At 36.9% G+C, this 71,404-nt stretch overlaps 6 protein-coding genes and 3 long non-coding RNA genes across 43 annotated transcripts; 6 read left to right on the plus strand and 3 right to left on the minus strand.

Moving 5' to 3' along the window:
- The first annotated feature begins 114 nt into the window (after positions 1–114).
- LOC133716490 (receptor-like protein 49) lies at positions 115–3,108 on the plus strand. Its single transcript, XM_062143191.1, has one exon. It carries the CDS (start codon positions 115–117, stop codon positions 3,106–3,108), a length of 2,994 nt encoding a protein of 997 aa, XP_061999175.1.
- Positions 3,109–4,913: 1,805 nt separating this feature from the next.
- LOC133714231 (uncharacterized) lies at positions 4,914–5,641 on the minus strand. Its single transcript, XR_009848502.1, has 3 exons — positions 5,437–5,641; positions 5,198–5,323; positions 4,914–4,971 (listed from the first exon to the last, which is right to left on the minus strand). It is a non-coding gene; the product is annotated as an uncharacterized LOC133714231 (long non-coding RNA).
- Positions 5,642–10,268: 4,627 nt separating this feature from the next.
- LOC133716491 (receptor-like protein 7) lies at positions 10,269–11,255 on the plus strand. The gene has a single exon (XM_062143192.1). It carries the CDS (start codon positions 10,269–10,271, stop codon positions 11,253–11,255), a length of 987 nt encoding a protein of 328 aa, XP_061999176.1.
- A 6,976-nt stretch (positions 11,256–18,231) lies between these two features.
- Positions 18,232–24,117, plus strand: LOC133716067 (WD-40 repeat-containing protein MSI1). The gene is made up of 6 exons (XM_062142803.1): positions 18,232–18,769; positions 19,318–19,644; positions 19,891–20,043; positions 21,445–21,569; positions 21,668–21,763; positions 23,640–24,117. The coding sequence occupies exons 1-6, from the start codon at positions 18,425–18,427 to the stop codon at positions 23,863–23,865; spliced, it is 1,272 nt and encodes a 423-aa protein (XP_061998787.1). The 5' UTR covers positions 18,232–18,424; the 3' UTR covers positions 23,866–24,117.
- Positions 24,118–27,208: 3,091 nt separating this feature from the next.
- On the plus strand, positions 27,209–28,252 carry LOC133717890 (germin-like protein 9-3). The gene has a single exon (XM_062144644.1). The coding sequence runs from the start codon at positions 27,401–27,403 to the stop codon at positions 27,992–27,994; it is 594 nt and encodes a 197-aa protein (XP_062000628.1). The 5' UTR covers positions 27,209–27,400; the 3' UTR covers positions 27,995–28,252.
- Positions 28,253–28,390: 138 nt separating this feature from the next.
- LOC133717888 (uncharacterized) lies at positions 28,391–31,476 on the minus strand. Of its 7 annotated transcripts, XM_062144638.1 has the most exons (5): positions 30,675–31,476; positions 30,115–30,191; positions 29,860–30,072; positions 29,368–29,435; positions 28,391–28,824 (listed from the first exon to the last, which is right to left on the minus strand). In XM_062144638.1, the coding sequence occupies exons 1-5, from the start codon at positions 31,013–31,015 to the stop codon at positions 28,657–28,659; spliced, it is 867 nt and encodes a 288-aa protein (XP_062000622.1). In that variant the 5' UTR covers positions 31,016–31,476; the 3' UTR covers positions 28,391–28,656. The 7 variants fall into 7 exon arrangements, with proteins under 7 accessions (XP_062000622.1, XP_062000621.1, XP_062000627.1 ...); XM_062144637.1 differs by having other exon boundaries at positions 28,416–28,824; positions 29,860–30,191; XM_062144643.1 differs by having other exon boundaries at positions 28,719–28,824; positions 29,900–30,191.
- Positions 31,477–38,622: 7,146 nt separating this feature from the next.
- LOC133714381 (uncharacterized) lies at positions 38,623–48,799 on the minus strand. 29 transcript variants are annotated; one of them, XR_009848652.1, is made up of 17 exons: positions 48,491–48,799; positions 48,241–48,306; positions 47,657–47,698; positions 47,466–47,539; positions 46,068–46,121; positions 45,804–45,858; positions 42,263–44,018; positions 41,819–41,868; positions 41,448–41,606; positions 41,213–41,366; positions 40,631–40,741; positions 40,435–40,544; positions 40,276–40,360; positions 40,054–40,183; positions 39,647–39,804; positions 39,180–39,554; positions 38,623–38,998 (listed from the first exon to the last, which is right to left on the minus strand). It is a non-coding gene; the product is annotated as an uncharacterized LOC133714381 (long non-coding RNA). The 29 variants fall into 29 exon arrangements; XR_009848648.1 differs by adding an exon at positions 41,969–42,082 and having other exon boundaries at positions 40,276–40,357; positions 40,435–40,741; positions 41,448–41,506; positions 48,491–48,797; XR_009848650.1 differs by adding an exon at positions 42,049–42,082 and having other exon boundaries at positions 40,276–40,357; positions 40,435–40,741; positions 41,448–41,506; positions 48,491–48,796.
- A 557-nt stretch (positions 48,800–49,356) lies between these two features.
- Positions 49,357–50,290, plus strand: LOC133713404 (putative germin-like protein 9-2). Its single transcript, XM_062139411.1, has one exon. The coding sequence runs from the start codon at positions 49,359–49,361 to the stop codon at positions 49,983–49,985; it is 627 nt and encodes a 208-aa protein (XP_061995395.1). The 5' UTR covers positions 49,357–49,358; the 3' UTR covers positions 49,986–50,290.
- A 19,038-nt stretch (positions 50,291–69,328) lies between these two features.
- LOC133714257 (uncharacterized) lies at positions 69,329–70,736 on the plus strand. The gene is made up of 5 exons (XR_009848518.1): positions 69,329–69,445; positions 69,538–69,593; positions 69,943–70,116; positions 70,224–70,344; positions 70,438–70,736. It is a non-coding gene; the product is annotated as an uncharacterized LOC133714257 (long non-coding RNA).
- Positions 70,737–71,404: the final 668 nt, after the last annotated feature.

The raw sequence follows: 71,404 nt of genomic DNA on the forward strand, positions 1-71,404 counted from the left end.
AAAAGGCATGAACGCGTTTCTTACACTGTTGACTTGTTTGATCAAGGACGATTGGTTCAGTCTAAAAATACCTCATTCCATTTAATCTGGATTTTATCAAATTAAACATAAATCATGGGGTTATCATCTCTATGCTTAATAACTGTGTCCATCTATATCCTTTCAACAATTGTGTTGTTCCATCTTGTGGTGGCCGACTCTTTGCAGTCATATAATACTCCTACTTGCCATGATGACGAGATCTATGCCTTGCTGCAATTCAAGCAAAGTTTTGTCATTAGAAAGTTTGCTTCAGTCAAGGGTGCTTATCCAAAGATCTCTTCATGGAAATCAAACAGCAGTTGTTGCTCATGGGATGGCGTAGAGTGTGATGAGAAGACGGGTCACGTGATTGGGCTTGATCTTAGTAGCAGTTGTCTCTATGGCTTTTTCAACTCCAACAACACCTTATTCAGTCTAGTTCATCTTCAGCGTCTGAACCTCGCTGATAATCACTTCAATCTCTCTCAAATTCCTACTAGCATTAGGAACTTTCCAAGGCTCAGGTATCTCAACCTCTCTGTCTCTGTCTTTTCTGGTCATGTCCCATCTGAAGTTTCACAACTGTCTAAGTTGTCTTCCCTAGATCTATCTCTCAATGATGACATGTTTTCCAATGAGGAATTGTTGAGAAGCCTAGCTCAAAATTTAACTGGCCTAGAAACACTTGATCTTTCTTCCATTAATATATCATCCACAGTACCCGACACCTTGGCAAATTTGTCTCATTTGACATCCCTCACGCTTGATAGATGCGGCCTCTTTGGCAAATTACCAGGAAGAATCTTTAAATTACAGAATTTGAAGGTTCTTAGTGTGAGGGACAACTCAGCTCTAACGGGGATATTTTCCAATGAAGAATTGTTAAGAAGCCTAGCTCAAAATTCAACTGCCCTAGAAACACTTGATCTTTCTTTCATTAATATATCATCCACAGTACCCGACACCCTGACATATTTGTCTCTTTTGACATCCCTCACCCTTGATGGTTGCGGCCTGTCTGGCAAATTACCAGGAAGAATCTTTAAATTAAAGAATTTGAAGGTTCTTGATGTGAGGTACAACCCTGCTCTCACGGGGTATTTTCCTGATGACTATACTGGAAGTAGTCCTGATCTCATGTCACTCAAACTCTCGTCCACTAATTTTTTCATAGACCTCCCTTCCTTGATAGAAAGGTTTCCTTCACTGAAAGAGTTGGGTGTGAGTTCATGCAAAATTTCAGAAGGTCCAGTACCATTGTCACTTGGTAATCTTAGGGATCTCATCTATTTGGACCTTTCATATAATAAGTTCAATGGTCAAATCCCTACAGCTATGTTGGGAAACCTTACCCAACTTACATATCTATCACTTTCTAATAATTATTTTCATGGTTCAGTCCCCCAATGTTTATTCAATCTCACGAATCTTCAAACCCTTCTTCTACATCGTAATAATTTGAGTGGTACACTAGAGTTCCAGAAGTTTCTTAACCTACAAAAACTCACCTCTCTAGATCTATCTAATAATAATCTAGAATTGCTCCCAGAATCTAGATTTTTGAATAATGCAACGACTGTACTTCCAAAGTTTGAGTATCTAGGATTGGGTGGGTGCAACATACGTGAGTTCCCAAATTTCCTAAGATCTCAAGAAGCATTGTTTGAGTTAGATCTCTCTGGAAACAAATTGCAAGGCCAAGTACCAAAATGGATGTGGAACATAAGCACTGAAACTCTGTCTTACATCAACATTTCTCATAACTTCCTGTCAGGCTTTGAGAAAACTGCAGCTGTCCTTCCCTTGGTTAACCCACGATACTTAGACCTGTCATTCAACATGTTTCGTGAATTATTACTGTTCCCTTCAACATCCTTCTGGTACTATAACATTGCAAACAACAAATTGACCGGACAAGTTTCACCAATGATTTGCAATATGACTTTTCTTGGATACCTTGATTTGTCAAACAACAAGTTGATTGGCAACTTACCGCAGTGTGGGGGAAATTTTAGTGCGAGTCTGGAATATCTGAAACTTGGAAACAATTCATTTCATGGAAATCTTCCTCAATCATACACCAATGGAAGCAATTTAAGGATGATAGATATTGGTCACAACAATTTCCATGGGCAACTACCAAGGTCACTGGCGAATTGTGCAAGTCTTGAAAGTTTAGTCCTTTCACACAATAAATTTAATGATACCTTCCCCGTTTGGATGGGGGCTCTCCCTGAGTTGAAAATTTTGACAATGGACCACAATGTGTTCTATGGAGTGATTCTGAAACCTAATAAGAAGAATCTTCATTTTCCGATGCTGCGTATTCTTGATTTGTCTTACAATAATTTCTCAGGTCAGTTTCCATTTGAATACATTTTTTCTGGAAATGGGACAACAACTATCACTCATGATTTGGAGTATTACCAGTTTTATTCATTTAAAGTTGGGTATTACTCAATCACGATAATCTGTAAAGGTGTTGAGATATACTACCCAAGAGTTCGAGAGGACTTGATACTCATTGACATCTCAAGCAACAATTTTGAAGGCAAGATTCCTGAATTCATTGGGAAACTCCAGGGGATTTGGTCACTCAATCTCTCCAATAACATTCTCACGGGTCACATCCCATCATCCTTGAGTAACTTATCAAGGCTTGAATCGTTGGATCTTTCACATAACAAGCTCTCTGGTGAGATTCCTCAGCAACTGGCACAACTTGATTCTCTCTCAAAGTTCAATGTCTCTCACAACAATCTCACAGGCCCTGTACCACGAGGAATCCACTTCACTACATTTGACAGCACTTCATATCAGGGAAACCAAGGATTGTGCGGAGATTTCTTGCCAAAGAAATGTGGAAATTCTGAGGGCACTCAACTTCCACCTTCAACATCAGAAGATAATGACTCGGGCTCTGGAATTGAATTGGATTGGAAATTTGTTGTGGCAGGGTCAGGGAGTGGCTTGTTGGTGGGAGTGGTTCTTGCAGACTTTGTGATTACCAAGTGGAATGTGTGGTTCATTGAGATTGTTGCAGTACTGATCATGTTTTGGAAAAGGATAAGGAAGCCTAGAAATTGAGTGTTTGATGGGTACTGATCATGTGTTGCTCTTTGTTTTTAAGTTGTGTTTCCAATTTCTTAGATGTATGCATTCTTAGCTAGGGAGGATTTGTAATGTTCAGTATCAATAACTTTAAGGAGTTTTACTTTGTACGGTTCTGCAATCCCTCTTTATTTGTGGTAGCAAACATCACAAGATCAAAAAGAGGTATATGTTTTAAATAAGTTCAATTCCATCTTTCTTGTTAATCATATGAAATAACATCATGAAATAAATCAAATAATATTAACTCTTACTCAAATTCTGTTAGGACATGGTATTTTTTGTCGAAAGCATAAATATAAATCACAATCCAGATACAGAAACAGAGCAAAATAGAGTGTTTTCAAGTCAGTTTTAGGTGAAGCCAAAATAGTTTCATATTCTGAAAACAGTTTCCCTTGAACAGATTGGGAGCCAATTACGGCGTCGTTTCAAGCCCCAAACTCGCATTCAAGACATTTATTACCATTCCGAAATCCGGATTGCAACGCTCCGAATGTGTTTAGTTGTAATATATTGATCAAAGCACTGTGCAAGAGAAATGATTTGGAGACTGCACACCAGGTGCTCGACGAAATGCCTGCGATGGGATTTGTGCCCAATGTGGTGACTTTTACAACCATTTTGGGCGGTTATGTGTCGCGGCGCGATATGGTTGGTGCCAAGAGGGTGTTTGGTGAGATTTTGGACAGAGGGTGGTTTCCTGATGTGACTACTTATACTATATTGATGGATGGGTATGTGAAGCAGGGGAAGCTGGTTGAGGCTATTAAGGTAATAGATGAGCTGGAGGATAATGGGGTTGGCGCCAATGAGGTTACTTATGGGGTTATGATTGAAGCTTATTGTAAGGAAAAGAAGTCGGGCGAAGCGGTTAATTTGCTTGATGATATGGTGGAGAAGAGGTACATACCGAGCACAAAGCTTTGTTGTTAGGTGATTGGTGTTTGTGTTGCGAAGGGAAGGTGGAGGATGCTTGTGAACTGTGGAAGAGGCTTTTAAAGAAGAATTGCACGCCGGATAATGCCGTATCGGGCACGCTCATATACTGGCTTTGTAAGAAGGGAGAAGTATGGGAAGCCATGAAATTGTTTGATCAGTTTGAGACGAGTGAGCCTCCGGACGTCAGGGACCCAAGATGGGCACTGGTGGTGGATATTGGAAGGGGTACCATTCTTATTCCTTTACTAATGAACTCTCTCTCATGTCTGTTTATAGTTGTAGTCCTAGTGATTCTCAATTATAAGCAATTAGCATTTCCTCCAGATTTCGGTTCTTCAATTCGATGCCAAGAACAATAATTTTAATTTAGGTAAAGAAGAAGTTGGGATTTGGTTAAATCCCTTCTATCTGTTATGTTTAATGTATGACTCAATATGGATGATGTTTCTAATAGACATCTTGTCATGATCAACAGCTCTTGATTAACCCATATTATGAATTTATGACTACAAATAAAAGATCTGTTGGACACTTACTTCCTTTTTAATTTTTAGCATTTGTGGAATGTTTATTGAGCTACTTGACTTTAAAGAGACGAACAACCTCATAGATACAAAACAGGAAGTTGTTACGGACAGTGGCGGATCCAGGATCCAAGAGCTGTCTAGGCTAATTAGAAGCACACTAATTTTTTTTTTTTTTTTTTGAGGTTTGAAACCCAGTGGGAGGCTCATCCTCACGCCTTTATTATTTTCAATCAAAACATACAACAGAGGGGACATAAAACCAGACTCCGTAAATTAAAAACTACAAGCATACATTTGTTGTAAAACAATAATATCAAAATATCAAATAGCTCCCCAGCCTCCCCTTCTTTGTACAGTTCAGCACTTCAGCCTACAGGCTACAGTCAATTAAGTCCAAAAACAATATCAAATATTGTTTTATATCTTGTCAGGGGTGAAAATGCATTATCAACCGCATTGAACAATATTAGCCTACTGCACAAATAAACTGACTAAGCCGAGTGAAACAAACCCAAAAGGCCAAAACCGATATCCCCTAAACAAATCCAACAATCCCAATCATCAACTTATACCCAAAACTCAAAATCCCAACTCACAATTCATGGAGCCATGGAGTGATGGAGGGCCAGAAGTCCAGAACTCTTCCAGAAACCCAGCCAATCAGCCAACTCTTCGGTCACTCCAGTATGCAACTCTGCAAGAAGCCAAGAATCTCTGCAAATCTGCAAATCGAACAAGATACCCAGTGAAATGGAATATACCCAGTGAACCCACATTAAGAAAATCGAACAAGATAAGAAATTGGCGGAAAGGAGACTAGGAGAGTGAGAGAAACCTTGGGCTGTTGGGCAGTTGGGCATTAGATCGAGCAATGGAAGGGAGAGGTGGAGATTGGAGAAGAAAAGGCGGACCTGAATCACCTGATACTCTGATATTTCCGATCTGTGCAAAATATGGGAGGACCAGTGGACGCGAAGTCGCGAAGAGATGAGAGGAGTCAGAGGACTGCTTGACGTGATGACGTCTCAAACTCTCGAAGATGTGGCTGGGGGAGAACGCGGAGAAACCTTTTTTTCTTTTTTTTTTTCTTTGGGTATGGGCTGAAGTCAGATAGATACATATATACTTTGTTATTCCCAAAAAAAAAAAACATATATACTTTGTCGTTTTTTGGCCAAAAAGTTGTCTAGGCTTAAGCCTATATAGCGTAGATCCGCCCCTGGTTACGGAGTATGTTAGTTTTAGTCCAAACTTTTCCATAAACCTTTTGTCCCAGGACATCACTGCTTACTCTCCCATGCATCAGTTTTACATCTTCTGTCAATATTATCATAGCCCTTGCTCTAGGGATGTCCATATCGATCGACAGCTGTTTGTTAAACATATTATGAATGATATTAACAGATCTGTTGGAGCCCTTTTTGCCTCTTTTTAACACTTTTGGTGTTTATAGAGCCATCTGACTTTATTCTTAGGGATCATAGAAAATTTCTATATGTACTCTAATTTCTAACACTTTTGGCTGCTTACCTTACTTATTACTTATTACTTACTCACAGAAACACATTCAGCTTGTGTTTTGGTATTACATGTGATGGACAATATCCTCTCCCTCTTCTGTAACGTGGAAGGCTAAACTACCTCCTAAGGTACAGGCGTTAGTAATATCATAACCACGGCTCATTTTATAGGGACAGTATTTCAAATTGTCCTTCATGTTTTAAGGTGTTTATCATCATCATTGTGTGCGAGTGAGTGAGTGAGTGAGAGAGAGAGAGAGAGAGAGTACTTATTGTATTTTATTTATTTATTAGTCTACGATGTAAAAATTCTTAGATAGCAGCAGATTTCTCATCTGGCTCGCTAATAGTTGTGAGATATTATCTGGGACTGGAAATACGACAGAAAAACTCTTGGGCTAATTTTGGTACACTCAAAAGTTCTTCTGATTAAGTTATTGTACGATTAATTGATCCTCATTCCTCGTTTCAGTATTACGTCTGGTTAAATATAGTAATGTTTTTCTTTTCCTGATGTAGATGGTCAAGCATGCTGATGTCTGGGTTAAAGAGCTAGGTCTTAGTAACGTGTAAGGTTTCTTGATCAAATTAGGTCTTCAATCCTATTGCATATTATTGCTTATCTCTTTATATATTATCTTTTAACTCCATGCAGATATTTCATGTATGCAAATGCCACAACTTGTTTTAATTAACTGGTTTCAACCTACCCTGGATCATTGATGCTTGTTTTAATTCTGGTAAGTTCACCTATCACAATGAAATTTTCGAGGTTCATATAGTGTCCAAATAGGTTGTCTTCAACTTGTGAAAAGAATAAAAGTAGCAAGAAATGGACTTTTTATTGGAATAGGGAACAATAACAAGAAACAAAAGATGTGGACTAGAAGTGTTTTATAGGCTAGTCTGTTGTAGTCTACTTTGTTTATGTTTTGTCTCTTGTAGCTACAGCACCATTGTTTAAATGAATTCTTTGTTTATGTTTATATGCAGTGCCCAGACCATATTTAAAGAGAAAGCATCATAAGAGATGGGTTGTACAGAAGCCTTCAGTCCATTGTGAACAATTAAGTTCAAAGCACCCAGGTTTGTGAAACATGTAGTTTACGACATAATTGTAAACGGTCTAGTATATGTTTGACTGGAAGGCTTATATTACTTGGGATCTTCTAGTTCTTTTTTTGGTTCTGTGGTGTTCGATATCTGTTATACTTTTTCTTCTTTTAGTGTGAACTCCTGGTCAGCTGCTTGTGTAGTAGAACTATTTTGTTTCAGTTTTAGTGAAATTTTCTTACAAAAAAAACAGAAGGGGAAAAAAAAAACTGAAAGGCCATAACATTGACGGGTAACAGGTTATCAGAATGTCCCTTAGTTTATGTTTGAGCACCAAGACAAGTTGTAGATTAGACTATAGAGTATAAAGATCTTGAAAGCTTATGTTTGAATGCCCGATAACTGGCCTCAAGTTTTTGCATGGCTTTGCATGTAAGGCTGCGGAAGGGTTGAGTTGATGTAGGGAGCAGCCGAGCAGCTTTTTGACTTTTTTGTCATAGAAATATGTCGTTTTGATCTCACTGGTCTCCATGTACCATACAATCCATTAGTTTTATGCTGTTTATTACTTAGGTGGATTCTGTTATCGTTGCATGGATCATAAACGGCTTTGATTCACCTTCGATCATGGTGTCTAATTTAATTCCTACCTTTTCCCTCAAGTACAGAGTCACAAACACCTCTGCAAGATATGGAATTAGAAAGATCTGTACATGTATTTCTAAGTCTAAATTTAATTGTCTCATTCAATTAGAATTGTTTGTATGTGTTTTCTTTTTCTCTCTGTTTTTTTTTTAGTCTTTTTTTTTTCACTGTTTGTACAGTTTTACGTTAAGTTTGTATAATTGTAAGGATTGATATGAAGCTTATGTATGGTAATACAGTAATAGATATCAGAATGAATAATCTTCCTAAGGGGAAAAAAGCAGCTACCTATTGCTCAAAGAAATTTTTTAATAAAATCAAAGGTAACAATAAGAGACACTGTAAATTAGGGATTAGGTTTGCAAAAAAAAAAAAAAAAAGGAGTGTCAGTTTCACTCCCCAAATAAAAAAAGACACAATTATGTATTTGCTTTGAGTTATGGTGTTTTGAGAAAGTAAATTGCTATTGATTCACATATCATTATTTGCTATTAAACATCAATAGTATTATTTGCTATTAAGCTTCAGTAGCATTTGTTTGCTAATCAGTGTCAAGAGCATTGTTTGCACAAATAATAAGGCAACTGTCAGTGACAACAAATATGCGCATATTTGTTGTCACTGACAGTTGCCTTATTATTTGTTTTGCAGGCCTTCCCTCTTTAGATTGATTTGAAAAAAATTATCCGACTATTCATGATTGAGGAGCAGTAATATGTAGATGCTGCAAAAGAAGTTTGATCTACAGTTCTGAAATGTAGCTGTTGAGATGCTTAAGGTCTTAGATTTGGATTATTTTGAGTTAGATTTGTAAATGATCTGTAAGACTTTGCTTGCTTTTTCAAAAAGCATTAAAGGCCATTATACCAAGCTACATGATACAAAACAAAAGTACTTGTGACTGTAGAATGTCATTTAAGTTAGGGCAAATGTAGCTTGAGCAGTATCTGTAGAAATCAAATTGTAAATATTATTGTTGGATACTTTTAGTGTTGTTATTGGTGGGAAAAAAAATACCAAGATATAATTTTGAATTTTTTTTTTTTTTTTTGAACTGGAATTCATTGAATCAATTAGTGATTACAATCACTTAGAATGGCATCCCGAACACACTCGGGCGCAACAGCAAACCAACTTTGACTCTCATTCGAGTGCAAAGCATGATTAGCTAAGACATGTTGGTTGGGTACCAAAGCACTACCCTAAAATTAAACAATTCTTTTACTGTTGTTTTGTTTTAGTCCCACTTTCTGATGCTTTTATTTTTGACTAATGGTAATGGGTTAACCATTAGCTGATAATTAAACAATAGTACACGTAATACACAAAGCAACCTTTCCGCATGCAATTGTAACCACTACTTTACTGTTTATTTTTGCTGGGTATAGTCTAAGTAAAAATATAAAATATAAAAAAAGGGGAAATACAAGAAACTACAAGGATCTATCCAATGAGAGAAGGTCCATTTGCTTATTAGTTTATGTTCTCTTCGTCAAAAAGACAAATGAATACAAAGATTAATTACAAGTGATCCACTGATATGTCCACTCACGAAAGAAAAGAGCAATAGGCAGGAACCTGATTTTACACTGCTATCTTGTTTGATCAAGGACGATTGAATTGGTACAGTCTATAAATACCTCATTCCCTTTAATCTGAGTTTTATCAAATTACACATAAATCATGAGGTTATCATCTCTCTGCTTAATAGCTATGTCCATTTATATCCTTACAACACAACTTGTTGTGGCCAACTCTTTGCAGTCACATACTCCTACTTGTCATGATGGCGAGATCTCTGCTTTGCTGCAATTCAAGCAAAGCTTTGTCATTAACAAAAGTGCTTCAGTTGATGGTGCTTATCCAAAGATTTCTTCATGGAAATCTGCAAGGGATCAAAATAGCAGTTGTTGCTCATGGGATGGTGTAGAGTGTGATGAGAAGACGGGGCATGTGATTGGGCTTGATGTTAGTAGCAGTTGTCTCTCTGGCTCTTTCAGCGCCAACAGCACCTTATTTAGTCTTGTTCATCTTCAGCGTCTGAACCTCGCTGATAATGACTTCATAGGATCTCCAATTCCTACTAGCATTAGGAACTTTCCAAGGCTCAGGTATCTCAACCTCTCTTTCTCTGTCTTTGCTGATCACGTCCCATCTGAAGTTTCACAACTGTCTAAGTTGTCTTCCCTCGATCTATCTTTCAATTATGATTTGTTTTCCAATGAAGAATTGTTAAGAAGCCTAGCTCAAAATTTAACTGGCCTAGAAACACTTGATCTTTCTTTCATTCATATATCATCCAGATTCCAGAGCACCCAACACCCTGACAAATTTATCTCTTTTGACATCCCTCTCCCTTGATGATTGCGGCCTGTTCGGAAAATTACCAGGAAGAATCTTTAAATTACAGAATTTGAATGTTCTTAGTGTGAGATACAACCCCGCACTCATGGGGTATTTTCCTGATGATTATAGTGGAAGTAGTCATGATCTCATGTCACTCAAACTCTCGACCACTAATTTTTTCATAAACCTACCTTCTTTGATAGATAGGTTTCATTCACTGAAAGAGTTGGATGTGGGTTCTTGCAATATTTCTGAAGGTCCAATACCATTGTCGCTTGGTAATCTTAGGGATCTCATCTATTTGGACCTTTCACAAAATAAGTTCAATGGTCAAATTCCTGCAGCTACATGGGGAAACCTTACCCAACTTACACATCTATTACTTTCTAGTAATTATTTTCATGGTTCAGTTCCCCAAACCTTATTCAATCTCATGAATCTTCAAACCCTTTATCTAGATCGTAATAATTTGAGTGGTACTATAGAGTTACAGAAGTTTCTTAACCTACAAAAACTCACCTCCCTATATCTGTCTCATAATAATTTGGAATTGCTCGCAGAATCTAGATTTTTGAATAATGCAACTATTGTACTTCCAAAGTTTGAGTATCTAGGATTGGGTGGGTGCAACATAAGAGAGTTCCCAGATTTCCTAAGATCTCAAGAAGCATTGTTACAGTTAGATCTCTCTAGAAACAAATTGCAAGGCCACGTACCAAAATGGATATGGAACACAAGCACTAAAACTCTGCAATATATTAACATTTCTCATAACTTCCTGTCAGGCTTCGAGAAATCTCCAGCTGTCCTTCCCTGGGTTGAGCTACAATTGTTAGACCTATCATTCAACATGTTTCAGGAATTATTATTGTTACCTTCACCATCTCTACAATACTATAACATTGCAAACAACAAATTAAGGGGACAAGTTTCACCAATGATTTGCACTCTGACTTCTCTTAGATACATTGATTTTTCAAACAACAAGTTGATTGGCGACCTACCGCAGTGTGGGGGAGACTTTAGTGTTAATCTGGAATATCTCAAACTTGGAAACAACTCATTTCATGGAAATCTTCCTCAATCATAGTCCAATGGAAGCAATTTAAGGATGATGGATATTGGTCACAACAATTTTCATGGGCAACTACCGAGGTCACTGGCAAATTGTGCAAGTCTTCAAAGTTTAGTCCTTTCACACAATAAATTTAATGATACCTTCCCTGTTTGGTTGGGGGCTCTCCCTGAGTTGAAAATTTTGACAATGGACCACAATGTGTTCTATGGAGTGATTGTGAAAACTGAAACCTGATAAGAAGAATTACGAGGCCCGGCCGGGCTGAGGTATTCAACTTTCACAAATCAGCCAGGCAGACCGACACTCCCGGGTGGAAGTCAATTACTTTTCCGGAGGAGGAGGAAGGGAATCTTAGGATGCCTCACGTACGATGACCCTTTTCTCATCACGTTCCAGGTAAATCATTACATTACATCAAGGATATTGATAGATACCGGTGCGTCTGTCAGTGTACTATTCTGAGACCCGTACAAAGCATTAAACAGTGGACGATCAAAGTTGTCTCAGGTCAACCTTTAATCAGTGTCTCCGGGGACATAGTTCAACCACTTGGATCTAACTATTTGTCAATCATGGTGGGAGAGAGTCTAAACTGCTCATCGATCAAAACAGAGTTCATCGTCGTCGATTGCATCTCGTCATACAATGCCATACTTGGTCGCCCAGCATTATGGCGCCTAAAAACCTTTGTTACTGGGCATATGCTTATGATGAAAGTGCCGATCCCGGTAGGAGTAGCAACGATCCAGGGGGATCGAGCTGTCGCTAGACATTGCTACGTGTTAACAGTTTCTCAGGGCAAGGGAAGATCGAAGTGTTAACAATGATCGCTGATCCCTCCCCATCTGACCAATATGAGGATCCCAGGGAGGACACTGACTCTAATGAAGAGCGGCCTAGTGTTGTAGAGGATATCAAGGAGGTGGTATTATCGGAAGAGTACACGTACGGATAGAACGGTACGGATCGGTACCAAACTTACTCCAGCTGTCCAAGACAATTTGATCAAGTTCTTACGTGCCAATTCGGCTGTATTCTCATGGCCTCAAGAAAACTTGAGGAAACAATTTGGGGAAAATAGAATACTTGGCTTTCATAATCAGTGCAAAAATCCCATAACAAGGGATGTGCATCAAGGCCATACAAAAGTACCTGTGAAGTAAAAGACATCATTAGATCATTTATGCTGATAAGTACTTACAGTAAAGGCACGAGAGAGGATAGCTAGTATACCACAATGATCTGGATCATCGGCTTGAGAGTCAGGGGATGCACCGATCTACAATTTCCTAGGGATCTTCCCTATTTGGAGGCTTTATGCCTCTTATCTCGGCTTTGCCTTTCAAGTCTGCTCAATCTAGTCTCCCATCTCCACTCCCACCATGCTGCTTCCTTTCCCTCATTCCCCTCTTTTGTTTCTACTCCCATCTCATAACCCTTTCTCTATTGTTGATCCTTGAACAACATCCATTTATGTCATTTTGTTATGTTGAATCCGTCGGTGTACCTTATCATCTACAACCATTATCACCGTTGCCCTTCAGGGCGTTTACCCAGCTCTTCAGAGTGTTTACCTTGCTCTTCAGAGCGTTTACCTTCAATACACTAAGGAGTTCACCACGCAGTTACTTATGGTATCTACGGATCCCATCATCCCATGGTTCTTTGATTCTTGGTTCCTTGGTACTTTCTCGGTGGTTGCTTATCTCCAGCTGTTCGGTTACAATCGGAGGGATGCTTTTGTTACATCTCGGCGGGAGATTTGGGTCTCTATGGCGTGTTTTGGTTGTCAGTTTCTTGGGCTTGTTTGTGTCCTCGTTCGATGCAATTTCCACATCGTGGATGTTAGATATGGGGACACTATTGTATTGGAGCTTCTGTGTTGTTTGTGTTCCTTATTTTCAGTTTTATTTGGTTTAGTTTGGATGGGCCTCTGCTGCCCTCTCTTTGTAATCTTGTTAGTTGTTTAATGAAGTTGTTTCTCTTGCCAAAAAAGATGAAGAAATGATCAAGGTATTCTTGATCCACTTCTTTGTAATCTTCTTTCAAATTCATTGGTCTTTCTGAGTTGAGCCACTTCTAAGGGAGCTTTTATTCATACCTCCAAAATTGGTATTTAGACTTTTTTTTTTTATGTCAAATTACCAACAAGGACACAAAAGGTTGGAGGGAAAAAAAAAGGTCTCTTCTTACGTCTAGTAGTCTTCAACTTGGAGAAAATCTTCTCCTCCAACACAAACCCTAACCATTGTATCGTACCAATGTCTAACTCTGGTTTCTTGATTAGTGCTACTAAAAACTAGAAGAATCCATTTGAGGAAATTGGAATTTTGGTTCTGCAGCTTGATTACATGGTATGATATTCTCGATTAGTACTATTATACTCAAAACTAGAAGCATCCACTTCATAAACTTGGAATTTTGTTCTTGGTTTGATCTTACTTTGAATGGCCTTTTATTTAATTACTCTTCTATAATTGTAGGCTTTTCGGTGCTATCTTTGAATGGCCTGAAAGGTTGGTGCTATTGTGCTATCTAACTATCTGATTGTTGGATTTCTTTGTTTCCACTTCAATTCTCTTATACTATACTTTCATAGACTCAAGAGCATGATAGACTATTTTTTTGTTTTGGTAATACAATAGCAGTACACAGAGACCAGAAGGCCAGAAGAAACATAGTAAGAAAGCATAACATAAATCAAGCTAAAACAAAAGCCATACTATGATAGTTAGAATGGTACCTAGCCAACCCAGATATATAGTTAGAATTTGCACACCAACATTCTAAACATACTGATATCAAATTGTGAGAATTGAAAACAAAGAATTATTTGGTCTCTATTGGTTTCAAAATTTTACCAAGTATTGTAGTTAGCTATTTTTGGTCATTCATTCTTCTCCTCTTGGCTTTTTTTTTTTAATCAAAGTTTATTTACTTTCAGGAACAACAATAAGAACACAATGAATCTAGTCAAAGTGGGGTTAGATTGGAGTCCTAGGTTAGTAATGTTTTTACCATCAATAATTCCCTAATTTCTTAGGGACCTACGCACTTTTTGTGCCTTTAGCGAATCTTCCGGAGTAGTACCGATGGAGGATTCACGCTATCTCGATGTACTTAATGTCAAATGAGTGACCTAGTTCTATGTACCGCTGTGGGTACTAACACATCTTCTTGTCTGTCTATAGATGGCAGCGGAAGGGTATGTAAGGGTCATTCTGGCTTTTGATCAATATATTAGCGTTTTGCCTTCTTTCAAAAAAAAAAAGTGGGGTTAGATTGGAGTCCACAAAAGACTATACTAACCAATTTACAACTAATCAGGTGAGTGATGTTGAATACTATTGACAGTTGTATGTGCAAGTGTAAATTATATATATACTAGCCCCTTAACATGTGCTCCACATATGTCAATTGGCTTTTATTTGTTTTTATTTTTTAAATTAAAAAAGTTACTGCAATTTCTCTCTTAATTTTGGGGAAGCTTCTCCTTTTTTATGGGAGGTATTGCAATTTTTTCAAATATAATATAGTCTATTGACTATCTTATCCTCATATAGAAATAATTTGTTTATTAATATTTATAGTATGTGAGGGCACATATGGTACTTCAAAAATTTAACGATTTCCTCAAGAATTGGCTTAATTATATAAGATATATATATATATATATATATATATATATATATATATATATATATATATATAATTCTCTTTATTCCCTTTTAGAAAAAAAAAAAAAAAAACCCTTAGCCCACCCAACCCTTACATATGTAAATGAGAATCGAACCCATGACCTTTACAATGTTGGAATTATAACTTACCAACAGCTCACAGCTCACCGACACATGTAACACATGCCATATATTAGGTAAAAAAAATTGTGATTCAGTATACAGAATATAAATTCCATCATTGCTAGGCTCTCGATCCCTTAATTGTATGTTTGATGAACATTAAAGCAAAATGATGGGCATATCAAATGGCTATATAACAAGGCTAGCACCTTTGATGGTAATTAGTTAGTTGTTTGCAGAGCTTGCATAGGTGCCCTGTAGTAATTAAATTGGTTGCAGATTATGTAGGTAAACCTTCTCGTATAGAGTTATAGAATTGTATGCAAAAGTCCAAATGATTTATATATGTGATTATAAAGTTGTTTGTTTGCAGAGCTTGCAATATAAATGTATATAGGGTATATATAGAATTACTTAGACTAAGAGTTGTATGCAAAAATCTAAATGATAATTTTGTTGTGAACGGGGTGGTGACTATAAGCGTGTTGTGAAATCCAGCACCTATACTAAAAAGTTTAATGTAGAGAGCAAGGAAAAAGCTGATGGATCTAGTAAAAAGAAAGAGCGCCTAAGGGCTAGTGGTACAATAAAATGTTGGTGTCCATTTGCATTGAGGGGCACAACTATTGTTGGAAATGAATGGATGTTGGAGGTAACATGCGGAGTACATAATCATCCTCATTCTCAATCCCTTCATGGTCATTCTTATGCTGGGAGATTATCTATGGAAGAATATGCAATGTTAGTGAACATGACAAATAGTTTGATAAAACCGAAAGACATTTGACCGCCCTGAAGAAAAGAGATCCAGAAAATGTAACAACCATGAAGACTGTTTGGCTCCAATTTTGTTGCAGCTGGTCAACAGTCTCTTTTCTTGCGCGGGCGTGCCAGCACCGTTCGGGTGCGGTCGTCGGGGGTGTCCCTTGACCTGACTTCTGTTGAGCGATTGTAGACGAGGAGAGCACCAACCTCGTCGTGGGATTCTTTGTGCCTCGTGGTGAGGACTTTGCTGAAGTTTCTTCTTGTTAACACAATCGATACTCAATATTGTAGATCGAGCAGAGCGACATCACCGGGAAATGTTGAGATCTTGCTAAAGCGTGACTTTAGCTTGGCTGGGTTGCTAGGGCGTTACCCTTGCTTGGCTGGTTCTGTAACCGTTGTGGTCGCGGCACTACCGTCGGCTCCCGAGGAGACTAGGACCGAAGCACGTTGACAGAGGGTTTGGTGGCACTGAAGGTCGGCTTCTGAGAAGACTAGGACTAGGAGTGTGATCACCGGTAAGAGAAAGAGAAAGAGAGGGAGAGGAGTTGCTCTTAGAGAGGTTTGCTCTAGAGAGAACTTAGATCATCTTAGAGATGTTGTTGTTGAATGTGAATGTGTGTGTGTTGGTGTTTGGTTGTGGTACTACAATCGGCTCCCGAGGAGACTAGGACCGAAGCACGTTGACAGAGAGTTTGGAGGCACTAAAAGTCGGCTTCTGAGAAGACTAGGACTAGGAGTGTGATCACCGGTAAGAGAAAGAGAAAGAGAAAGAGAGGGAGAGGAGTTGCTCTTAGAGAGGTTGCTCTAGAGAGAACTTAGATCATCTTAGAGATGTTGTTGTTGTATGTGAATGTGTGTGAATTAGAATGAGAGGAGAAGGTGTTTATATAGGGAAGAAAAAGAAGAGTGAAATGATGAGTGGAAGAAAAATAATGAAAGTAGATCTAAGTTCACTTGTAAAATATGGAAAAAATAGAGAAAAGATGAAATGAAAGCAAAGCATGAAGGTGCAGCAACATGGAAGTGGTGATGATCTATTAAAGAGATTGTAGAAGAAAAATATATCCAAGGAAAAAGAGAAAAGCATCTAGCTTTCTTCATGTGGGTAGGAAACATGAACATGTGAATATTGAGCTGGTTTTAGGTCAGTTTCTGCCCCTTTATTCCTTCAATTATTTCTCCAACAAGACTTCATTATATGCCTTTGACTTCTTCATTTGAAATGTTCCACTATGAGTGTAGATCATCCTGACAAATTTTCAGATTTTTATTCCATGTGGTTGGGCCGAAAATGCTGCTGGACCTCTTACAGGTCCAGTTTTCCAGTTTTGCTTCTGTAGAAAATTGGACTGATTGTTTGAAGGCCTTCCACTCAAATGTAGCTCTGGCACTCTTCATAAGAAATGATCCTTGGGCTTTCTAGAATGGATCTGCAGAGTTTCAGCTCATTTCAAGTTCATTTGGTCAGTCTGCCGCCCCTCCTTCCTTGTTTAGCTCGGTTTCTCCTAGCCGAAGTAGGAAAATGTGCTAAAGTTGACTTTTCATGTTTCCATGCTTCCATGCTTCCATAGTAGGCTTTATTTAGCCTCTAAATATATATTTCGAACTTGTCGACAATATATAGCTTGAGCCACTGACATTGGCTCAATTTCTCCAACACATGCCTTGTCAGGCCAAAATGCTTATTTTGGGTCCAAACAAAGACGATATACAATGTGAGGAAAGTACATCGAAATTTTAAGTTTTTTAATTTCTTTTTCTGTCAGTTTTCTACATAGAAATTTGTACCTCGTTATCTAGTAGAAATATGAGGATTTATGTTTGACATTTGAACAATGATAAGATGATTATGCATATTCATATGTTCTACAGTACCTAGCTAGCTTTTGATAGGACTCGTCAATGTCACATGCACAAGTTCATGGAAGAAAGACTAAAAAATACGTATGGAATGAAGAAACAAAATAGAAGCGACAAAATTAATTGAAAAAGAGAGATTACCACCTGGAGATTTTTTTTTTTCAAAGGTAAAATAGGATTATGAATTGTTCAAAATTTGAAGGAGGTCCATTTACCGATTTTGGAGGTATGAATAGAATCTAAAAAGAAAAGAAGACTTTTATTGATTTTATTGGACGATGGACATTTTGGGAAAATTAGAGAGGTGTAGATAGCATATTGATTATTTGTAAAAGTAAGTTGAATGTCTATTAAGTGGGGAGGTTCAAATGCCAATTTTAGAGGTATGAATAGAACCTCCTCACTTCTAATTTTTTTTTCTTTGTAATCGAGGAAAAAAAAAAAATTTTCTCCATCCACAAAAAATAACAAAAAGAAAAGAAATTATAAAAGGTAGCTCAGCAACATCATAACCCCACATATTCCTCCCCACACCGAAGAACCTCCAGCAGAGAGGCTTTTAAGTATAGAAGATCCTCTCCTACTTCCCAAACCACTCTCTTTTCACTCTCTCGCTCCTTCTCAAACCCCTCCATTTAGGGTTTGTTTCCGCCAAATTCCCGCCAAGAAAACCCCCCTCCCAAACTCACACCCCTCCCCAAAATCCCAAGACCCCCTCCGCCTCCGCCTCCGTCTCAGCCTCAGACACCGGCCATGGGTAAAGACGACGAGGAGATGCGGGGCGAGATTGAGGAGAGGCTAGTCAACGAGGAGTACAAGATATGGAAGAAGAACACTCCCTTTCTCTACGATCTGGTCATAACTCACGCCCTGGAGTGGCCGTCGCTCACCGTCGAGTGGCTGCCGGACCGGGAGGAGCCGCCGGGGAAGGACTACTCGGTGCAGAAGATGATATTGGGGACGCACACCTCGGAAAATGAGCCCAATTATCTTATGCTCGCGCAGGTCCAGCTGCCGCTGGAGGACGCGGAGAACGATGCTCGTAATTATGATGATGATCGTGCCGAGGCTGGAGGTTTCGGCTGCGCTAATGGCAAGGTAGGTTTTGGTTTTTGCGGTTTGAAGTTGTTTAATTTTGGCGAAAGGCTAGAGATTTGAAATTTTAGGGGTTTTGGTGTTTAGGGTTGAGAAAGATTTTGAATTTTTGAGGAGGAAGCATTGGAATGTCAATGAAGTTGTGAAATTTGAATAGTTTGAAAGAAATTAGGAAAATTTATGTTATTTTTGGTTAGTGTAGATTTGTTGTTAGCAATTTTGAATCTGAGATAAACCCTACTTGAATTGAAACATAACAGAAATGAAACTGAGCATATCTCATATGGACTAAACACCCCAACTCTTTCTTTGTTTCCTCTTCTTTTTAGTTTTTGTAATTAATTTATGATTTTTAATTCTTTTAACTGTAATCCAAATTGCCACTCTAATATCTGAAGTAGACCACTTTATTGGTGTATGTTGTTTTTGTTTCTATCCTCCTACATCCAATCAGACTGAAGTACATGATATTCAGTTTATATTTTTTGAGTGCTTGTTAATATTATTGTGAGTTTAGTGTTAAAGTTTTCTTTCTCATGAAATTTCTTCAGGTGCAAATAATCCAGCAAATAAACCATGATGGAGAGGTTAATCGGGCTCGTTATATGCCTCAGAATCCATTTATTATTGCCACAAAAACTGTCAGTGCTGAAGTTTTTGTGTTTGATTATAGCAAACACCCATCTAAGCCTCCTTTAGATGGTGCATGCAGTCCTGATTTGAGGCTCAGGGGTCATAGCACTGAAGGATATGGTTTATCATGGAGTAAGTTCAAGCAGGGTCATTTACTCAGTGGTTCTGATGATGCGCAAATATGTTTGTGGGATATCAATGCAAATTCTAAGAACAAAACCCTGGAGGCTACTCAGATATTTAAGGTACTTGTCTGCATCTATTTGGGACATATTTTTTTTCATGTATTGATGATTGTGTAAAGCGGTTGCTCTTAATATTGGGTAAAGAAGCATATCACCTGAACTGGAGATAGGCTACTGTTAAACATGAATGGCTGCAGTATTCTGGTTTTGATGCAATTTTGAAAGTTATTTTACTTGCATACATATGCAGTTCTATGCATTTGACATGTCGAAGTTTACCGTTGTTTGAAATCGTTTTTGAATTAGGTCCACGAAGGTGTTGTAGAAGATGTAGCATGGCATTTGAGGCATGAATATTTATTCGGTTCTGTTGGTGATGATCAATACCTTCTGATATGGGATCTCCGGACTCCATCAGTTACCAAGCCTGTCCAATCTGTAGTTGCTCATCAAAGTGAGGTGAGTGATGTGAATATCCTTCTCCCCTTCACCCTCTCATTTAAATGGACAGCATTGCTATAGATAAATGATGTTTATCCATTTACAGTTTAAAAGTCAATTGTGTAGATTCAGTTCTATCATAAATTACTTATATTCTAATAATGGCATCTATATGTTCTAAATTAATGTTTTGAGCCACTCTTTCATCAACAATAGAAGTGATTTTACCAGTGGAATTACATTGTCACAGGCATTTGTTAAATACACAGTCACATATACCAGGATCAATGAGTTTACCATTGTTCCTGTGATAGAATTTGCTTTGAGAAGAAATGAACTTCATAAACACAGACACAAAGTTTGCTGTTTAAAATTTTTGTTGTCATGGTTTGGATGTATGCAAAGTTAGTACTTAGCTTTTGAAGTTTGTTTCATACAAATTAAATTGTCTGGCAAACACTTGGAAAGACTTATAAAAGTTAGGAAATGTTTTTTGGAAGACTAGGATGGACTCAGGCAACCATGGTTATTCCTGAAGGTAGAATATTTAGGATGTTATATAAGTACAGTCCTGCCACCTGGGGGACTGTAATTCAGGGACAAAAAGAGACGAATGGTTTTCAGCCACTAGATTTAAGTGATCAGCTCTGACAGGTAAGATCAGAGCAGCTTTAAAAACCCAGTTCTTGGATCCATTGAAATATCCTGATCGTTACCCATATGGAAATTTCACTCTCTTATTCCATATCGTTTTCGTGTATTTTCCTATGTTATCCTCGTTTTCAGAGATTATGTACCTCATCTTCTCTATCTTTAACTTATGCTCTCCCACTCACTAGTTTGTACTTCTGGGTTGGTATGATTCGAGGTTTATGAAGAATTGTATCCTGGGTTTGAGTCAAGGCTGAGGAAAAATAGCAAAAAGCAGATTCAAGATTGATGAACTTCTGTTCTGGGTTGAAAATCCAGGATTTTTTTTCCTTCACATCATAAGAAAAACTGGAGATCCAAGATGTATTTCTCTGATATTTGGCAGTACTTGTTATCAATGGATTTGTTTCTTCATTCAGGACCACAGAACTTCTAATAGATCCAAGATGAATTTTTTCTTTAATACAAAGCGTTTCCTGTTTCTCTGAGATTTGGCACTACTCTTTATCAATGGATTTATCACTTCATTCAGGACCACGGAACTTCTAATAGGAACAAGTTGTTATAGATGGTTGAAATAGTTATCTTTTAGGCTGTATATTGGCTATGTATCATCCTGTTGGCAAATGCCACCATTGCTTGCATTGTGTGTAGAGCTAAGTGCTAACTAAGTTGAAGTAATATAATATCCCTGAATGTTTTGGAGAATATAAAAGTTATATGCTTTTCCTTTTCAACTGATGAAAAGATTTTCTTACATTCTATTAGGTCAACTGTTTGGCTTTCAATCCCTTTAATGAATGGGTGGTTGCAACTGGGTCCACTGACAAAACTGTCAAGCTGTTTGATCTACGCAAAATCAGTACCGCTCTCCACACCTTTGATTGCCATAAGTAAGTTTCCGTCCTTGGAGCTGATAGCTTCAAATGATACACTTCTGTTTGATAGAATGCGTCTGCAAAATCTTAATCTCGAATTCTGTCTTTTGTAGGGAGGAGGTTTTCCAAGTCGGTTGGAATCCGAAGAATGAGACTATCTTAGCTTCTTGTTGTCTTGGCAGGAGACTGATGGTGTGGGATCTTAGCAGGTAATCCCTTAACCAACCAATTGCACCATTTCATTTTATTACATAGGAAGAGGTGATATTGACGTTATCGTTTGCTGTTATACTAGATATCAAAACATTTTAAGTGCCTGTTTTCTTACAAAACAATTTCCTGATTTCATGCATGTATGTAGGGTTGTGAATCTATAGCATTTAGTGGTTTGGTTGGTAGCCCAGATGGTAGGAACTATGATTGGTCTGGACAGCCAGATCAAGTGAACTGTGTTATAAGAGGGAGATATGTTCACAAAAGAAAAATAAAAATTGTTGCGTCTTATTATGAACGTGGTTAGAATACTTTGATAAGTAGAAAAAAGCTAGACTGTTGGTTCCAGTTGGGGGTTAGGATGCTGGTTCATTGATGAGGACATCATTGTCAAACCATTTAGGGTTTATGAGTGGAAGAAATGGAAAGGGAGAACATCTAATTCGCTGGATTAATTGAATTCAAATTAATTACTAAGTTTTAGTTAGAGAACATCTAGTTCATCTCTAGCCATATGGCTGGATCTAATTGATCTCGGAGCCTTAAAGTTTCCTCTATTAAGTCTTGTATGCTTCAGCCTCACAAGTCTGAGTCTCATCTTTAATTGAGTCGTAACAGATAGTTAATGGGAGTGTAAGTGCCTTTTGTCAAGTCATGGTTTGATGAATAAAATTATCAGAGTTTTCTGAGTTTCCTGAGATGGGATTTGTTGGTGTGAAGTCTCATAGAGACTCCTAATTCTTGTTTTCTATCCCCTATCCTATTGTTTCTGTCCTAGTTTGCTCCTAATATTAGAGGTTGCTGATCCTGGTCTCTAAGGCAGTAGATATACTGCACCACTTGTAAAAAACCGAGGCACATGAAATAGATAGCAAAAGATAAAAGGGACAGGAAGAGACAGAAAAGAAAAGAAAAAAAAAAACAGAACAAAAAGGAAAAAGTAGCGGCCTTAGACAACAGACGAAAATGTAGGCATTATCCTCTTTGTATTGAAAAGCAATGTATATAATCAAGGCTTAAACTTTTGAAGAAACATTGACAGTTCGATATTGAGCAAATATGACATTATTGTAAGGATAAATTATGCACAATTTTGTATTTTCAATATCTTGGTACAGATGTAGATGACAAATCCATATACATCCAGCAAGAGAGTGAAAAGTGATGAGTGCACATCTACATACATGCAGTTGTCTTACTAAGTCGTGTAATCTAAATTGTTTGAGATGCATGCTTAACATGAAAGACATATGTCCCACTTTAGCTCCATTTTATCCTTACGGTGAACGGGATGATTAGATGAACTTATTGAATATGCAAGGTTGTTATTTCCATTTCACATTATATAAGACCATTTTCAAACCAGTAGTATATATAACCCTACTATAGGTGGCTGTTTGATGGAAATCTAGTAGTAAGCTAGTAGCTTGTGTTTTGGTAGTTGTCTCCATCTTCTTTTCCGTTACTTTGGTTTCAGCCAATCTGGTACATTTCTAAACAACATCTGTTGATATCTGATAGTTCTCGAATATTAGTCCGAAATCAGGCATCATTGGCAATAACATTTGGGATATCGGGTTAACCCCCAGTATCTGTAATAGTTACTGAAAATAAAAGAGATATATCGGCCAACATGTCAGGATATTGGCATTTGGCATTTAAAATTGCTATAATGCTCATAAAACAAAAGCCTAAGCCAAGGCACTGTTAGATCTCACATTAGAAGACTGAGATAAACTTCCCGTTCATATGCCATGTATGATATACCATGGCATAAGTTTTGGTTGCTCGTACTTAATGTCCTAGTGATGTATCATTCTATAACTTGCATGTCAACATATCTTCACTTAACAATTTTGGGTTCTTATACAGAATTGATGAGGAGCAAACACCAGAAGATGCGGAAGATGGACCCCCAGAGTTGCTTTTTATTCATGGTGGTCACACCAGTAAAATATCTGATTTTTCTTGGAATCCATGTGAAGATTGGGTTATATCTAGTGTTGCTGAAGATAACATACTGCAGATCTGGCAGATGGCGGAGAATATATACCATGATGAAGATGATTTACCTGAAGAACCGGCAAAGCAGCCTTAGCGTAACTTCTCATTACTTAAGATAGCCAATGTAGTCAGAAGAAGTTAATTAGAGAAGGGGGTCATAGCCCTTTGTTTGTCTATGTTTTTCTTTAACTTTAATTTTTCCCCGTAATTGCATGTGAGAATCTGTGCTTTTCTTTAACGTTAGATCAGTGTTGTATACGTTGTATTGACCCATGCTTAAGTAATTGTATGCAGTACTTTGGCATGGAAGTAAGTTCCGAAAAAAACTGCAATTGTTTTGGCCATATTGATGAGTGTTTTTCTTGGTGCTTTTCTAAGTTTTTGTTGGACTGCTTTAGCACGGTTGAAAGTACTTCAAACGACTCTCATGGGCATTCAATCCAATTATAACTGAAATCTCGAGTTTTTGTATGTTTACTAGGAGAGTAATGTCAGGTGAACTATCTTTTTGGGCATCTATTTGTATTATATTTTACGTGACAGTTAATATAGCAGAAAATCGAAATTATCACAGAATTTTATTAAAGGGAATGCAGATGGGCACTTAAAAAGATTGAGATATTGGTGGTACTTAAAAAATATGGTTCACCAAGTAATACTAGGACATACAAGGTTACCTTTGAAGTTGCCCATATATTGTTTTTCTCAACAAAGCCAATAAAATGCAACATTTACAAGAATTCCTTTGCATTTTTAATTTGCATAATTTATGAAAATGCAATTGTATCTGAAATGCTATTCTCATTCTCTTAATAGTGACTGATATTTTTAAAATAAAGCTATTGTTATTTTCTAGAAAAGTTACTATAAAGTTGTGCAGTATTTGATTTTTTAAAAAGCTATTGTCTTGAATAGGAAAACTATTGCCGATGAACTGATGAACTGAAAAACTACTGCTGCCGAATCGAAAATTGTCTTCCCCACTGAAAATCTATGACTGCTTTTATGCCAAACTCAACTCGGTTGGATTCCCGCCGTTCGGCCACCTTTCAACAGAGAACCAGTGAAGATGTGTTCCTTTTGCTAGCTTGAGTCTACATATACCCATGGATTGTCGATTGATCAATGATGACAACAAATCGAGCCTCGAAAGTCGAAACTCATGCATGATCCTCCAACGGCTTTTCTCTGTTTTCCAACAACTCTAGTGGCACTGATCCAAGCATGAAAATTGATTCTCTCATCATGAATTCATGATCAACATCTTCGATAGCATGAATTTTATCTTTAGTCCATATTTGGATAAGATAATTTCTCTCTTGTTCTGTGCTCCCTTTCATTTTTCATTTTTTTTACTTTTTTTTTCTTTTTCCTTTTTTTGAGTGGCCTTATGGAGAATGAAAATATATGGTGGTTTAGAAAAGAGAAAAGTTCAGTCACCGTCCCCAAACTATGTTGTCAATGTCAATTTGATACTCGAACTCTCAAAAGTATCAATGTGATACCCAAACACGTATTTTGACATCAACGTGATACTTCCGTCAAAAATTCCTAACGGCTCCGTTATTTGATGACGTGGCAAGCACATAGAGAAAAAAGAAGAAGTTAAAAGACCAACTTACCCTTTTGTTTTTGTTAATTCATTTTTATTTTTATTTTTCATTTCATTTCTTCTTCTTCTTCTTCTGTTCTAACTAAACCGCCGCACCTCCGAAGCAAGCTCCGCCACCAGCCACCAACCACTCACCCCAAAATGAATTCGGATTTCGGCCTCGAACGTGAGCTCGGCCCCAACCACAGTTACCGCCCCCAACATCAAGAATATCACATTACATGCAAATGCAGCAATTTGACAACTTCTAATCCAATTCAAATTGAGAAAACAAGAACAAACAATTCAACTTCTAATCCAAAATTTCAATCTCCCATCTCCACTCCCAAAATTGGAATCCCACCTGCAACAATCAACAATTCTCAACGATTTGGCCGGAAAAATCAACTCAAAAAAACCAAGAACTCGTCAGTTACTGTTCACACTCTCAAACACCTTCAAATCTTCCTCCACCGATCATGAAAAGCTGCAAGAGGTTAGGGATGAAGGTTAGCTTCGACCCAGCAACAAAAATCCCAAAGAAATCCGGTCGGAACCCGCCGGAAACCGGAGATCGAAGGAATCTCCGATTTCCCCCTTTTCTGGAAATCCCTCTTCGATTTCTTCTCAAATCAAGGCTACCCAATTCAGAAATCTTACCTTAGATGCAAGAGGAGGAAGAGAGGATCCTCTAATAGCCGGTGATGAGGCCGGCGGCGGTGATTCCACCGGAAATGGGTTCCGGGTCTGAAGAGAAGAGAAAGAGAAAGAAGGGGGAGGGGGGGCTGGAGTCGGTTCTCCCGAATTCACTCTCTCTCTCTCACCTTTTTACCCACTTTCCATCAATTCCTACCTCTCCTCTCACTCCTCCAAGTCTTCCTCAAATTCCCAATCCCTCCCGCCAGAAAATATCACTGAGGCCCTCAAATTCGTCGTCGCCCTCTCGGTGATCGCCAAATTAGAACCCTCCCCAATCAAACCAGACGAGAGTCGCCGATTAGAGGAGGGAGAGCGAGAGAGAGAGAGAGATGGAGGAGCTCTGTGCTTTGGTGTTTTTGGGGTTTAGGAGTCGCCGATCAGAGGGGGGGTGGACGGAGAGAGAGAGCGAGAGAGAGCTTTGTGTTTTTTTTTTTTTTAATTACTTAGTAGTGAAAGACTATTCTGCCCCTGATAAAAATATCACATAGGACCCACGTGTTTGCCACGTCAGCAAACAGACGGTCCCGTTAGGAATTTTTGACGGAAGTATCACGTTGATGTCAAAATACGTGTTTGGGTATCACATTGATACTTTTGAGAGTTCGGATATCAAATTGACCTTGGCAGCATAGTTTGGGGACGGTGACTGAATTTTTCTCTTTAGAAAATAACAAGGTAACCGAAAGTGACCTATCTATAAGTTGTTATTACTTGAAACTGCTTTTAAGGAGACTCTAGGCTTTTCGCTATTTTACTGATTGTAGTCTGTTAATGCGGGCATGTTTGGCTTATATTAAATTTTGATGCCAGTTGCCGAAAGCAATGCAAGACAAGCAGCCTAAAGCGCAATGAGCTGTGCTTGAATGTTCTGTAGGTTATGTTCATAGCAGAATGCAACTACAACATTTCACTTGCATGATCAAATTCATGTCGAATATACCCTACGTTGTTGCTTTCAACAAAGGAAGAGAGTTGTATTTGTGGCATATGCTTTGCAACTCGACTCATTTTCATATGACCCTGAATGTAGTCAGACTATGCTTTTCAATGCAAAAATCCTTAAGTAGTTCAGTCACGTTCATTCGTTAGCTGTACACAGCTTTCTGTACATTGCTATGCTGCCTTCTCACATGTGGCTTTGACATTAGGCCAAAAGAAGAAACAGAAAAACAACATGGATAGTTTCATCATCCACAACACAAAAAGAAACTGTGCAGCTCCTCAATGGCTTATAAATACCATGCTACCAAGTCAGCTTTTGTCCACAAACAAAACCATCTTAGCCACTCTTAACTATCCACCATATATGGCTATGACAATGAGGTAGGTTCAATTACTGATGATGACCATATTAGTTCTTGCTCTGGCCACCTCCAAAAGGGTCTTGGCAAGTGATCCGGATATCCTTTCAGACTTTTTACTCCCACAAAACAGCTCAACAGTTGATGCTAGTTTTTTTACATTCACTGGATTTCGCGGAATATTTGATCAAGCACCCAAAACCTTGAAGACAACAAAAGCCAGCATGGTTGAGTTTCCTGCTCTCAATGGCCAGAGTGTGTCATACGCGGTGCTTCAATTGCCTCCACAGACACTCTTCCCACCTCATACTCGCCCTGATGCAACTGGACTTCTGTTCCTTTTGGATGGTTCCTTGGAAGTAGGCCTAATAGACACAACAATGAATCTGTATACTCAAAAGCTTCAGGCAGGAGATATGTTTGTATTTCCCAAGGGATTAATACATTATCAGTATAACACTGATTCTCAATTGCCAGCCACCGCCATTGCAGCATTCGGAAGTGCAAGTGCTAGAGCAGTTGCGGTGCCACCTTCTGTTTTTGCTTCAGGTATTGACGATGTCATCCTTGCCAAATCCTTCAAGACAGATGTTGATACTATTAAGAAGATTAAGGCTGGCCTCTCTAGCTAAATTAGCTACCTGCGGAATGATTCAAGACTCCAATAACTAATTCATGTTGTTTTCTCTAACATGCAAAGCTGGATTTGTTTAATTACTCTAATGTTGTTTACTTGATTATTGCCGTTTCTTTTTGTTTCAATGTGTATGGATTCATGTTACTTTTGTCTTAATCTATTTCTTAATAAAATATATCTATTCATTGATAAGATCTTAGCTTCTATATATGATCAACAAAACTAACAGAATTACTAGCTAGGTATTCTAAACTCATTGCCACTAGTTACTACTACTACTAGGAAGGCTAGAAGCCTCTGAAATAGTCCAGAATGTATTCTCTTTCTGTTGTAACGAATGAAATTGTTTTTATCAAGACCAGCTATACTTCTGAGAATTCAGAACTTAAAAAGCATACATGTACTTCATTGTCACCACTACAGTAAATTGTCATCCTTGGCACCCAGTTTCACTGCCCTTAATTTACCTGGCCGGGTTCAGCAAGAGCACCATTTCATTTCAGTTTATCAATCTTGTTCTAAAACGTCATTTCTTTGTGAAACGAAGTCTATACATGAACTTATTGTGAATTGATTGACGGAATCTATGTTGTTTTAGCAATTTCACTGCAGCTGTTGAAGTAGCAACAGCTCAAATGAGGTTACTTGTGGCTGCCGTTACCAACAAGGAAGACCTTTCCGAGGTCGGTCGTATTGTAGAGGATTGCAAGTCTTTGCATATCTCCTCCATCCAAATGACTTAAAGTCAACGAACTCAACACAACACATTAAGGAGGTGGAACAGCCCTCAAAGTCCATATAAATCAGTGAACACTTCACTTGTACCTGTATTAGAGGGGGAAAGAAAAAGAACAATATACAACTTGGTTTCAGAGAACATTTCATTCTGCAATACCTATAGAAATGAGAATAAGTTGTCTAGAGGATGACTATGTAACTAGGGAAGTATCTTCAATTTATGTAATTGACAGCCTCAAGAAGTACAGCCACCAGAGCAGTCATAGAAATACGCACGAAAGTGAGAACTTCATACAACATGAACATAAGAAAGCAAGAGAGGATAACTCCTTCAAAAGGTGCAACAAAATATGCTTGTTTCCGTAGTAGCAGTAAGACTCTGACTTGTCCAGCTTTGTAAACAACAAAATGTACACTAAATCAACATCTAGCATTCGCTGCTCCACAAATCTCAAAGAGTTCCTATTTACTTCAGAAGATGGTACAGCAGGCATCACACATGAAACTTCCCGCTCTGCTGCTGTATAAGAAAACACAAGTAGAGAAAGATCAGCTGCCTCTCTAATCTGAGCATATTCCAATTTCAACAAGTGGAATAGTTTTAGTATTGGACTGATGACAATGTAATACCTGCACAGCATAAACCCCATCATTCCTGTGAATCCGAGTAATCCTCGAGAGTGAACTGGTCCAAAACCCTACAAGAAATAGAATAGGATTTTTGATCTATTAGAAAGCACCCACATGTGCTAGAGGCAGGTAAACAAATATATGCTCAAGTAAAAAATGCAAGCAAGTACCAAAGGTCACTGCTTAGAAACTATCTTCCAAACATATCATTTTTATAGTTATGTTCCAACAAGCCAATTAAGTATCATCCACAGACCACTGTTGATGATACTTCAATAAACTTAGCTTCCTATGAGATGGGCTGTATGAAAATTCAGAGTCAAATGATTGAAGAGAAAGTTGGAGGGAGATTGCCTTTATAAATCTTTTTAGGTTCTACTGAAACACACCAGTCTATATAAAGTCTTTGATAAGAACACACAAATAATTTAATTTGAGTTTGCATTGAATATAAACAACTGCTAAAAGATACTAGTATGCATATACTCTCACAAGGCGCACAACGAATCTTAAAAAGTAGTTGATTGAATACCTCCCACCGGAACCCTGGCCTCGCCCTATGACAATGTGGCCTCGTCCCCCCGGCACCCTGGCCTATACCTCCTGCAAAATGGCCTCGACCTCCAGCACTGTGGCCTATACCTCCTGCCACATGGCCTCGACCTCCAGCACCGTGGCCTCGACCTCCGGCACTGTGGCCTATACCTCCTGCAACATGACCTCGACCTCCAGCACTGTGGCCTATACCTCCTACAACATGGCCAAGATCTCCTGTGATGTGGACAAGACCTCCCGTGCCGTGGCCAAGACCACGGGCACCATGTCTACAATAAAAAAAAGTGGCATTTAGAAATTTTCATATAGTAACAAAGTCATAGAAACTAAAATTCTCGTTTACACATATCATCAAATCTCAGTACCAAAAGAGAGGACGACAGTGAGAGAAAGTTTGATTCTCATCGAAACCTAGTCTTATGATTACACTTTTTAAACAGCCAATCACAGAACACAGCAACTCAAAAAGCAATCTATCAAAACGAACATATTAAAATCCTAAACAAAACACTCACAAAACTTCTGCACGAGGCCTAATAAACATCTGAATACAATAGTGATGAGCAATATGATTAAACAGCTTTAATAAAATGAATTATAACGAGCATTATGACTAAACTGCTTGGGCAAAATGAACAAAAAGGAAAGTACTTTGGTATGAATAAACCAAAAGATTTATAGCAATTCTTACTCTAAATCTTGAAAGAATAAAAGATTTATATAGAAAACGTAGTCGTCGTCTAAGCAATTACCTGACCAAGTTTGGAAGGCGGCTACCACCGAGTGAACGTCCGTGACCGCGCGGAGCTAGAGGTACAACATCGGGATCTGTGCCGGAGATCTTGGAATCCGAGCCTGAGTCGAGATCTGAATCGGAGACCGTATGAGGAAGAAGCTCGGCTTCTGAACCGGAGATCTCGGAATCGGAGCCTGAGACTCCACCGGAATCGGAGACCGCATGAGGAAGGACCTCGGCTTCTGAGCCGGAGATCTTGGAATCCGAGCCTGAGACGCGCTTGGAATCTGAGCCGGAAGACAACATTCGTCCGATAGTGTCATCAGCTTTCCTCGCGCCAATATCATCGCCCTCCATTGCGATTTGCTTTGTTTCGAGATGAGAATGGAGGTTAGGGATCAGAATGGGGCTGGGGTTAGGGTTTTTATGGGGGAAAGAGGCGAGGACTCAAATACGGGAGGGGGCCTATTTTGGATTGGGTATGTCGTGATTTTTCGCTCTTAACAGGTTCACGGCGATACCGAACTATTAAATTTCGAGATTGCTGGAAAACACAATTCTCAAATGCAAAAAGAAGAAAACGCGAGATAAACTTATCTGAATCTGCCAGTACAATTGATTTAGAAATCATTTTGTGCACAATAGGAAGGATGAAAGGAGGGGTTTTGGCAACAAAATATTGAACACAAGAGCCAAATGGACCAACAATGAGTTTCTTCATCTTATATATATAGATGATGATACCAAGCACCTCTTTTGTTCAAGGTTTTATTGACAGACTCACAGACAGAAGAAGAGGCAAAGAGGAGAAGAGGAGAGAAGACAATCTTCATATACATGTGTGTTTATATATAGCAATCCTCATTTCAAAACGTAATTACAAAATTGCCCCTACTACATTACTGGATCTTGGGTCAGGGCCTGGCCTAGTGTTAAAGAAAATGTCCATTTATTGCCTGGCAATTGAAATGGACATTAATGCATGAATGTGGGCTTTAAGACTTTATACTCTTCCCTCCCTCTCCTCTGCTTAGCGTCTCAGCAATTTATTTGATAATAATCAATTAGAAAGACACTAAAATCTAATTTGTTAATAAATAATAGAATTTAGAAGGGGAATTTTTATTATTTTGGATGACCAAATAGTTATCAACATCACTTGAAAAATGTGCTCTCGAAGGTTCTCTCACTTTTCTCTGTTTGTTCCACCCTGTCGGTTCTTGCATGGTGTAGATATTGACTCTATCGAGGATAGACATTTTCTTTTGATGGATAAATATCCAAAGGAAGCCAAAACTTACCTTCCCCATGTTGAGTATGATGAAATGCGACATGGACATATCCCTGAGATTCCTCAAGATGGAGCCATTACTTAGCAACAACAAGCCAATGCTTCTTCCCCAATGAGATCTCTTGTTCATGCTCCCAATTGGGGGTATATATCCTGTTGATAATGCTTTTCTTCAGTTTGAATAGACAGTAGTTTTTTGAAGATCTTCCTAAGCAAATACTCTGAATAGAGGGCTTAGTGCTCATGATTGCCTGCGTAAGGAGGGTCTGTCATTTATGGAAGCTATGAGTGGTGGTGCTTCTGCAGTTGCTTCTTCTCTTAGAAATAAACTTCATGTGTCGGGTATGCCTAAAGAGGACTCTACTTGGGAGGAGGCCCAATCAATTATGGCCCGTTTTCCACAGTTTAGCAGCCGAGGCGGCCTGCTACCTAAGGGGGCGGGACTTGTTAGGAGTAACCCACTTTATCCCTTTTGTAACTAGCCCATTAGGCCCAGATGCCACTATTGTATTGGTGGTCCTGTACCAATGCTAACGTCGTCCTCTTTTGTTTAGATCTATATCATAGTACTGGAATTGCCAGAGTTGGTTATGAAAAATGAAGCTTAAACTTTAAATTCTTGTATTCCTCTTTTCCTTAATTTGGCTCCCAACAGAAAACCTAATCCTTGTCGATTTGGTTCAGTCTTGCTGTACTCTCTTCTCCTCGTTGGATTAGAATTTAGTATATATACAGATCCAACCCAAGCGGTTGAGTTGGTGAAGCAAGAGCAAGGATGCCTCGGAAGAGATATTGTCGTTATTTTCACCATGTAGTGCAAAGACGTGAACCCAACCGCTGGCCAGAGCTGGAGGAAGACAAGCTTCTCATCATATTAAAGTTTTTTGATGTAAGGCTAAGGACCCGTCCGGGGGATCAACCAGATGTTTATGAAAGATATTTTCTAATAGCTGAAAGAGATATTTGGGTTGATTTTTCTCACATGAAGCACCAATTATCATCATCATCATCCTCATCCTCATATACACAGATTATCTGTGAGTCTCTTTCGAGCATGGGTGTGCCTCAACATGAACATCCGGCTATTGTTCGCAAGCTATTCAGGTTTGTCGAGGCTGCCGTCTCCCCCGACCTCCCTATTATTGTGGGTGTGTCGGACACCACTATTTTCAGGGACTCCAATTTGATTCCTGCGAGTAAATCTTCAATTGACGGTTTGCAGCAAGTGAGACTTGATAGTCGTATTATTACACACACGCCCACGTGTGCTATCTGCTTGGAGGATTTTGCAGCTCTTTTGGTTAATCATCGACAACAACAAGAAGCTCTGATTACTCGCTTGCCCTGCCGACACCATTATCATCTGCATTGCATTGTCCAGTGTCTGGAGATCAACCACCTATGTCCCATGTGCCGATACCCAATGCCAACTCAAGATTGAACCCGAGGTGCTAACTGCTGTCTCTTCTTAATTTTACTCCTTCTAACTTGTTATGTTAATTAATAATTAGCTGCTACTGATCTAATTTGTTTGCAATGGGAGCTAGGTATGTATGTGACAGTGTAAAACTATTAAAGTTTCTTCTCCATCATGCTGTATAATTTGGACAATCTAGTTGGGTTTAGTTATGATCCTCTGCTTTTTAAATTTCACCTAGATTGCATGCTTTCTGTGATATTTTTTATTTTGGTTCTATGGGGAAAAGTTTGTTAGGACTAGATTAGCACCAAAAATGATCCTCCGTAGGCATACATATTGCAGGAAATTAATGCTAGTCCAGAATCCATATTCTAATCTTAATTATATATGTGTTGCTGTTGTAATCATCATTTTGAATAGGGTATGGAAATATGAGTTTGAATTTATATGGACTGTATTCTTGTGTTCACTTTATTGTTCATCTCTGGTCATCAAGAGATCACGTTACACCTGACCCTGATTTGATATTTCATGCCTTCCATTCCTACGAGGCCAGCAGGCTGCTGCAGTTTTGTGGTTTTTACTTTATATATGTTTCTAGTAATTAGATCTCAAGTATATGTCTGTCTACCAATGTCAGCTTGGGTTTCAGTAGTCTTAATTATAATGACTTCTCTGATTCTATTGGAACCTCAATATATTCTTATGTGACCTCCATCTAGACCTCTTACCAATCATCTTGACATATTGTAGCATATCCAGTACTTGATCTTTGTCAAGCAGGTGATCGAAACCGTTATATGGCTGTTGGTCACTTTTTTATTGGATTTAACAGAAACTGATCGATAGTCACTTGGTAAGTTTGGAGAATATGCCTTTTTTCTGGAAGGCATCAGGATGTCATGCTCCTTGGTAGAACCGTTTGGTGGAGGACTGACATTCAAACTATGGGAATCTTAAATGAAGAGCATGGGCATATTGAAGATAGTGCTTCTGTGCAACGGTTATATTCTGAGAAGGGTGGTTGCTAAGTCTGTAGCATAACACCAGACACTGATTTTGTGGCAAATTGTGTATATGTTGTAGACATTCACCATGAGGGCTACTGATGTGACTGGAAAGGTGTCTCAGATAATGATAATGATGTCAAACATGGTTTAATGAGCAAAGAACAATTTTTGCTTTTACGAAGGTGCCAAGACTGTTGGGGCCGGTGTCATCCAGTCCATTTTGAATACTACCTACATGTGATGGATTATTGAAGCCAACTCACTGAATCTCATTTTTTGCTTTCATTTCTTATCTTATCGATTAATGGTTTGAACTTCTTGTAGTATTGTTGGACTGTTAAGGTGGGTGATCATTATTTCCTTGCTATAGCTACAAGGTTTTGTTGGAAGTGAGTCATTATCAGTGCTTGTTGCAAATTTTTTGTTAGTGTATTATGGTTTATGATTTTGGTCCGAAGCAATGTTTCCTGAGGAGTTAAGTTCTCTTGTCACTATAATCTCAGGTGGAAGTGGGTAATTAGAAAGGAGTAATGTTTCCTGAGGACTTAAAGTCTCTCTTCGCTATAATCTCCAGGTGGTAGTGGGTAAAAAACTGAGATGGATTTGAATGCCACAATTTGTTAACTGAGCATGTCGATTATTAATTTTTTAAATCTCCATGAGTAGATAACTTTTGTAAATTTCAGCAAAATTGGAAATTGTTAAGATATTGAATTAGTTAAATCACTGAACGAACTAAATATGTATGTGCAATATGAAAATATTAATGTTCATAACTATAAATTTTAATAAATGCCTTGATGATTTTCAGTTTGACTGTACTGTTCTATGTCATCATTTGCCCAGTTCTTATGGCAGTATTGAGCATATTGCTATTGCCTTTCTACTATTGTATACTGAAGAACTGATGGAGAAATAGTGCGCTGATATACTAGTACTACTAAAGAACACTTTTGATCAATCTGTACGCTTTTGCATTAAGCACAAGCATATGCATCAAGTAGCAGAACAGTGTATTGTGTTCTATAAGGATCCAAAACAAGGATAAGAAATAGGCAGTTGATTATACTAGCTCAACATAATTGAATGAATCCAAAATGATGGCACTTCAATAGAAGCAGGAAAGACTTAAAGTAATGGAGCCAGCTGAACCAATTCAGAAGCAATATTACTAGAGCCAAACTTGTAATCGCATTCGTTCCATACTTCCATTGATTCCTCTTCCCCCACCAGAACCAAAGTCTCTCATGATAAGAACAGATAATCAATCATCAGCTCAACGTATTAGTCAATCAAATGAGCGAAGACAAACTTCATGAGGAATTGAGGAATCAGTAGATTTTGCTTACCTTGGATTCTTTACAGCTTTTTTACACTTTTTTTAAGTTTCATAGAAGAAACTCTATTTTGATGAAACCTTGAAAATTGTTTTGCCTCATGAAGAATGAAGCAAAAGAATGCATATAACCGGAACCATGGTTTGATTAACCTAATATGCTAGTGTACGTGTGACTGTATTGCACAGCTTAGAAAACTTTCCATGGTGGCACTGACTGACTTGGAACAGATGACAAAACAAAAAGATCAGTACCTTGTTGAGAATTTGAGTGAGAGTTTTGCTTCTTTGATCTTTCAGAAAATTTGTATCCGTGAAGCTTGGGTAGCAAAGTGCATAACTTCAAAAGACATCAGGAATGACTATCCCATACAAGGAGCAACGGATGACTATCCCATACAAGGAGCAACTAACTTCATATTTCATTTATGGCGAGCTAAATATTATTGCATTTCTCACTTAATTATCAGGACGGCCATTTGATGATTTGTTGATCTAGAATCACCGAGAGGGGCAGATTATTTGCATAACAAGAAATTTGGGCAATTCAGGATTTAGGCAGGATCTAGAGGCTATTCTCCACTGGGGATGCAGGTCTCCTTTCTGTTTGGAAGTAGGTGGAACCTGGCTTCAGAGAAGTGTCTTCATGAGTAGCTGGCTACTGCCAATGGTTCCTGAACTATAAAGTCAGAAGAATCTTTTGGTTTGCATAATTCTAGCAATCTCTTATGTAAATTTGACAACCATTCCAGTTATTAAAGTTTGTGCTGGTTCATATATTCCAGTTTGTTTTTTTAACAGAAAGAGGTCAGCCCATTATATTAATTCAGCAAGCAGTACAAAAACGAAACACCCCTATGAGATTGACAGAAAGAATCGTTCCTTAGAGAACCCTAAAAAGCTATTCTAAAACTAGAATAAGACCCAGGAAACCCCTAGTACACCCACCTTTAAGGAAAAGTACGCACCATTATTCCAAACAAGGATCAGAAACCTCCGAAGCAAAACAAAATAGTAAAATGAATCCTCAGAGGAGTTGATCCTTGCGACCTGTAAATAAAATTAAATAACATTTGGAGTTAGAAGGGGAGGTTCCCCTTCCATAACGCCTTCCTGTTCCACCCCATCCAATTCAGGGATCACCGTGTCAATGGCTTTCTCTGCAGCAAACTCGCCAGCTTTATCCCTCTGACTCTTCCATTTACGAGGCTTCTTCACATGCTCCTCCATCTCCAGTTTCTTTTCATTCTTCTTAGGAATCGACGCTTGCTGCAATGATATCATCATAGGAGTGGATGGTATCATTGATGCCCAATTCTTAAAACAATTAACTTCAGTCAACCCTGCCATGACCTTCCCAACGCAAATAGGTACATCGGCATTCATAGGTGGGTTCAACTCCTCCTCATGCAAAGATGCATGGACATCCACTACCCCCTGCATCCCATGCAATTCGGTCACCTGCAGTCCACCCAACTCCGGAGCCATCACCACTTCCAAACCAGCACCAATCACGCCCTTCTGCAGCAAGTTCGCACCCGAAGCAGCAGCAGAGCCCGCGTCCATCCCCTGAGCCTCCAGCGATAACCCAGCCATGGCCGCAGCCGGCGGCTTCTGCAGCAACTCCTCTTTCTCCTTCGCTAGGAAACCATCACAGCCCATAACATCATGTTCAAACAAGCCACAGTCCCTACATAAACCCTTCACTTTCTCGAAAATCAGGATGATCTCGAGTGCAACAGTGGACTAAAATTCAACCATCATCCATGAACGGATCCGGCGACGAGTATCCAATATCACCCGGATCCTTTGCTCCTCCTCCCTTCGACGGAGAGCCGATTGATCAAAGCGAATAACCTGACCAATGGTTGATCCGATTAGGGTTAGTTCCCTTATTGCGCAGGCCTACCGGTAAACCCTTCACCGCCACCCACGTCTCCAGACTCCACAGTGGAACTGCCTCCACCGGTCCAACCCCATCATAACCACCCAGCATAAGCATCGTATTCCTATAGAACCACGGTCCCCCATGGAGAGAACGATTTCTGTCAGCCTCACTCTCAAACTGGAAAAGGAAACGATCACCTGCATCTTGGATCGTCAGCCCCGATTTGATTCTCCAAATGGAAGAGATTGTGCCTTTAAAACCAGGAAAGCGAGCTTTTGGTCCGAGAAGACGACCCACCATGTACCAGTGGTCATCCTGCAGTGCCGCCGATCCAGCCGGACCAAAAGAAACCCGAGCAGATCCATTAGATCCGGCCATGATACAGAAAGAGGAGTTCGCCATGATCTCCTACGTTGAGTTTTGGAAGTTTTGTCGTAGAAGAAACTCCCACGAGAAACCCTAGCAAAGAGATGCGGCTAGGTCAGATGCTCCTAGCTAGGACTTACCGAAGTATGTACCAACTGCTAATCTATATGTTTCCCTAATGTACAGTGAGAATTTTACATGTCAACTGATCTAATATATTATAATATTAAAAATTTAAAATCATGAGAATTGTTTTTTGATCAAACTTTACAGATATTTCTGCTTATATAAAACTTGAACAAACCCATTCCATGCAGTATTATGTATAGTGCCTGTTTTCATAATGCTAGACAGCATCGAGTTAGCATATAGACTTTGACACATAAACTACAGGCCAAAGTATAAAGAATTCCTATGTCATGATGGGTTATTGTCACTGTTAAACCAAGGAATTTTATATCAAGGAAAAAGGTTACGTACATATCTATAGTTTATACTAGGAATAGTTGCCCGCGCTTTGCTGCGGGAGTTAGGATCGTTAGTGAATTGTTTACGTACAAAAGAAGTTTGAGATCTTTATGAATTGGAAGTTAATTGTGACAAAAATTTTAATGAAAACTATGAAGCATAGTAATGAAGAAAACAGTGACATATAGAGGGAGAATTGTTACATTATATTCATTTGATAAAAGAGTACATGTACACTCTACATTTGTTACACCAAAAGTCATCCAAAAATTGCTTGCTGCACAATAATGTTAGGCATTTCAGCTGCAGCTTTACAAAAAAGCTAGCTGCATAGTCAGATTAGCTATTATAGTTGCAGCTTTACAAAAAGATCGTTGCTGCAATTTTGTAACATTGTGGAGCGTTCAAAAACAGTTGTGGTTCCAACTGTACTTGTCATTGCAGCTACACAAAATCGATTACTTTCATCAAAAAACTGTACACCACAGTTATCCTGGATTAAACAGTCTTTTTGTTTTCAGCTGATGACGATGATGTGGTTTCATCTTCCTCTGCTTATCTCTCACTGTAGAGTAAATAAAATATAGTACTTTTTTAAATATTGATAAGAATTGATTCATTAAAATGAATTATATAGTATATGTATTAATGAATGTGATAAAAATTAGAATGATATTTTCCAAATAACCAAAATTTAAAAAAAAAATTAAAAAGAGAGAGAAAATATTCAGATCAGTACTACTTGCCTTCTAGGTTTCTTGTCTGGTTCAGATATGAATAATCCTCTTTTACTTGTCTCAGCAACTCTCTTTCTTTGAAAAGGAACAGGATCTGGTGTCATAGTTGCTGGGTCGTTTTCAAAAGGTGGTACAGAGGACTCCATATGTGGGAAGACTGCTTTGATTATAGCTCACTATCTTCCTTTATCTTGAGCTGAAAAAGGAACTTTTGGCCTCTTGTTTTTTCTATCTCCTCTGGTAGTGTTGATTCTGTTGGGTATGATCTTTTGCTGACCAAATCTTTGCAACTACTTCCAAACAGTTGCTCTGCTGGTTTTCCCATTATGATAACCGTTGCCTCATTTTGTCCATCTGTGATAGTCATGTAGATTCTGAAACTGTATATAAATAAGAGACTTCAGTGTTGTTATTTTGTTTTGTCAGATAATATAAAATTTGTCCTGAAAATATAATTTTTTACAGTGTTTACCAAGGAAGAATTTCTTGCTTCCCATGAAGTGAGCAGCCGAGTTGATTGTCATGTTCTTGTTCTTTTAATTCTCAATAACAGTGAGGACATCCTTTATACCACCAACCGTCGTGTGTTGCAAATCTGGAAATTGAAGCATTGCAATACACCATTTGTTACTGTAATTGAAAAATAAAAAGGGGTATAAATTATTTACAACGTAGCATAATGAGTCTATAATTTACAAAGTACAACAATTTGGGGAATAAATTGTAAAAATGTCAAAGACTTGCAATTTATAAATTAGGGCCAAAGTAGCATAATGAATCATGATTTACAAAGTAAAACAATTTACGGAATAAATTATTTAAATTTCAAATACTTACAATTTATAATGTGTAGTTGGAAACAAAAATTGGATTTTATACCTTGTATGACAATGGATCCAATATGTTCAATCCAGTCACTGTTTTCATATTGGTTTCCTGGATTTCTTCTGATGTTGGCTGTTTGAATGGTGTTGGAAGTATTTGCACTCTATCAACCAGTTTTGAGAACCTACAAATTTTTAAGCATGTGATGAAACTGTTGATATTTTTTTCTTCCTTTTTTTGTAAAATGATGGTTTTTTTTATAATGAAGGAACTTACTGAAGCCTGTACTTGTTTGTCTCTGGGATCTTTGGATTGATGAAAATACAGGTGTTGCTTGTATTTGATGGGGCAGGTTTGTCTGCTAGTTACAAAAATAATTAGTTATATATAGTTGCTAGTCATGATGAAATAATTAATGAATTTTTGAACACTTACTCAAGTACTCTTTGATTTTTAAACTGGTTAATGCCATCAGCACTGGTGGAGAAGCTTTTCTAATTGTTTCCATGTCGACTTGTCTAGCAGTGTTGCCCCAGAGTGTAATTCTCAAGTTTATGTTTAGGAAGTTAGTTTTAAATCTCAATTGGATCATATACTGTACTTAATGTTTAATAGTGTGTAAAAAGTTTACCTTAAATTCTGCAAATGGATTTCACATTTTGACTCTTTATCCTTGACAGTTGTCTCATGTGGTGGTACAATCGACTTCAAACAGCCATACACATCTTGCATTTAACAAAAACTGAGGCATAAGAATGTCAATACGAAATAGGATTATAAATCAAACGCAGTAGCAAATCAAAGAAGCAATAAACTATTTAGCTTAGAAAAAGATTAAGACCTTATGGAGATTATGTAACTGATTGACATAGCATTTAACTACTGGTTTTTACATTAAACTTTCATCATACATACAACTTTGAGTCAAAGTAAATATGACATAAGTTGATTTGTGTTATAAGTCAAAAGTAAATCCATAGATTAATACAAATGAATGAATGCAAACTACAAAAATAAAATGTGAAATTAACAAATCTTCAGATATAAAATAGGATCAGTGAATTTCATATCAATATTAATCAAACACTGCAAATAACAAAAGGGTAGTTTGAAATTGATTGATTTTGAAAGAGAGAATCAGATCAGTGGTAGTGGAAAACGAAAAGAAGTTGATGACATTTGATCAAATAGAAAGTGAAACTTGACCGAGTACCTGTTTGGATTCATGTCGACGTCAGAGAGGTTGCAACAGCGCAGCAGCTGAGGTCGGTCTTCACCGATGCTTCCCGAAAGTAGGCGTTGGTTCTTTAGATTATATATTTAGGGTACATGGCAACATTGTAAATTCCCAGAAAAAATGGATAAAGCTGTAATCAAGACCCAAATCAGTAAAGACAAAGTGATCTGAAAGCTTCAAGCTGATTCTAGATGGTTTGAATTTTCAATACCTTGAAATTGACACTTAGACTTGTAGCTCTCAATCTCAACTATGCTGAGACTGAATCCTCTGCAGAATAACATAGATACTGTTAATCAAAACTAACCAAATTAGATGACCCACCAATTCTTCTCTGCTATTCCATTCTGCAAAATTCACAAACAACCACCTGCATATCAAAAAAAGAAAAGAAAAAAAGGCATCAGAGAACAACCAAATCAGGAAGGCCCCACACTCACTACCCACACCTCCGACCACAGGATTCAGGCAAGACCAACCGAAATGTAGGCATGCAAGCAAGAAACTCAAACTCAAAAACAAAAACAAAAACAAAAAAAAACGAATTGAAAACCAATTACCCAGAGCAAGAAGAAGCAATACCTTTCTTGGCCTTGATAAATTCTCCCTTCCTCCTCTCCAATTTCAGTCCTCTACAGATAACAAAATACCACCATCAGTGAACTCGGTATTCTGTTTTGGGACCATTGAAAATATAAAACCCAGACTACCAAACAAAGGCAAATCACATACACTAATCTAATCAAAAATCACAAAACAAATCCATGAAATCAAGGCAGCCACCGTATAACCGAAGAACATCCAAATCCTACCAAGAACAGAGACCCAACTCTTCTCTTACTTTTGCTGAAAAGAAAACCACAACATCCGAACCCAGGTTAATTGAAAACTACTTAGATTAGTTCTGAACAGGAACAACAAACTGGAGCTCAAACAAATTCAAACCCATCACCGTATAATCATGGAAAAACTGAGAGACCAACAAAAAAAAGTAAATCAAACAAATTCAAACCCATCGTAGAATACCTGGGATGATCAGTTCACTCAATTTCTGTTCCAATCGACCATCAACTTCTTCCCGTCTCCCTCTTCTTCAGTCTCAAACTCTCTCTCTATCCCTAGATAGATATAACGCAGCCTGCAGCTCTCTCTCCTTCTCTCACGCTATTTCTCTCTCAAACTGAAGCTCTCTGTCTATTTACCTCTCGGTGGAGTGAGGTATCATAGACACGGTACCACTGAGCAGGACCCCAGGTGTCAAAGCAAAAGATACACACACTGTGTGAAGCGAAGAACAAAGACACGAAAGCTCTGAAACCATATACAGGTGTCGGGCAAGAAAGATGAGGCAAGGACAATGTCGTCTTTTCATCCATCACCGGCTCGGCTGGAGCTGTTACTGTTCATAAGCTGATGAACAGTGACTTGACAATTAGTATATAGTAAACTAGAATTCGTGCCCGCGCGTTGCCGCGGGTTATAGAATAAAATCTGAAAGTTTAATAGGATCAAGAATGTAGTTGAGAAGTAAATTTTATAACAAAAGATGTAGATCATGTCCTAATAGCATTACCACTAATGTAGATGTTGTGGTAGTGTTCAAAAAAATATGCTTTTGTAGTTTAAAGTTAACATAGTTACAGTTGTTGCTGGGACAGCTTCCAAAAAATAGGTTGTTTTAGTTACAGGCTAACGTATCTGCTTGCCAAAAGTAGGTGATGATGTCTATTAGCATTAGAAAGTTGCTAGCCTAGTGATGGACGGTTATGAAGGTTGTCCAAAAAGTTCCAAAAAGTTGCCAAAAGTTGTTAGCCTAGTGATGGACTGTTATGGAGGTTGTCCAAAAAGTTGCTTCCTCCAGTTCTTTTTACACAAAAAGTGTCATCATACTTCAGTCTGTTTTCTCCTTGTTGAAGGACTTCATGGATGATCCTGCTGATTCAATGCTGCCTTCCCTGTCATTGAAGAAGTGAGAGATCACGAAGTGTATTTAGTGATCAAATGTTATGCAGAAATAGCTTATTAATACTGATATTTGGGAAACTGAAAGATTTTTAGATTGAAGATGAGAGTGCAGAACACAAATTTTTCTATATTGACCTTAATTAAAGGTCTACACTCACCTTGGTTTGTGCAAAATTGTTCTTAATCCAGAAACTGAGTTTCTAGTGGATGAGATTCCCACATTGTTCTGTAGTATCTAAAAACACTCGGCTACCGGAATAGTATTATTAAATGAAAGCTGCTGATTCTCTTTTAGTCAGTGTAGAAGACCAACCAATGCAAGACTGATTTTTTGGAATGATACCAATAACTGTATTATATTTCGAAGAGAAAAGAATAAAGAGCAACATGCAAACATGTTTGAACAACATTACAGAATAGAGTATCCTAGACCAAGCAATGCACACATTGAGTACATGTAGAACAACATTACAGAATAGAGTATCCTAGTTCAAAAAAAAATGCCTCTATATATTTTCTTCACAGCTCTGTCACAACACTCATCTATCATTGTTCATTGAAAATATAGTAAATGTATTCCAATTCATGAGTACATTTGCTTACTGTGTTCCATGCAATATGAAAACATTCTAAACCATTTGCCACTTCTGTTTGCAGTATTTCTTAAATACTCTAAGCAAGTTCTAACTCATATGCAAATTGAACCAATTTCAGAAATCAAAACAGGGAAAAGATAATCTAGGAAAGAATATCTAACCTGCAGCTCTCCTACTTTCCTCAACACAATTCCAAAACTTGCCTTGAAAATCGTAAACTCCTGCATCACCGAAAACACCATACAATCTTCACTGAAAACATGTATAGTCAAAGAAGAAATCATACGGTTATACAGATCCAGACCTAGCTATTTCTTATTAATGGGAAAACAGAACAGACCTGTCTATGATTTTATTGCAGTCTTCTTTTAATTATAGTACTCTTCAAGAGAATATGAAGAATGAACAATGACTTTTTATATATTCAGTAATCAAGTCGGTTGTACATAAAATTGAGTAACTCTCAATTAATTGAAACATCAAGCCAGTAATTAACTTATACTACACAGATTAAGATACAATCAAATATTAATCCAGCCAAGCAAGCCAAACTGCACAAATCAAAGAGAAACCAAACAGGTACAAAAATTCCTCCACTAAATGACAAATACAAAGTTTCACAACCTACTATACACAACTGTAGTATTCTTTTACTTTTATCTGAAAGTTTAGGACAGAAAACTTGCTGCACAATTTCAACTAATAATTCATATGCTTACTTATAACATTTTAAGTAACTTCTAATTTAAGAGCACTCAAAAGGTTTAAAGCACTAAAAAGCTTTAATTTGAAAGGACATATTACTTCTAAGTGTTTCACTTAATGATTTGTATTGTTCGCCAACCATGTTGCTGCTCATTAAGCAGAAGAAGTATATAAAATAGAATTGAAATTTCCAAGAAATGAAGTCAGGAAAAGAGAATTGAATTGAAATTGAAAAGAAAATTTTGTTCCAATTGTAGACAGTACAGTCAAATGAATCCCCAAAATGAAAAAGAAACTGTACATCACACAGCTAAGAAGGATCTAAGAAGAAAGAAAACCCAGATTCAATGGTCGTGTTGATCACTATAAACTATTAATGTCTAGATTCAATATGATAGTGCAGTAACATATAGATTATAGTGATAAATGTCTGTGAGTTTAAAAAAGCTGGTCTTCACAATTTCTTGAATATATGTAACTTTTGAGTTCCAACTACAGAAAAAACAACAAATGAAATTTTCAATAGCTAAAGAAAAATAAAGTTAAACGAAACAGCAACAACAATTCTAAACAAAACAAACGAAATATACAAAACTCATAACCATTTTACTCTTAACACATTCTTTTGTTGTTTTTAAAAAAGGCACTTTTTGTTTTTTTTGTGTTTTTTTTTTCTTTTTGATTAAAATGGAATTGCTTTCATTAGAATGAAAACTGAAGCACAACTGACAACTCTTGGTCAAAACAAAATGCTTAAATAGGTTATTCCTTCTCTACATCAACTGGATATATCTTCTCTGATAAGATTTTCAACCAATGGAAGGTTACTTTCCTTCTAAAAGGCTGAGTCCCTAATGTGTATGCCTTCTTTGGCTAAATGATGAGCCACTTTGTTTCCAAGTCTTGCGATTTTTCTCAATTTCACTTCCTGCAATTGCTAGAAATTGTAACTTCAGCTGAAACTCTGACAGAAAACCAAAAACCAATTTGTCCAAATGAATTCCCAATTTTGATCACTCAATCACACAACATTGATCAGTTGTACATAAGTTATCAATTACTCCATAGTTTTTATATATGTACACATACAGATAAATATATACACTAAGATTGTTATCCAGAAAAGTGGATACAGATTAGACGGAATGGTTTAACAATGAAGATGAAATCAATAACAAATCAAGTTAAGTATAAAAAGTAAGCAAGCATATTTACATTAACGTAAACGTACACATAGCAGGTAGAGGGGTGCTTGTGTATCAGTGTATATAATGAAATAGATGTATGTAAAGAGTGATTACCTGGTTGTTTTTTCTTCCAACAGAGTGATTAAAGTTGCAATTCCCTGATGAATATCTGTTTGCACAAAAACAAATGCTCAGAAACAATGCTAATACTTTTATGAGTTTTGAAACAATGTCAACAGTTTTGTTATATATAGTTTCAAGTAGAATTTGTCATATCATAGTATATGAAAAAAATTAAACTTGTATTCGTATCATTTACAATTAGATTCATACACAAATTAATGAATGATTTCAAATTATGAAATATAAAAACCATACCTTGAAACTCTTGCAGTGAGTTACCCAGATCTCAAACTATAGAACCCACAGAATCTGCAGAAGATAAAAATTGATATTAGTTGAAACCTAAGAACAACAAATAATTCAATAAAAATTGCAACACATAAAAATTGGGAGAACAATAGTAAAAACAGGTTTTCTTTAGAAATCAAACCTGTTCTATTTGTTTTCAGTACAACTTTGTATTCTGAGATTAGAAATACAATCCGAGTTTCGGAGCAGTTCAAAAGTAAAAAACAAAGATTATGATAGAGAATAACATTCTGGACAGAAACAATTGAATTGAATTTGTTTTGGTTAAGAAAACAGACAAATAAGAAAACTTTTCAGTCATGTGAATCATAAACATTGAAAAATTGGTTAATCTATGTATAAAGATGAATGTAATCATCATATGAAATCAAAACCTCACCAAGCCTTTCCTATGTCAATTTCATATGGCCGCAGATCAGTTTTCGATTTCAAATAACAATGAAGATGAAATCAATGACAAATCATGTTAAGGCTTGACAATCAACAAATCAGTGCACCAAATAGCTTAAATTGGTGAATAGCTAGCTACAACATTTTGACATCATAAGTGCAACCAATAGACTAAAGCTTTGCATAGTTTTTCACAGTCACTCAAAAAATCACCAACTCACATAGAAATTCTAGTGGTTTACTAAACATACAAACTCCTCTATCCCATGCCCACTGCAATTGACTGTTCTTAATTCAAAGAATTTCTATAACTCTCCAAAAGCAGAAAGAACACATTTTCAATGCAACCCAACAATACCCAATTTTTTCTTTTGTCTAGCTTCCTCTAGAGTTAGACAAACACAATGAAAATTTGTTCGTCAGTGAAGAACATAGTAATACTCCACTTGCAAAAAGAACACATTTTCAATGTAACCCAACAACACCCAATTTTTTCTTTTGTCTAGCTTCCTCTAGAGTTAGACAATCGCAATGAAAATCTGTTCGTCATTGAAGAACATAGTAATACTCCACTTGCCTCAACCTATGTGTGTGTGTGTGTGTGTGTGCGTGTGTTTAAACCTTTAAACAATTAAACCTACAGAATCAAAACAAAACAGCTATGACCACTGCAGGTACCATGCACCCAATATAAGGGTGTTTTTTTTTTTTGCAGGTATCAATTTTTTTTATTTTTTTTTTGCCATTGTTGTATGATTGATTCCAAATGCAACATTTTACCTGAAAAATTAAAGCAGTGCAGGAGATTCTGGGGGATTATTACTGTACATCAAGTACAGTATTTTATATAGCCATAGAATAATGTATACTATTCCAAAAGCAAGAAGGTGAATATGCAGCACAGAATTCAACCTGATCATGTCATTCATTAAATATATCAAGGGAAACACTTACCAACCAAAGTCTTGATGTGCTCCCTTCGGTCAGCAAGCCTTCCAGCTGCAATGGTGTTATTTTACTGGAAGTACCTGACAGAAATTGCAAAATTGAAATGCCAAAAACAACTTTGAGTTTATTACATCATATATAGGAAGCTAAACTTTAGTTCATAAAAACGAAAAAGAGTGTCTTGAATTCTTGATTACCTAATTTTTTAAAGGCCAGCTGTTGTGTGAAAATATATATCCCTGCAGGGAAGAAACAAAAAAATGTTGCATTTGGAATCAAACATAAAACAATGCCGGGGAAAAAAAAAAAAAATTGGTACATGCAAATAAAAACACCCAAAAAAAAAAATCCAAAAACCTGAAAGCCAAAGTTCTCAAATTATTCTTACCAAATGTATATTTCAGAAAACAATTGCAATTAAAGTAATCATGCAATTATATTATGGTTGATTTAAAGAATAGATTCATGCTTGATTTAAAGTAATCATGCAAACAATATGGTTCAATAATCTGAATTTGTTGTTCTTCATGAACATTTCTTTCTGGGCCTTAACAAAGCAACAGACTTTCCATGAATAAAGCTTAAGGACTCAACTGGGTCAAAAGCAATAAGAATGAATGAAAGTAGAAAAAATAAGAGGAGAAATGGTGAGGTTGGTTATACCAGTAGGAAAATCACAACTCAATTCTCAAATAACGAAATCAACTAACAAAAAATGAAAATTGGAAGAAATATTTAAAATCAATTACAACTGTATACAATCAAACCCCTGGCAGCTCACCCAACCCAAACTCTCCCCACCAATTCTTCTCTGCTATTCCATTCTGCAAAATTCACAAACAACCACCTGCATATCAAAAAAAGAAAAGAAAAAAAGGCATCAGAGAACAACCAAATCAGGAAGGCCCCACACACACCTCCGACCACAGGATTCAGGCAAGACCAACCGAAATGTAGGCATGCAAGCAAGAAACTCAAAAACAAAAAAAACGAATTGAAAACCAATTACCCAGAGCAAGAAGAAGCAATACCTTTCTTGGCCTTGATAAATTCTCCCTTCCTCCTCTCCAATTTCAGTCCTCTACAGATAACAAAATACCACCATCAGTGAACTCGGTATTCTGTTTTCACCCAGAATTGCATGCACCGAAATTCAAACAGTACCACCTTCGCTGTCTCTCCACCTCTCTGTGGAGCGAAGTAGCGAAGACACGATAGGACTGAGCAGTACGCCAGGTGTCGAGGGCAAAATCGTCTTTTACAATATCGGCTCGGCTGGAGCCGGCACTGTTCATAAGCCGATGAACAGTGCGTTGAGAATTAGTATATAGTAAATGTGTTGGGATCAGATAATTAAGACAGTAAAAAGTAAGGAAATTCAAAGTTTGATCATAATTCTCATTGCCCCAAACTGAATGATGAGTACAAAATATAAAGATGGTTTCTCATCAGTTACAAAAAGGGGAAGCTGACGTGTGGTCGGGTCCACTATTCACGTCCTTCCAAAGCTAACGGCTCTTAGCTAAACTAATGGGCCTAATGGGTTGTTACTGATGGGCTTAAGGGAGGTATGTTGCTAGTTCATAAAATAAGCCTGTAAAGGAAGGGAGGCAGTCTGTAGCTGCCGTGTGACACTACGCCTTTCAATCCTTAAATCCTAAGAAGTTCAGTCAAATTCATTACATGATCTTGTCAATAAGCTGAAGCAGCTTTCTGTATGCAGAAATAGCACATCATTTGTGGCTTTTCAATCAGGCCAAGAGAAGAAAACAGAGAAACCACATTGAAAGTTCCATCATATCAACGCAACAACAATCCAGACTGTGGACCTCCTAGAACAGTATATAAATAACATGCTAGCAACACAGTCATTAACCACAAATTATGTATCTTCCATTTATGGCTACTATGAGGTTGGTTCGATTAATGATGATGATGATCATATTAGTACTTTCTTTGGCCACCTCCAAAAGGGTCTTAGCAAGTGATCCTGACATTCTCTCTGACTACATACTGCCTCAAAACAGCACAACTGTTAATGCTACCTACTTTACATACACTGGATTCCGAGACATATTTGATCAAACACCCGAAACCTTCAAGGCAACAAAAGCCAGCATAGTGGAGTTCCCTGCTCTCAATGGCCAGAGTGTGTCATATGCCGTGCTTCAATTCCCTCCGAGCACACTGTTCCCACCTCACACCCGCCCTGATGCCACTGGACTTTTGTTCCTTCTTGCCGGTTCCTTGGAAGTTGGGTTAATTGACACAAAAAATGTCCTATACAATCAAAAGCTTCAGGCTGGAGATATCTTTATATTTCCTAAGGGCTTAATCCATTATCAGTATAACTCTGATCCTCAGTTGCCAGCTACCGCCATTGCAGCATTCAGAAGTGCAAGTGCTAGAGCAGTTACAGTTCCACCTTCTGTTTTTACCTCGGGTATTGACGATGTCATCCTTGCCAAATCTTTCAAGACTGACGTTGATACCATTAAGAAGATTAAGGCTGGCCTCACTAGCTAGCGCAGCTAAGCTAGCTCCTGAATAATCAAGACTTCAATAATGATAACTTCCTCTTGTTCACATTTTGCATACATAAATTTGATTTAATTTCTTCTGTCATGATCTGTAAATTGTTATTTAGGCAGTTTTGCCCTTTAGGTTTACTATTACTTTTAATAAAATACATATTATTATGAAATAATAACCGTGGTTCTCCCGTTGATAGGGAATCCCATCCACAATGGGTGGGCAACAAATCACACAGCAAGAATTAAGTATATGCATGTATGAATAGTACTTATCCATTTCCATTGTAAATAACTAAAGTAAATATCCATCCTAATTCCTATCCCTGGATGGTTGTAATGATCTTCTGTCAGATGCTTGACTTGCAAGCAAGAGAGTTATTAATTCGCAGCTCCTCTCATTTTCATACGTACATCCGTGGACTAAAAGATAATTGGACATTGTAGCTAGCAATTTGTACTGACTTCTATCCCTACATCCTAAGAAGTGCAGCCAATTAAATTAATTAGGTAGTCAATCTCTTGTTCTTAGCTGTATACAGCATCTTTAGCCGGCCAAAAGAAGAAAACAGAGCAACAACATAAAGAATTTCATAACACAACAATAAATATAAACTGATGATCAGTGATACGCTCAAAGCAAGCGCATAATTTAACCCTGAAAACATCGTTAGTAGTATAAGCAAATAGGAATCGTTCTATTCCGGGGATTGAGGGTACACCTGTCATTGTCAAAAAAAACAAATAAAGAATTAAAATAATAAAGTAAAAAGTATTATGTACAAAAATAAAATAAAGAATAAAAATATATACAAGTTAATATAAAAAGGGGGGTTTTGAGATTATAGAATTGGAATTAAAATTAAATGAAATAAAGAAAGTGTAAAAACACATATACAAGGGTGGAACACAAGAAACAAAGATCAAAACTACAATCATATGAATGAAATCCAATTACAATTCCTATAGTTGATTATCTATGTCATGAGAAATAAGTTGACCATGTGAAACATTCGAAGCAAATGATTTCCCATATTTTACTTTCCTTGAATATTTAATCTAAGTGAAAGCACCTAAATTAAACCTATTGAACATGCAATCATAGTCTAGAAAACTAGCTAATCAAGAACACATTCAATGCATGAAGAACAAAGAAAGGATGTCAACCAAAGTGCACAACCTAGTATGAAAAAGTCCATCTATTTGCAATCCTCCTTAATTGATTTCGACTTTTGTCCAAAGCCTTTACTACTTAAATCTAGCACCAATTACATGCATATATCCTAAGTTGGCCATCAAAGAACACATACATATAAAAGTTTTCCATAATCCAAAATCAATTAAGCAATCTCACATAAGCAACATAAAAATCAACATAAAGAAATCACAATTTTTATTCAAACATAGAAATTGGGCTTAAACTTTGCCCTTAATGTTATTGTTAACTAGAAACAAATTCCTACGAAATTAAATAAGGAAAAAGAATGAATTACACCGTGAGTTGGAGATGGAGATGGAGTGCTTGAAACGTTGAAATCTTGAATCTTGGAAGCAAGCCTTCAAGGTGGACGATGGAGGATATGATATTCCCGGCTCCTTCTTCTTCTTCTTCTTCTTACTTGAAAACGCAGAATTTTGCAACTAGAGAATGGAGAGAAAAATGGAATGGAAATGGAGAGACAAAGAAGATGAAATGGATGAAGGAATGTATGGGAAAATGGAAAGGAAATGGAGAGACAAAGAAGATGGAATGGATGAAGGAATGTATGGGAAAATGGAAAGGAAATGGAGAGACAAAGAAGATGGAATGGATGAAGGAATGTATGGGAAAATGGAAAGGAAATGGAGAGACAAAGAAGATGGAATGGATGAAGGAATGTGTTTAGAGTGAGAGGAGAAGGTGTTTATATAGGGAAGAAAAAGAAGAGTGAAATGATAAATGGAAGAAAAATAATGAAAGTGGTTTGTAAAATATGGAAAAGATGGAGTAATGATGAAATGAAAGCAAGGCATGAAGGTGTAGAAGTATGGAAGTGATGATGATCTATTGGAGCAGAAAAATATATCCAAGGAAAAAGAGAAAAGCATCTAGCTTTCTTCATGTGGGTAGGAAACTTGAACATGTGGTGTTGAGCTGTTTTTAGATCAGTTTCTGCCCCTTTATTCCTTCAATTATTTCTCCAACAAGCATTCCCAATTTCACTATGACCTCTTCATAAAAAATGTTCCATTATGAGTGTAGATCACCCTGGTAAAATTTCAGATTTTTATTCCATGTGGTTGGGCCGAAAATGCTGCTGGACCTCTTACAGGTCCAGTTTTCCAGTTTTGCTTCTGCAGGAAATTGGGCTGACTGTTTGAAGGCCTTCCACTCAATTCTAGCTCTGGCACTCTTCATAAGAAATGATCCTTAGGATGTCTAGAATGGATCTGGAAATTTTCAGCTCATTTGGAGTTCATTTGGTCAGGCGGCCGCTCCTTCTTCCTTGCTTGGCTTGGTTTCTCCTAGCCGGAGTAGGAAAATGTGTAAAATTGACCTTTTAGTACATTTCCATTTTTCTCCATCATTTATAGGTAATTATGGACCTAATGCTCATTTCATCATCATCTACTCCAATGTACCTAAAAAAATAGAAATTAAGTTAAAAATCGATTCGTTAAGGAATTAACTAAGCAAAATGTGAGGAATTAACTATTAAAATACCACATTAAAATGCTGCTATCAAATTCCCCCACACTTAGCTTTTGCTAGTCCCTTAGCAAAATCAAAAACTAACAAACCAAAAAGACTATGACACAAAACAAAGAAACCAACGAAAAAAAATGACTAAGTATGGAAACAAAAACACAAAGACTCAAAGAAACCAAAAACGTAAAACACAAAGCAAAACACAAAGAAAAAAAAAAAACGTCACACATAAAAGAGTAAATTCAAAGACAAAGACCAAGATGTTGACATTACAAAGACCTCTATTGCCCTTTAACATATTGTCTCAGAAATCTCATACTTTCACAACACCAAGATTAGCACTCAATCAAGAATCAATGTTAAGCATTCGAGAGTTAATTAAAACATATGATCCACACATACACAAGTAGGACTTGGTTGTAATAATGGTGATTGGGGTTTAGCTTAGCATGCTTCAGACAAGTATGATTCATATCCTCACAAGGTATATCCACTCTTTCTTCTCTCAGATCAAGGCAATGCTTAAAAGCTTATAATCACTCATTTATATGTGAGAGAACATATTTTAAGGCAGTCAAATAGCTCACATATATAAGAAACGAAAAGCACTTTGTGAATATAATTTTTTTCAAAAGATCTCATGAAGGATATCAACTACTTGCACGAATGGACCCAAGCCATAGGTTCAACTCTTGTAACTCATCTCCACATCAAAGGCTGTCCCATCTTAAGGATCAAGAAGGTCCTCTCAAAGGTTGTAATGGGGCTAAGGCTCAAGGTTTAAAGAAATGAAAGGTAAGGATTATCAAAGTGTCCTAAAAACCTAGTAGAGCTCATATGAATGTAGAGATCTCGAAATATTTCACCAAGGCATTGCAAAAACGTCACTTCTCCATAGAGGTAATATAAGAGGGCCAAATGTCTTCATGTTGGGCCCAATCTTCAATATAAACTTCCCTTGAACTCTAGTGAAATGGACAAAGGCCAAATTTTTCTGTAGTGGGCCTTCAATTCAAAGCAAACTCCAAAATCACTAAGTATGGGGGATGAAAGTCCATAAACATATATTTTTTTTTCTTTTTTTCTTTTTAGCCGTACACAATTTTTCTCTTTTCTTTTCATTTTTCACGGCTTCAACATATCTTTTTCTTTATGGACAAGTCTATCCCCACACTTGAACTTTCACATCTTCTCAATCTTCATCCTTAGCACCAAACCCATGTAGTATGTCTCAAAAGATAGCTCCACTAAGTCCTTAGAACAAAGGGTAGGGTTGTAACTATACTAAGCTTCATGGTTAAGGATTTTAAGGGTGATGAACGAAAAGGCTTAATGTAGGCTCAAAGGGGCTTATCTAGGGGGGTCCCACGACGGGCACAAATGGGGACACAAGTTTATTTGGCAATGGTGGTAATTCCTAGAGAACCTCTATCCCTTCCAGAATCAGGGCCATGTATTGATATCACGTCTCAACAAGCACAAGAGCGAATTCTAGCATTCTCTAGTCCATTAAACTTAATCTATGGCAAGCAGTCAATCAAGATGAAAGAATAATGAGATCATCAAAACATCGCCAAGAAATTAAGAATATATTTTTCATTTCACTCCAAGAAAAAGGGACATGGTTCAATTATCTCACATGGCTTTATGAATCACAACTCATCTTAACATGCTCATATTCTGTACCAAGGTCATGCAATCCATATCCACTACAAGGCACACATTTTTCATATATCTCAATTAACCAAAGAATACCATGTTTAAAATCATCTCAATGTTGTGATCCTCTTTTAGTCATGATTTCAGAGATATAGAATCATCCCAGACAGTTGAAAGGCATCCTAAGACTCAAAACAAAAACAAAAGCAACAAAATTTTTTATATTTCTGACATTTTTCGATTTTTTTGTTTTGTTTTCTTTTTATGACAAAAACTAACTACAAGCATTAATCCTTCCCCCCACACTTAAATCATACATTGTCCTCAATGTTAAACAAGTTAGAGCATGCAATGAACAATTATCATGTGAATGGAATGATTAACTCAAGAAAACCTAAAAACAAAAACTAAAAACGCAAATAACAAAGATACAATCAGAAAATAGTAATAGAGGAGATAGAGTTTAAGAGAGCAAATCTGCGTTGATGGCTCCTCCACAGCTACGGTTGAAATGGGTTGCCTCCCATGCAGCGCTTAATGTTTAAAGTCTTTCAGCCTAGACTTGTACCTCCATTTACTCCTTTGGAGGAGCGGTATGCGGGCGAGTGGCAGCCTTCTTGCTGGTTTCAGCCTTCGGAGGAGGGTTCTGATGGAGTGACATAAATAAAAAAAAACGGGGGAGGCAAGGTTCGAAACCTTAACCTGCTACACGAAACCTTTGTCCCCAACCACTGGAGCACAAGCTGTGCTTAATATAATGTGTACAAATTTTATACTTATTATGTCATAAACGAACATAATAAAAATAAACGAGAGGCGAGGTTCGAACCTCAGACCTCTTGTACACGAACTTTACACTCAACCACTCGAGCACGGCTGCTCACGTTATTATCCATACCAATCCTTTTATTTAAACCAACTGTTTCAACTGTTTCAACAATTCGGTACAAAACATCCAAGACTGTTGCAGAAACCCAGCCCAACTCATCCAAAACTGTTTCAGAAACTCGGCCCATCATGTCCAAAATTGTTTCTGAAACTCGGCCCATCAGGCCTCCACCCACAGCTACAGTGATGCCTTGATCCGAGACAGGCCCAAGTACGGCCCACTTGTGTCACGGCTTATCCCTTCCGTGATTTACGGCAGTCAAATCTGCTTTCGGCTACAGCTGTCTGCCACAGCGCCTCGAGATTCCCTCGGTCCCCTTACACGCTCTCCACGCGCCAACAACTTTTCCGGGTTTCAGGGCGACTTTAATCCAACGCGTAGAATGAATCACAGGAATCGTCCATCCAACGGTGGAGATCTGCTCACCTCACTCTATAAATAGGTGCATTCTGAGGGCGCAACTGTTCACTCCAAAGGAACGAAAATCTCTCCTGAGTTCCAGCCCCTCTCTCCCAACTCTTCAGCTTTCCTCTTCTTTCAAAACTCAAAATATTTCTTCTTCGATTCAATCCTTCTCTTCTGATCTTCTCTCCCATCTAGTTGATTCAATCCCATCTTTCCTCTGAACTTTCAGATCTCCAACACACCATCATCATCCTTAATCCCTTTAACAACAACTCCTTCAAACACTCGACAACTTTACTCTTCGATCTTCACATCCCCTCAACCTATCACCATGGAACCACGAACTCTGCAACTGATGGAGCTACAAACCCAGCAACAAATCGAGGATGGAGGAAACAACCAAGCAGCCGGGAGTAGTGCCAACACAGATTTCTGGCGAAGCCGTGCCAGGTGGGTTCCTACTCCAGATCAAATAAGGATCCTCAAGGATCTTTACTACGACAAGGGAGTTACGTGCCCAACTACAGAGCATATTCACGAGATCTGTCTCCAGCTGAACCAGTATGGACATGTTGAGGGCAAGAACATTTATTTTTGGTTCCAGAATGTCAGGGCTCGAGAGAAGCAGATGAAGAGGTGCAATCAGGCTGCTCAAGTGCCCATGGGAACTAGTTCTCCTGGTACTGGTGGATCCATTGATCTCAATTTTGGGCCAGCTGGTTCTACTGGTGCTGGTGGATCCATCGACATCAATTTTGGGCCAGCTGGTGGATCCATTGACATCAATTTTGGGTCCACTAGTTCTACTGATGATGGTAGATCCATTAATCTCAACTTTGGTTCCACCGATTCTACTGGTAATGAAGGATTTCTTGATTTAAATTTTGTTTCATATTCTTCCTCACACTTCAACACTAATACCAGTACAACTCTTTTGGCACAACAGGAGGACAAACATCCCTGCAACAACGAGGAGGAGATCACCAGGAGATTGAAACCCTTCCATTGTTCCCCATGCATGGTGAGGACATCTTGGGCATCATGAAGACTACTTCCGAGAGAGGTAGCGGTTATGGCGGTGGCTCTCACATTTCCCTTGAGCTCAGCCTCAACTCCTACAGAGATGCAGACATGGCTTAGTATAGAGTATTATTATTATTATTATTATTTTTATTTTTTTTTATTTTTATTATATATTTTTTTTTTTATTATTATTATTTTTATTTTTATTTTATTTTATTTATTTTTTTTTTTTTTGTAAAAAGCTGAATTTAATAAGACTGAATGAATGCATTTTATTTTATTTATTATTTATTTTTTTTTTATTATTATTATTCTTTTTTTTTTTTTTTTTTTTTAAATATAGGACTCAAAAATATTTATAGGACTCAAAATGAAAGACAAAAATATTTATAGGATTCAAAATGAAAGACAAAAATATAAATCCCTTCCCCCACACTTAAATATTGCATTATCCTCAATGTAATCAATTAAAAGCATGCAATGAAATAAGTAAGCATATAGGGATGGAATTTACGAAAATAACTACTAAAACAAAAAGAAAATGGAGGAGTAAAAGGGGAAGAGAAAGCAAATCTGATTATATTCTGAATTGGGTTGCCTCCCAAGCAGCGCTTGTATTTTACGTCTTGCAGCCAGACGGTACCTACATTAAATAAAGTTAGTAACTTAATATTAACAAAGAAATACAAAAAAAATAAACAAGTAACTATGAATTACAAACTACAAGTATAATTAACAAGTATTTTGTACATAAGACACAAGTTAAGTACACAAGTGAGTATAAAACGTAAAAAGTATTTTTACAAGTATAAAGTGTGAAACAACAAAATAATTTACACGTAAAGAGTATGCACAAGTATTTCTTTTGTTATAAACATTATTGATATCAAATCTAATTCCAAGCGGTAAATCAAGTGGACGTGCGGCCCAAGTATAGTCGTCTAGACACAAAGTCCCTCCTACATCCGTTGGGCAACCTTACTGAAATGGCCAGGTAGGGGAGGGTGAACACGAGAGGAAAAATCCATTTTGGCATGAGCTAAGCCCATTTATAAGCACTTCTGGATTCAAAAACCCGTCATGAACGTTATCCCCTTCCTAGACACCATCTCACATAGGATATTCTTACTAGGATGTAAAAGGTCCTAAGTGTGTTAGACAGTTCAATGAATGTTAATAAAGGCCGCCCTCAACCTTAAGGGACCTGAACTAGGTACCAATAAGGGGTTTAGGCCAATATTAATAAACACGACTTCACCTATTCCTTCTTTAATTTACAACTCACAATTAAACTCGTATTCAACAATAAAAAAAAACAACCTAGTTAATTTAAACTAAGTATCAAACAGTTTATATACAACAATTATAAACAAAAACAAGTGATTTTTCAATCCCCGGCAACGGCGCCAAAAATTGATACGATCAAAGCAAGCGCATAATTTAACCCTGAAAACATCGTTAGTAGTATAAGCAAATAGGGATCGTTCTATTCCGGGGATTGAGGGTACACCTGTCATTGTCAAAAAAAACAAATAAAGAATTAAAATAATAAAGTAAAAAGTATTATGTACAAAAATAAAATAAAGAATAAAAATATATACAAGTTAATATAAAAAGGGGGGTTTTGAGATTATAGAATTGGAATTAAAATTAAATGAAATAAAGAAAGTGTAAAAACACATATACAAGGGTGGAACACAAGAAACAAAGATCAAAACTACAATCATATGAATGAAATCCAATTACAATTCCTATAGTTGATTATCTATGTCATGAGAAATAAGTTGACCATGTGAAACATTCGAAGCAAATGATTTCCCATATTTTACTTTCCTTGAATATTTAATCTAAGTGAAAGCACCTAAATTAAACCTATTGAACATGCAATCATAGTCTAGAAAACTAGCTAATCAAGAACACATTCAATGCATGAAGAACAAAGAAAGGATGTCAACCAAAGTGCACAACCTAGTATGAAAAAGTCCATCTATTTGCAATCCTCCTTAATTGATTTCGACTTTTGTCCAAAGCCTTTACTACTTAAATCTAGCACCAATTACATGCATATATCCTAAGTTGGCCATCAAAGAACACATACATATAAAAGTTTTCCATAATCCAAAATCAATTAAGCAATCTCACATAAGCAACATAAAAATCAACATAAAGAAATCACAATTTTTATTCAAACATAGAAATTGGGCTTAAACTTTGCCCTTAATGTTATTGTTAACTAGAAACAAATTCCTACGAAATTAAATAAGGAAAAAGAATGAATTACACCGTGAGTTGGAGATGGAGATGGAGTGCTTGAAACGTTGAAATCTTGAATCTTGGAAGCAAGCCTTCAAGGTGGACGATGGAGGATATGATATTCCCGGCTCCTTCTTCTTCTTCTTCTTCTTACTTGAAAACGCAGAATTTTGCAACTAGAGAATGGAGAGAAAAATGGAATGGAAATGGAGAGACAAAGAAGATGAAATGGATGAAGGAATGTATGGGAAAATGGAAAGGAAATGGAGAGACAAAGAAGATGGAATGGATGAAGGAATGTATGGGAAAATGGAAAGGAAATGGAGAGACAAAGAAGATGGAATGGATGAAGGAATGTATGGGAAAATGGAAAGGAAATGGAGAGACAAAGAAGATGGAATGGATGAAGGAATGTGTTTAGAGTGAGAGGAGAAGGTGTTTATATAGGGAAGAAAAAGAAGAGTGAAATGATAAATGGAAGAAAAATAATGAAAGTGGTTTGTAAAATATGGAAAAGATGGAGTAATGATGAAATGAAAGCAAGGCATGAAGGTGTAGAAGTATGGAAGTGATGATGATCTATTGGAGCAGAAAAATATATCCAAGGAAAAAGAGAAAAGCATCTAGCTTTCTTCATGTGGGTAGGAAACTTGAACATGTGGTGTTGAGCTGTTTTTAGATCAGTTTCTGCCCCTTTATTCCTTCAATTATTTCTCCAACAAGCATTCCCAATTTCACTATGACCTCTTCATAAAAAATGTTCCATTATGAGTGTAGATCACCCTGGTAAAATTTCAGATTTTTATTCCATGTGGTTGGGCCGAAAATGCTGCTGGACCTCTTACAGGTCCAGTTTTCCAGTTTTGCTTCTGCAGGAAATTGGGCTGACTGTTTGAAGGCCTTCCACTCAATTCTAGCTCTGGCACTCTTCATAAGAAATGATCCTTAGGATGTCTAGAATGGATCTGGAAATTTTCAGCTCATTTGGAGTTCATTTGGTCAGGCGGCCGCTCCTTCTTCCTTGCTTGGCTTGGTTTCTCCTAGCCGGAGTAGGAAAATGTGTAAAATTGACCTTTTAGTACATTTCCATTTTTCTCCATCATTTATAGGTAATTATGGACCTAATGCTCATTTCATCATCATCTACTCCAATGTACCTAAAAAAATAGAAATTAAGTTAAAAATCGATTCGTTAAGGAATTAACTAAGCAAAATGTGAGGAATTAACTATTAAAATACCACATTAAAATGCTGCTATCAATCAGCTCCTGAAAGAGCATATGAATACCATGATTGCAAAGTAAGCAAGTCAGTGATTAACCACAAAAGAAAACTATATGCAACACTTGCCCAGTTCTATATAGCGGATCACAGGATTGCAATTGGTCACCCTACAAAGGGTATCGTGCATTTAATTTCTTTTCCATACACCCTCACCAAAATGGAATTGCTGAAAGGAAAATCAGACTACTTTCTGCCGCAAAATTACCCATAAATTTTGTACTATGCATGCGCACATGCAGCTTATCTAATTAACAAGATCCGATGCAAAACACTTAATATGAAGTCTCCATTTTGCTTCTTTTTGGAAGAACATCCTGCCATTTATCATCTCAAGATTTTGGTTTAGCCTGCTATATCCTTTACTAGCATATACAAACAAACTTCAACCAAGTTCTGCGTATTTTTGGGTTATGCTTTGGGATACAGAGGTGCGAATGTAATGTTCTTTAATCCACAGAAAAATAGGTTCACATATCTTATATCAAGGCATGTAATCCATGATGAATCACTTTTCCCATATTCTACCCTTAGTAGGTCCAAAGACTAATATCCAGTTCTCATTAATTCTTCACCACCTGATATTGTTCCTGCATGTGTTCGTTCACTCAATCCTCAAACACAGCTCCTGTGTTTCCATCTTGTCAAACCACAATTGTCAGTTCATCTTCAGTCTCTGATCCTTCAACTCCATTGCTTTCCTCACATTCCGGTTCTTCCATATCTGGGAATTTTATACCAGTTAGTCGATCCCATGGTTTCTCCTACTGCATCAACGCCACTGGTGGAGGCTACTAGCACAACACCCTTTTCCTGTCTCAGTTTCTGGTATTTCTTCCTATGTTTCATTCTGACTGTGCATCGCCCACATCATCTGCTTCAGGTTGGTGCCCCTGTACATTCTAATGAGAACAAGTCCCAAAACACATAAGGATCGATGGTGTTGTAAAAGAGACGAAGTTTGAATGTAATCACTGGTTTTTATAGTGTCATTAACCGGCCAGCAGAAATATGATGAATATCCATATTACTTTGGTTTCACCTGCATTTCTGACATGAGGGACTCAGTTGAGCCTCCTTGCTATAAGGCCGCAGCTACTAAACCAGAATGGCAACAGACAATATGCTTAAGGAAATTCAATCTTTACAAACACAAGGTACTTGGATACTTGTTCCACCTCCAGGCAGGCTGATAGAAACATTGTATTGTGCAAGTGGGTTTACAAGATTAATAAAAAACCATATTGATGAGACTGTGTCAAAATACAAAGCCAGATTGGTGGCTCAAGCTTTCCGTCAACAACAAGGTCTTGACTTTGATGAAACCTTTAGTCAAGTTATCAGACATACAACAGTGAGGATGGTTATTGCTTTAGCTGCTACAAATGGTTTGATATTAAGACAACTTGAAGTGAAGAATGCATTTCTTCATGGAAACTTAGAAGGGAGATTTACATGCATGAGACAACTTAGAGGCTTTGTTGATGGTGATAATTTACAATATTTATACAAACTCCAGAAATCTTTGTATAGACTCAATATCAAGCTTCACGTGGGTGGAATGAAAAATTCACAGGACATCTTCCAGTTCTTGAATTTAAAGCTTTACATTCTGATACAAATTTGTTTGTGAAAAAAGATTCAACTGGTGTTGTTATTCTACTATGTATGTAGATGATATCATTATCACAGGTTCTAATGCAGACTTAGTTCAGCTAGTGATTAATGATATAAACAATTAAACAGTGCATTTGATATATAAATGGGCCAGGGGACTTGACCTACTTCCAGAAGTTGAATACCAGAAGCATGGTATTTTATTATTAATCAGCAGAAGTATGCCACTGGCCGGTCTAGTGTCAAGAGCAGGTATATACAACGAATTTGGTCTGTTGTCTGTTCGCTTTTTTGGCCTAGTGTATGTCTTCCTGCATTCCCGTTCCTACTCCACATCTTCCACACACTCAATTATTCAAAGGTGAAGGTGAATTACTTTCACATCCCACATTATACAGAAGTCTAGTTGGAGCCTAGCAATGTGAGAATATACATAAAGTTGTCACAAGATCATTCACAAGAATATAGACACAATTGTATATACATCCAGGATAAATAAATTAAAATTGATACATGTACCTGTATGATCGATTGAACTGATTGAAGCAGCCACGAGCACAAGTCTTCTGCAATTCTCTAGGTTTGAGCTTCTTATGAATGGGGCAAGAACTTATGCTCTTAGTCATAGAGGTTGCAGGGACTTATACATCCTTATATATGAGTTAGGTTTAGCCTTGAACCCCTCCCATAAAGGAAGTTCAATAGGACTCAAACTTCACTCTTAAGAATCCTTATGATATCATATCTTTGTAATTAAGTTAATAATCCAGTAAATAGATTTCTATCCCTTATCAATAGATATACACATTGATTAGGTTACTAGAATTGAGTTCTGTTTCCATATTCATATTATTTAGTCTAAATCATTTATCAATTGTTGTTTACTCTAATAAACATGTGATAAGTCCATAAATTTTCTTACATTCTCCCACTTGGACTATCACAGTCTATACAACAATTGAACCAAAAGACATCGACCAAATAACAACTTAAGTGTGCGCACCAGAATATGAAAATCTCATAATCTATTCAGGCTTGGTCAAAATGCAGTTACTGATGCAGAGTTAAGAAAACGAATACACTTTAGCAAAGCGTACCACTTCAAAACTACTAACACCAACTCCTGCACTTCACATAAGCCTCAAAACTAATATGATATCAACAAGCATATGTAATGTATATCAACCTATAAAACACATGCTTATAGTCCAACTGTATGGCTTTGAATATCAAAACCACAAACACAACTTCAACACCAGTGGATCCTAAACTGAATGTGTTTGTTACTTAACTGAAGCATTGTGCAAGGCACAACTCAATCCACCTGACAACAAATAGCTATTTAATGATAACCACAATGACAATTCAATTGCAGCAATCAAATTCCAAACTTTATACCAAGGATTTATAACTGAAAACATTAGCTACCAAACTGAAGCTAACAAAAGTCATTTAATTATGAGACTTTAAATCTTAACACTGTCTTCAAACTTAACGACAGCATACATAAGCCAAAACAAAATAATTATTCGGCATGACTTAATCTGCAGATAACAACCAAATAATACGTTGGCATACAATTCAACTTAAACTCATGAAAAACTAAATTCAAATGCACTTTCAGAAGAAACGTCAGCAACTTGACAAAAGGTAAACTCCAAAGTTTCTAAAGGTTTTTACCAGAAAGTTACTCCCACTAACCCCAAAACATAAAAGGTTTATGTAACTTCCATCAGACAAGTGCATATACAATAAAACTTGAAAAGGTTCTTCAGACCTTATATTAATTAGAAATCACACATCACCTTTTCATAAGAAATATCCTTGTCAATTAGGAACCTCAAAAATAAAACTTAAATAGTGAGCCAAAACGAAATCAATTGTTCAAGATACATGTAAAAACTTTATTGGCTGCAAAAATAATGTCAGGAATTTGCACAAACAAGAAGATATTTGGAATTCCCTTTCTATCAAGCAAACAGAAGATTATCAGAATATAAAAGATAAGTAAAATCTTTTACTCCCACTGTTTCTTACTCTTAACCGTTTCTGATTAAATCAGAAAAATAAAAGAATCCATATATATAACAGTGAAAAATAAAAAACCAAAAACATGGAATTGCAGATTTTGAGAAGACACAAATAATTTACAGTTGTAATGATCAATATCAAGGTCCAAAAGAAAAGGGCCTTAATAATAAAAAACACATAATCCTTCCCCCCATTTTTATTATTTATATACATGTAATAAGGGTAAGTAATATATAGAAGCCAACAGTCAAAAAATCGGTTTTCATATGCATAAAGATAATATAATCTATATTCTCTTTAGTCAATGCAAAAATCTGCAATCAAGGTTTTTGAATGAAATTTTGTATAGAACTTGATATATAATTGAAATATAGATACTATCAATAAAACTCTAAAAGATGTGTGAATGCACACAAAACCATACATCAAGTGTATGTTTCTTTAAGAAATATTTATCATAGAGCTATATCATACTTGTATATAACAGTTTTATCAACATTTAGAAATTATAACCATACGCAGCCAAAAATCACATGTATCAAGAATCTGAAAATCAAGGTGAAAACAGTGTAATAATAACTTGATTTCAAAATAATGAAATAAAAAGAAGACATTTTAGTCTATTACATTATTCTCCAGAATGTGTATTACAAGTAACTTAATGTAGCATAACAATTATGACTACAAGACTAGCACATCAAAAAAAAAATTCTAGACTAGATTGATACCTTTAGTCATATGTCAAGCCAAAATTGTTTTTACTGACTTGGCTACAAGAACCAAAATTTCATTGAGTTTATTTTCCTGTATATTTTGTGGAAACAAAATCAACACTGAAGATAACATAAACACTGAGCAGCGAAATACAATAAATCAACCCCATTCTGTAATCTGTAATCACAATACCAAGCAACACCTTTGTGGCAGAAGACAAGGTATTCTTAAGTTTCTTAATCAATACACCACATCTAAAGAATCCAAGTTATCCAGAGAAACAATCAACATCTTTGGACAGAAGAAAGGTTTCTAAGTATCTTGATATGAATCCAGTGAATGTTTGTAATGCTATTTTTGATTCTAAAACTACACAGGAACACTTCTTTGGAAGACAATATAAGTATAGTTTTAAAAAGAAAAATACAATTTTCAAGTTTGTTTTATCTCAATGATCTCTTACAAAAGTCAATGGAGATTGCTTTGTGCAATATGTCCATTTACATTTGCAAAGAACCACAAACCACATGAGTTCAATACTTTATTTCTAACCAGGTATGAGAACCGTTATAAGAAAACAAAACTCTTGTACCTGTTAATTCTTCAATAAGATTAATTATTTGGGAGATCGATAATTTCCTTATATCTCATTGCAGAAACACAGGTATATTTTAACTTTATCATATACATCTTATGTATATGCATTTTCAATTTCAATTCCAATAATCACAGAGCAGTCATATATAGTTGAACCACTTAAATGACAATATTTGAACATTAATATGACTGCGTAGCTTTGGCAAGAATCACATATACTTTCCAACATGCTTCAAAATTGAAATTGAAATTAGTTCTGATTATGAAGAACATACCTTTAGCTGACCTAAGAGCATATGCCTTCTTGCATACATCTTCCTTAGTATGAGTAATAACTTTTCTCCATTTGTGTTCTTTTAACATCCTTTACTGTATTTCCTGAGTAAAGAATTAGAGAACCACTTGGCTAAATAAAGGAAGACAAATAGAACCGTATACAATTACCATATTCTTACATATGATTTGATATATAGCACAGCGGAAATGAAAAAGTACATACCTCTATTCATATCTCTTTTGTGTTTCTGTATAATAGCATATATATATCACAAAAGTAGCTCTTAATTCTTTACTTGATTGTCCATACAATCACACATACTCATAAAGCTCAATTACATATTAAACTAGGTGAGCAAATTGGCATGTAGATATATTTGTCATTAAAATGCAAATAGCTCAAAACAAAGCCTTCCACATATATTTGTAAGAGCATATGACTTGTTCCACTACCCAAAATCAAAATAAGAATAATGATCATGAAGGAACAATATTAGGTTATACCAAAACTAGATAAAGTGGTATGTATTTACATTGCTCAAAACAATAACTAGCTACCAGCTAGAAAATTAGCTTCATTTTCCAACTCACGTTAGACCGCATGTTGATAGCCAATATTTGCTAAGAATTACTGCAAGTCTATTCTAACAGATGCATATCCAGCAATTTTTCATCACTGTGTGCATATCAATCTGATACAGACTAACACATATTAAAGTAAGTGGCATAAATAACATATGCATAAGCTTTTTATATAATTATGCAGCTGAAAACTATCTATAAACAAATATAGATATCTAAACAACAACCATATGAAGATACACTAGCAGAACAGAACTATAATGACCTTAATATAGTTTTCTGCATTTCAATACATTAAAAGCAAATATAGCTTCAGTGTATTCCTAACCACTTTTCATAACAATGAGATGCACTTAAACCAAATTGGTTAGTTTTTAACCTGTTTTGCTGTTCTGTAGCTCAAAATTCATTATACAAGAAGGAGAAAATATATATTTCTACTTAAAAGCAACGTCAATGCTCATTGTCCAAAAAGACAAGCCCTTACATATATGGTAGTAACACCAATTAGTAAAACATCCTTAGAAATAACCAATCCAAACCTGATATGCACTCAATAGTCTATACCAGAAGAGATACAACACAAAACTTTAATGGTAGCCAGCAATCATGTAAAGTATAGTGGCTATGCATGCCACACAGCTTGATCAAAGCTAAAACAATTTACCTTCTCTTGACCAATAATGAACGACATGTCCATGTATGTATATGGTATATACGCACACATTACAATTATCAACACTAGATGCATCACCTTTGAAACATACATATCAAGGCTATATCTTTATGAATGATTATACATATATGAAGGTCAATTTTAAAGGCACATCCAAACAACCATCAAGTAAGTATACAGCAGAGGCGAGCACAAAATTACAATCACCAACGCAGGAAAAGAGCAATTAAAAGAATTATCCCACCAAAAAGAACTTGTTTGTATCAAAATAAGCTAGTGTTGTTTGATGCCAAATCAGTCCCCCTCGTTTCGGAAGTTGTTTCTATTTCTACATCCTGATATTCCACAAATTGGAGGCTTGCCGCTTGCCTACTACGGCCATATATTTGGTCTACGATTCTATATGCACAATAATAGACAATCACATTTATAGTACAAACAATTAAGCACTTATTTGGCACATGTTCAAGTTCTTTTTGAAAGACTTATCTTCCCTCCACCATGTGAAACTATCTGCTAGATTACTCATTAGTCAAAAAGTAACCCTGAAGTAAATATACATGCTATATGTATAAGCACAAGACAATGGTCATTCAAGATTGACGATTCTATGAGCTGTATTAAAATAGGTACTGAATAAAATTTTGCTCTATTTGTACAAAGATTGGTCTAATAGTTCAAACCAATTAAACTGATTTACTGAAAACAAGTGATCTAAGCCAATAACAAAACAGAGCAATAGAATCATTCAATTCTTAATTATGCAATTTGATCATGTTTTCATGAAACCCAAATGTATCCGGCCATGACAAAAAAGTCTAAACAAGTATAATGCATGTAATCTCAGTAATCTGAATTCAACCGAAATCAGCCTATTACATGCATCTACACATGTTTCTTGATAGGAAGAGAATGATATTATTATCACTATTTCTCTGCCCACAATGCTGCAATCAAACCTGGAGGTTCCAATGCTTTTTCCAAAATCAAATGGAATCACAACAACTTATCTTATTGTTAACTGATTGCTCTTACAATGGGAAATCAACGAGATCAAATGCCTGCATTAATGTTGTCCAAGGCTCATGCCTAAAACCCGGTCACAAACTTTTCATGACATGGGACTATCAAGGAAAAATATTAGATTCTTACGAAACATGACTGCAATCAGTAATCAAGTAGCAGAAAACTAAATTTCAAAAGAAGACCAATAGAAAATTTCTTATCTGGAATTGTTCAATCCCCTTAAGTAGGTCTGAATGGAAATCGTCCAAAGCCATTAAACTTTCTCTTCCTTTTGATTTGACGAGCGGGGTTGGAAGTAACAACGCCAAAAACTATCCCTTTCAAGTCGTCATGTCAGGTATTCCAAATTTCTGCAATCGCATGCCATTGCTATTGGTTTGTTGATTGTCGGAGATGTACTGAATGTTCATCTCCTAAGCAGAGAGGCAGCAAGCCATGCCCTTTTTTTTTTTTTTTTTTTCTCTCTCCATTGGCTTGTCGTGCTGAACAGTAAGGAGGACATGCTCTTGTTGTTTTCACGTTCTGTATGATCAAAAACAAAAACCAGAAGTGAAAATAAAAGCGGGTTGACCCATATAGCTTGGATCTGACCCGCAGTCTTTTCTGGGTTTTGCCCCAAAAGTTTTCTTCTTTGTTCATAGCCATGATATAGATTATATACATACAATGATCTATACTTTTGTGAAGGTGGCTCTGATACCACTTGTGAGAATATACATAAAGTTGTCACAAGATCATTCACAAGAATATAGACACAATTGTATATACATCCAGGATAAATAAATTAAAATTGATACATGTACCTGTATGATCGATTGAACTGATTGAAGCAGCCACGAGCACAAGTCTTCTGCAATTCTCTAGGTTTGAGCTTCTTATGAATGGGGCAAGAACTTATGCTCTTAGTCATAGAGGTTGCAGGGACTTATACATCCTTATATATGAGTTAGGTTTAGCCTTGAACCCCTCCCATAAAGGAAGTTCAATAGGACTCAAACTTCACTCTTAAGAATCCTTATGATATCATATCTTTGTAATTAAGTTAATAATCCAGTAAATAGATTTCTATCCCTTATCAATAGATATACACATTGATTAGGTTACTAGAATTGAGTTCTGTTTCCATATTCATATTATTTAGTCTAAATCATTTATCAATTGTTGTTTACTCTAATAAACATGTGATAAGTCCATAAATTTTCTTACAAGCAATACTTGATATGTACTAGACCTGATAAAACATTTTCTGTATCAAGAAGCTATACAGAAGCTGAGTATAGGATAGAGCCATTGCAAACACTGGTGGTGAAATCGATCACTAAGCATATATAGTAACAAAAGGTCTTCATGTATCAATATGAGAGTAGGAAAACCTAGCCGAGTTTGAGGGAGGATGTAAGTCAATAGTCATCACAAGGAAATTCAACAATCTCAGATGGATGTATCCCAGCTGTCACAATCTCAATGGTTCTGTTAGTATTGCTGTTAGATTACCTGTATCTGCAGTAAGGACTTGTATGAGAATGTATATGCCAAAAAAAGAAAATATATATGTATGTAGATTATTGTCTTCTATTAATTACTATTAGTTAATCTGTATATATGTACTTATGCATTTGAGTGATATATATAAGGTTACTTCATCGAACACGGGACGAGCAGTGCAAACGGATCTTAATCGGATCGCTGAAACTGCAGATACCTCTACACATACGGGTTTGAGATATGTTTTGAGAGGTGAGTTTAATGAAAAAGGCCTTATTTTTTATTATAAAAATATTTTCCTTTAGGTCTTCTGATTTCATTTTCACCAAATCTTTTGTTTATAGATACAGCAGTAGCTCTATTTCGGCAACCTGATTATTGCATTTCCAGTTACTCATGTGTGAGTATAATGCCATTGATCCTCTAAATAATGATCTTTAAATTTCTATTTGAATTTAATTTAACTAAAATTTACATATGATTTCCATTGGATCCCATTTTTGTTGATATATCTGTCCACATTTCCGTACTTTTGGATGGTTTCGGTCATCGGTTTAGGTTATATATTGTCACTGCATATTGTATAGAATTGGATTGGTTTTGGCTGAAGTGTGTCTATAGACATATGTAGATCAAGTTAAAACAGAAACTATGTATACGTTACTAGCTACAACTGCTAACTTGTGTATATGTCAGAAATCAGTGTTAAGAAGCTGAGTTACGCTTCTCATATCAATGCTTAATTGTAGGTGGTTATACCAAAGTTCTCTAGAGCAGCGGCTCAGCAATGCTTTGATCAACTTGTGTTCAGAGAGAGGGTTAGATATGATGAAGAGACCATTGTCAATGTGGACAATATATATAAAAACTCAAAGCACAACAAGTAGAGATCGACTAATGAATCTCACAATGACAATGTAGAGGTAAACACTTTGAACTTCAGATCTCGGCTGAACGTCGATCATTGCGAGAATATCTTTTAGATAGGAAAAAGGGTCAACGTGTTTTTGCTTTTACTTGCTGCTGATAGGTTACAATATTACTTGCTGCTGTTGGGAAGTCTAAAGTTGGCCACTATCATTGACAGCAGTGACTTGAAGAAAGTGATGGAAGAGCTTGCATCCATTGATCCCAGCAGACTAGGACTATTAGTAAAGAATAAAAATTTCTACTTGTAGTAACTTTTAAATTTTGTTTTTCTTTCTTCTTGAGGTAAGCATTAATATTTCATGTTCTTTCTGCAGGGAGTAGAGGTACTGCATGTGGACACCTCAGTTCTCTTCAAATGCGGCAAGCAATTGAATTTAATCACCTGATTCTCAGGTGCCCATTTTCCTAAGGCATGTTGATGTCATTGCAGCCCGACCCCCAATTGGCAACCAGCCAATCCAGGAAATCTCAAGCTGTTCGCACTGGTGGTTCTGCTTGAGTGGCAATTAGACCTGCGAATTGAAGAGTTCCTGACTTTCTTGTTATTTCGTATTATGAGAAAGACAAAAAATTCTTACTATATAGTTTGAGATGTTATGCAGACAATTTTTGGACCAACTTGTGTGCTGTTAATTCCAGATTATCTTTAGTTTGGATCTTTGATGGTTTGCTTGAGGAATACCTTGAAATCCGCTGCTAGAAAACCTACGTGATACCATGATAGAATTGGCATATATTGACTAATATTCTTGTTAAATGGTTGCCTTAACACTACGAAAAGATGGAACCACTCTTGATGAAAAGATTAACAAACTCACAACACAGTAGATTGCTAACGCACTGTAAACCTCACCAGTGAGGAAACTTCACTGCGAGGCTTGTAACGTAGCCTACACAAGAATCAAATCCACTATTGAAGAAAATGATTACAGTTTACAAGTAGTGATATCCAACGCAATCACTTTACTAGCAACAATGCTAACTTGCTTACACTTTGGAAATCCTATTCTACACACAGTTGAATCAATCTCTGGTAGACTAATCAGAACAAGACTTCCACTTCCACCTTGTATCAAGGCCTCACTGATCTCAAGTATGATGTATGAGATGAATGCAGTGAGCAAGCAAAGTAAATATGATGCATCACTTAAGAGTCCAGCTCAATCTAATTAATATCCATTGGAAGTGCAACAGTAATTTAATTCCTGGTCTCTAAAACAAGTCATGCGTATGGAAAGTTGTCAAGTCATCTTTGGTCATAGTGAGAGTCCTATTGAAACT

This window comes from Rosa rugosa, chromosome 6, assembly GCF_958449725.1.
Source record: "Rosa rugosa chromosome 6, drRosRugo1.1, whole genome shotgun sequence".
NCBI lineage: Eukaryota > Viridiplantae > Streptophyta > Magnoliopsida > Rosales > Rosaceae > Rosa > Rosa rugosa.

Bases quoted from the DNA above. Each gene is read 5' to 3' on its own strand.
- LOC133716067 (XM_062142803.1), top strand. From the start codon at position 18,425: ATGGGTAAAGACGACGAGGAGATGCGGGGCGAGATTGAGGAGAGGCTA. The intron at 18,770-19,317 runs GTAGGTTTTGGT...AAATTTCTTCAG, and splicing joins TCGGCTGCGCTAATGGCAAG to GTGCAAATAATCCAGCAAAT. The intron at 21,570-21,667 runs GTAAGTTTCCGT...TGTCTTTTGTAG, and splicing joins CACACCTTTGATTGCCATAA to GGAGGAGGTTTTCCAAGTCG.
- LOC133716491 (XM_062143192.1), top strand. From the start codon at position 10,269: ATGGGGTATTTTCCTGATGATTATAGTGGAAGTAGTCATGATCTCATG.
- LOC133713404 (XM_062139411.1), top strand. From the start codon at position 49,359: ATGGCTACTATGAGGTTGGTTCGATTAATGATGATGATGATCATATTA.
- LOC133716490 (XM_062143191.1), top strand. From the start codon at position 115: ATGGGGTTATCATCTCTATGCTTAATAACTGTGTCCATCTATATCCTT.
- LOC133717888 (XM_062144637.1), bottom strand. From the start codon at position 31,015: ATGGAGGGCGATGATATTGGCGCGAGGAAAGCTGATGACACTATCGGA. The intron at 30,192-30,674 runs GTAATTGCTTAG...TTTTTATTGTAG, and splicing joins CGCCTTCCAAACTTGGTCAG to ACATGGTGCCCGTGGTCTTG. The intron at 28,825-29,367 runs GTATTACATTGT...CCTCTAATACAG, and splicing joins ATGGGGTTTATGCTGTGCAG to GTACAAGTGAAGTGTTCACT.
- LOC133717890 (XM_062144644.1), top strand. From the start codon at position 27,401: ATGATGACCATATTAGTTCTTGCTCTGGCCACCTCCAAAAGGGTCTTG.